This window comes from Cryptomeria japonica, chromosome 1, assembly GCF_030272615.1.
Source record: "Cryptomeria japonica chromosome 1, Sugi_1.0, whole genome shotgun sequence".
Lineage (NCBI taxonomy): Eukaryota > Viridiplantae > Streptophyta > Pinopsida > Cupressales > Cupressaceae > Cryptomeria > Cryptomeria japonica.
The window spans coordinates 583269464-583341552 of NC_081405.1; positions in this window are offsets into that span (position 1 = coordinate 583269464).

Below are 72089 nucleotides of genomic sequence, written 5' to 3' on the forward strand. Positions count from 1 at the left end.
ACTTTTAATTAAATTCAAATTTAATTAAATAGTTATCCTAAATTGAATAAATCTAATTTATTTAATTTCTCCAAATTACAACCAAATTGAATGAAATTCTTTATTTCAATTAAATCCTATTATCCCTCCATCTACTTGCAAAATCCTAAACCCCTTTCTAATCCCTTCTAGACTCTTCTAATTGCTTCTAATTAGCCTAACCCATCTTCTAAACTTTGTCACATCCCTAAGCAAGGGGAGGTCACTTCTCAAAACCTCAAAGTCTTTGATAACCATTAAAGGCTTCAAGTCTTCAACCACTTAATTCCTCAAAGTCTTTGATAACCATTAAAGGCTTTCAACCTTCAACCACTTAATCCCCCAAAGTCTCCAATAACCATTAATGGTTAACTCAAACCCTCTTACATGGTTAAAACATTTGTTTTAACTCAACCTTCATCCAACCCAAGGGTCTCATCAGGCCTTTAATGCTTTGACCATGATTATCTCTTAATCATTTGTACAAAGGTTTATCCTTGGATTAACTCTTAATCGAGTGGGTAATCCTAATTTAAGCTGGACCCTTAGCCTCTAGATAACCATGAGGTCTTCTCAGGTATTGAATGCCTCCAACCCCTTCTCTCAACCCAACCCTATGTTGACACTTTTCACCATTTCATTGGTGCCAATTACAAACATGGATCCCCAACTTTCAAATTCAACCCTTGATTAAACCATTCAATCTTGACCATCCATTGCCCTATTCTTGCTATAAATAGAGCTATCATTCCTCCATTTTTAACAATCATCCTCCAAATTTGTAGCATCACACTTATGCTCAAATACATTCAAGCTTTCATATCTCATTTTATGCTTATCATTTTAGCCTCTTTTAAATCAGGAATTAGTCTAAATATGCATGTTTAGGATACTTTCTTTATCATTTAGCTCAATCATAGACTAAATATATCATGTTAGGATAGTATTCATACTAACCTTGTCATCTTATCATCTAGTTTATTGTATTTATAGAATCATACATAGCTTATAACACATCTCATACTAAAATCTATCAAAGCATCCCTCGTTCTTGCATTTGCCATCCCTAAACCATTTTGCTCAGTGATCTGAGAGAAAAAACATTGGTTTGAGGGACATTGTGAGATAGAGAACCATGGGACCCACCTTGGGAAGCTGAGTAATACGTCATTACTCCATAGCTTGCACCAAGAAGTCTTGTGTGTGTGTGTGGACTAGAATTTAGCAATATTTTCACATATTTAGTTTTATCTGCCCTTTTTTCCCGCATACAGTAAGTATGAAGGAAAAGTTCCTTTTAAATGTTTTTCATGCAATAAGATCGGTCATTTCACTTTTCAAATTTGGTGACTCCAAGTTGTATTCGACCTATTCTAAGGATTGGTCTGATGTTTCGAAGACCAATATTTATTTGCCTGACTCATGCCTAGACTCGTACTGACCCACATGGTCATTTATCCATGGTGTGTTATAAAATGCAACCATGACAATGCCTTACATCAATTGGGTCTTATTTACTCACAAAACTATCAACCTATTACAAACGATCATTTTCAACTCATGGGTGATATTAGGCTCTTTTAGAATTTATTGGTGTCTTCATTTGTGTCTTTGGGTGCTCCTGCACCATACTCCTTGGGTGATTGAATCTCAAGTCCTCTTGAGATGAGTTCCTACAATGTAGTCCCATGTTTCTTCATCTGGTCTTCATCCATCCATACTGCATCTACCTCAGAGAGTCCTTACCACTTGACAAGGTATTGTTTGTAGACCTTATTCCTACTTTTCTTCACAATCTTGGTGTCCAATATCCTTTCAATTTTGGGTGGCTCTTGACTTGGAAAGTCTTTCAGTATATCTGCAACATCCTCCACCAAGAATCTACCATCTTCATGCACTGTACCTTTGAATGGTGTCAGATGTACAACATTAAAGATTGGGGATATACCTATATCTAAAGGTAATTGCATTTCATATGCATTGTTCCCAAAATTATTGAGTATTGGACAAGGTCCAACCTCTCTCATCATGAGCATTGTGTGTTTCCCTTTTGGCAATCTCTCCTTTTTCAGATTTTCCCATATCATGTCTCCAACTTGGAACTGCACATCTCTCTTTCTTATATCAACCTGCTCCTTGTACTTCTTTGTACTTCTCTGCAATTGCATCCTGACTTGGTCATGAATCTCCTTTATCCCTTCAGCAAATTCTTCTCCACAAGCACTGATATGTTTAGTGAAGGGTAGATTTCTCAATTCCAACATACTTCTTGGATTTAGTCCATAGACAATTTGGAAATGGCTCCTTCCGATACTCCTATTGATAGAATCATTATAGGCATATTCTTCTTGGGAGATTATGGAATCCCACTTTTCACCATGCTGCTTGGTGAGGTACCTTAACAAATTTCAGAGTGACCTATTGACCACTTCTATTTGGCAATCCGTTTGGGGATGATAAGATGAACTAAAAGACAAGTTTGTGCCTAACTTCCTCCATAAATTCCTTCAAAAATGTCCTACAAATTTCACATCTTTGTCCGATAGAATGTTCAAGGGTAAACCATGTATTCTCACAACTTCATTAAAGAAAAGTTTTGCAACATATATATCATCACTTGTGCTCTTGCATGGCAGAAAATGTGCCATCTTGCTAAACCTGTCAACAACCACAAAAACATTGTCAAAACCTTTTTGAGTTCTTTGTAAACCCAGCACAAAATGCATGCTCACACTTCTTGTTGTCCCTTTGACCTTTTGACACACCACACATGAATCCACAAATTTTCTGACACCTATCTGCAATTTAGGCAAGTGATAAAATCTTCTCACCAACTCAAGAGTTTTGTCTAATCTAGAGTGTCCCCCCATACAACCACTATGCTTCTCCTTAATTACGTTATCCCTCATTGAACATTTAAAAATTCATAACTAGCATCCTTTGAAAAGAAGACCATCTTGAATCTGTAAAGCGGAAAATCGCGATCGAACCCTAGTTGCCCTCCCCTCTTCCAACTCCGAGGAGAGAGAAGGGAGGTTCGCTAGGATTCAATGGTTTTCACTTAGGGGAGAGACTTTACATTCAAAAGAGGGGTTGAAACCCACTAGATCCAATCCCACGCAATGCAAGATTGGATGCTAAATGTGTTTCAAGGGTTAAGACAGCAAGGCTACCCTCTTTTGTAAAGAATGTTGATAGAAGAATTAAACTAAGCATGCATAGAAAGTGACAAAGATTTGCTTATAAACTGAGTTCGGATTATAGGATGAAGCTGCGGACCTGGAATTAGCAGTAAAATGTCGATATGGCGCTGTCCTGCAAATTTGAGCAAAATTGTCGGGACGATGGCGCCCGGCACCACGGTCCTCTGAAAAATCCGCGAAACGAAGGGGGATCTGTTCGTCTCTGCACAAGGATTCCAGATCTTCAATTTCAGCCGCGTACCTGCAACCTACACACAGAAAAGTGAAGACGATTGGGGGGTTAGGGATTAGGGGTTTGCCTTTAGGTCAAACCCCGGTTTTGGAATTAACCAAGAAATGAGCAAGTGCTGTAAATGTAAATGACTGTAAAACAAGTACTAATACCTTGTTCTAAGGATGTTTGTATCCTTATGTGCGAAGGTTTAGATGTTGTATGTTGTATGTTGTATGTAGCATGTAGTATGTGATCTCCTCTTCAATGGTTGAATCCTTGTCTTGAATGCAACACTTAGCCTTGAATGGAGACTTAGAAGGAATGCTTGAATGCTTGAATGCTTGAATGTTTGAATATTGCTTTCGCCTTTTTTTCATCTACTTTCCATGCATCCAAATGAGAGAGGAAAATGTAGTTTATATACTTGTCAATGAGGGCTGATAGACTGATTTTCCCGACCTTAGGCCGACCAGGAAAGTTAATTTCCAAATTGCAAACAAAAAGACCCGAGCCCCTTAGGAGACCGGGCCCAAAATAGGACCCAGGGACCAGGGCGCTGGGCACCCTGGTCCTGAGGGACCAGGGTGCTGGGCGCTCTGGTCCCACCTCCCGGGACAGCAGGGTGCAAGGAGGTTCAGGCCAGGGTGCTTGAAAAATGCAGTTTTTGATGTCGTGAGCAAGTTTCGGGGTCTCCATTCAGGTTGCGTGTTGCGTCGCCATCGTGAAGACCGAAATGCAGTCGAAATTGCAAGTGTCGCAATTTTAGGATGCTACATTTAGCCCCCACTTTAGCGGGAGTATGTATGCTCATACTTTCGGTAAAGTACAAGGAAACAACATTGAAAGACTTTCACCACGTCAAGGAGGCAAGATACACCAAGCCCCCAGTGGACTAAGGATCTTACGACTTCGATTGACAAAGTAAAAGGGAAGATCACGAGGGAGAACCATGACTGTCAGTAGTAAAGTTCCCTCACTATGAGTCATGCAAGAAAGATATCAAAAATTTTCAAGGCAAGGCTAAATTTGTCAAGAAATTTTCAAGTATCTTGAAAAGATATGAACGGGATGTATGCCCCCCTACATTAAAGCGATCGCACACACCTCACCGAGGGTGATTGCTTTAAGGTAGTGATACATATAAGAAATGAGAAAGGAAAGGAGCACGTTATCGCAAGGATTTAGCCCCCAAGTGTGAGATAAACCCAAGGATAATAGACACAAAACACAAAGCACGAGGTGACTTCGCTTTCCTTGGGGTCAGTATGCTGTATGATAATTCATGTATATATATCATATGTATGTATGCATAATTGTTCTTCATTCCCCAATCAAGGAAGGTCACCTAGAAGAAGGGAACACATGTGTCTTTTGAGTCAACATGAGAGAGATCGAGAGATCTCAATGCTTTGCATCATCCTCAAGTAGACAACACTAAGGACAACAAATAGAAGAATGAGAATAACATATAGAAGAAGTAATGAAAGAGAGGAGGAAAGAATCTGCTATGCTAATGTAACTAGTCTAGCACGTCATCTACCCCCCGATCTTGCTGATCAATGTTTCGGGAAGGCAGGGAACACGCTAGAGGAGGAACATCCAACACAGCAGATGGAGCTATCACAAGATCCAAACAAGGGCTGTGTTCATGTTCCGAGCCACATTGTTCTTGTCTAGGAGCTAGGATAAGTGCTTTAGAAAATTCATTAGATAAATGGTTATCCACATCAACAAGTTCATATTCACTATCAGAATCAAGAGGAGTAACATTTTCATCATGAATAACATTTTCATCTATATCATCATCAAGATTTATAAAAATAGGATCTTTAACTCGCACCGGATCAAGACCATCATGCATCTTCTGTTTAGGAGATTTAGGCTCAATGTCCGGCTGAGGAGAAAATGGAATAATGCTTGTTGAAGGTGTTTTTGGAGATTGCAAAGTTTGAGCTCTAAGACGACGCTTTCGCCGGCGTTCACGTGCAAAACGATTTCGTCTAGTTTTAGTAGGAAGTGGAGAAGATTGAGGAGGAGGAATGTTCTCATCCTTAGCACTTGGGTGTTTAGGTTGTGGTCTCTTAGGCTGAACAATAGGAGAAGAAGAAGGTCTCTTCTCTCTATAAAAGGAAGGAGGAGGAACTGCTCCATATAAAGGAGGAATATTTGGTTTAGGGAGAAGACCAAGTCCATCATGACGAGGAGGTATAGGTCTACTCTTAGGAAGTTTATTAGGCATAGACATAGTCACATTCATAGGGATGGGTTGGGAATCTTCTTGAGGAAAGACATTAGTTTTATCTTTCAAAGGAAGAACTTCCTTCTCAAGAATGATAGGAATATCAAGTTTAGGTGTTCTAGGTTCACTTAGAGATAGGATCATATCTGTTTTCCACTTTTGATAAGATTTGAAAAGATGATCACTTCGCGGAGGAAGAGATTGGAATTGTTTAGGCCAAAAGTAATCAAGAGGAACGCTAGAAGTTCTTTCAGCTGGTTTAAAGAGACTATGATTGACAGTAACAACTTCACCATTATGGGGAAATTTCAAACACTTATGAATAGGAGAAGCAATAGCTTTCATGGAAGATAGCCAAGGATAACCAAGCTTCACATGAAATTGTTCGGATGAAGGAATAATAGCAAAGTTCACATCAAGGGATTTGTTATGGACCTCAATAGGCAATGTAATAGAACCAATTGCAGGAGAAGAAAATGCATCAAATAGTTTCACAATCACATCTGTTTTGTCATAAATCACTTGATTCAATTGCAAAGTAAAAAGAAATTCTTCAGTAATAACATTAACCATGCACGAAGGATCAATAAGCACTCCACGGCAAGGTGTATTCTTGACTTTTGCAACTATGTATAAAGGACCATCAGGTGCCCTAATGGTTTCACTGGAATCAAATGTGATGGAAGGTTCTTTAGGGATTTCTTGCTGCTCTACAAAGTTAATCACATTCGGAGTCATAGACACAAGACCATCAGATGAGGGAGAGGAATCATTAGCCTCAATTGCATTAGAGGTATGAGAAGGCAATGGATCAGTGAAAATCTGAAGATTTTGGTTAGGAGGAGCTACAGATGTGTTGCCTTTATCATTCACTCCAGAAACAAAGATAGTATTGTTATCAATCAAATCTTGAATTTTACCCTTTAAAGAAAAACATTTTTCAGTATCATGCCCAGGCTGACGATGAAATTGACAAAAAGATTTGTTATCAAAATAAGGTGAAGTAATCTTTGCAGGATCAATTTGCCTTATAGGAGGAAGAGTAAGCACATTTTGTTCCAATAACTTATTCATAATACTATGCAATGATTCATTCAAAGGAGTATACTTTCTTTCTTTCTTGAAAAATTTAGAAATAGGAGGCACACCTGATGCTGCATTCACATTGTTGTTGATGGTGTTTTCATTGAATTTGATGGAATCTCTGTTCGGTTTAAACTTCCCAAATGGTTGTTGACTGCTATCACCCTTATCACTCGGAGCCATAGGATGTGATTGTTCCATTTGACTCACAGTCAGTTGATAATTGTGAAGAGTGGCACACAACTGTTGGAAAGAAGTAAACTCAGAAAACAGAAGTTTGTCTCGAATATCTTTTTGTAAATTAGAAATAAAGATTCTTTGAATATCATTGTCAGGCACTGGAAAAGAAATTTGAGCATACAAATGCTTATATCTACCAATGAAATCAGTCACTTTTTCTTTAACACCTTGTTTACAATGCATTAAATCAATCAAAGTAACCTTAGGACTTATATTGTTTTGAAATTGTTGAATGAAAGCATTTGCAAGTTGTTCGAAAGAAGTAATAGAGTAGGAAGGCAACGAGCAATACCATTGTAGGGCTTTGTCTCTTAATGTTCTAGTGAACAGTTTTGCAAGCAACCTTTGGTCATAAGCAAAATCAGTACATATTGTTTGAAAAGTCTTAACATGTGTTAGAGGATCTCCTTTACCATTATAAAGTTCCAAATGCGGGATTTCAACATGTTTAGGAGGGATAGCTCGAACAATGTCAAGAGAAAGTGGGCTCGCAACATCAAATGTGGGCACACTAAACTTAGATTGATTCATAGAGGCAATTTGTTGCTGTAAAGAAGAGACAGTTTGTGCAAGATTGTTAATGGTCGCTTCAGTCGAAGAATTCATATTGGATGTGTTAGATTGAGATGGAGGTGTTATGTTATTGAAAGAAGGTAAAGAGTAAGGTGGTGGGACTCTATGATAATTAGTCATAGGAGATGATTGGACGGGAGGAACACTACAAGGAGGAATGGAATGATTGAATGAATTGCCCCCTTGCATCATGTTCATTTGTGGTGATATAATAGGCACACTCATTGAAGGAATGAATGAAGAAGTCGGATTGAATGAAGGAAGAGGGTTAATTGAAGAAGAAGGGTTGCCCCCATGACCGGTGATCATAGGAGGAATGTCTTGTGTAGAAGTAGCCATTATGTTTGATGTAAAGGTAGGTATGCTAGCAATAGGAGTCATCAAAGGAATAGAATGATTGTCTTGAGTAGGAGGTTGTGTATAACCTAAGGTTTCGGCACAACTCTTCATAGGCATCACATTTGAATCCACAATGTGTGCAATACCACGCAAAATATCAATTCCATTCTTATCACTTTGAAGCATACGTTTTAGACCCTCAATTAAAGGAAGAGCTTGACTATCAGGGTATTCTTGAGACATCCATTGTCGAAAATCGTCAAATTGGTTATCCAATTTCGAAAGTTGTTCTACAGAAACCTCATGGAGAGCTTCTTCATCATTAGGAGGATAAGAGGAATTACCCATGTCCTCGTTAAAAAGGCTATTCAAATTAGGTTCCATCTCCTCAGTAGTTAAACCTCGGAAAGACTTAATTCTACGGCTTCGTCTAACAGGAATAGTGTAAGTAGGGCTTATTGTTGTAAAACTCATGCACTAGAAAGAGAGAGAAGATTTTGAATTTAGAGGTAGCAATTTTCAGTAAAATCAGCCAATCTTCTGGATTTAAGCTGTTAAATGCAATCACAACAGTCTCCCGAAATTTAGGAAAAAATGTCTGGGACCGTGGCGCCCAGAGTGCAACACGGTACTTGCCACTTTTTTCGAAATTTGCGGGGATGAAAGGTATGATGATTTTAGAGCTAATCTGAAAAAATTGAGTGATTTTACGATCTGTAGATAGGCCAAATTAAAGTTGCAATCTCGAAATTGAACCCTACCAAGATTGTCGGAAAATGCAAAATTTGAATTTTGAAAAAGAGAGGGAAACTGAAATTTTGAATTTTATGATTTTTAGAGGGAATGTCAAGAGCAATGCAAATTTTGAAATTTGAAAATTGACTCAATTTCACGCAAAATTCAATTTTGAAAGCGGAAATCGAAGTTGTTGTAATTAAGCACTTAATTTCAAAAGTCACAAAATGCAAGAATTTGAATAAAGCACTGAAATGAATGATAACACACTTTTCAGATTTAGGACAGTAGGAACACAATTTTGATACAAAATTTCAATTTCAATGATTTTTAAATGTTTAGAAGCCTCAATCACAAGACCAACTTTGACTGTAATTTTGAAGGTGTTATAATTGATAAAATCAGCCAAAATTCTGGATTTTAGCAGGAAAATACAGTAAGATCTCGCTCCCAAAATTTCAGAAAAAATGTCGGGGACGATGGCGCTCGGCGCCACGGTCCTCGCAACTTTTTTCCAAATTTTCAGGGATGAAAGATGTTGTGATTTTATTGCGGAATCCGAAGTTACAGCTGATTTGGAGATGTTTTGATCAGTGAAACTGTCGGACAAAGGTTGAATCAAGAGGGTTTCAAAAATTAGGGTTTTGACACTTAACCACTTAATTTTCAGAATTAGAGCACAAATATGAATTGCAAATTTGTAATAGAAGGGCAGATCTGAAACAAGCATTAACATTTAGACATTTCACAAGTTCAATTACTAAAAAGAAAATTTAGGGTTTTAATGCAATCACCTCTAAAATTTTGCAAAAGATCAAACATGGAAATGTAATCAATTTTTTCAGATCTAAGCATGAAAAATCAGAAAGGATGTTCACGTCGGGTTCACCAAAATGTAAAGCGGAAAATCGCGATCGAACCCTAGTTGCCCTCCCCTCTTCCAACTCCGAGGAGAGAGAAGGGAGGTTCGCTAGGATTCGATGGTTTTCACTTAGGGGAGAGACTTTACATTCAAAAGAGGGGTTGAAACCCACTAGATCCAATCCCACGCAATGCAAGATTGGATGCTAAATGTGTTTCAAGGGTTAAGACAACAAGGCTACCCTCTTTTGTAAAGAATGTTGATAGAAGAATTAAACTAAGCATGCATAGAAAGTGACAAAGATTTGCTTATAAACTGAGTTCGGATTATAGGATGAAGCTGCGGACCTGGAATTAGCAGTAAAATGTCGATACGGCGCTGTCCTGCAAATTTGAGCAAAAGTTGTCGGGACGATGGCGCCCGGCGCCACAGTCCTCCGAAAAATCCGCGAAACGAAGGGGGATCTATTCGTCTCTGCACAAGGATTCCAGATCTTCAATTTCAGCCACGTACCTACAACCTACACACAGAAAAGCGAAGACAATTGGAGGGTTAGGGATTAGGGGTTTGCCTTTAGGTCAAACCCCGGTTTTGGAATTAACCAAGAAATGAGCAAGTGCTATAAATGTAAATGACTGTAAAACAAGTACTAATACCTTGTTCTAAGGATGTTTGTATCCTTATGTGCGAAGGTTTAGATGTTGTATGTTGTATGTTGTATGTAGCATGTAGTATGTGATCTCCTCTTCAATGGTTGAATCCTTGTCTTGAATGCAACACTTAGCCTTGAATGGAGACTTAGAAGGAATGCTTGAATGCTTGAATGCTTGAATGTTTGAATATTGCTTTCGCCTTTTTTTCATCTACTTTCCATCCATCCAAATGAGAGAGGAAAATTTAGTTTATATACTTGTCAATTAGGGCTGATAGACTGATTTTCCCGACCTTAGGCCGACCAGGAAAGTTAATTTCCAAATTGCAAACAAAAAGACCCGAGCCCCTTAGGAGACCAGGCCCAAAATAGGACCCAGGGACCAGGGCACTAGGCTCCATGGTCCTGGGGACCAGGGCACTGGGCGCCCTGGTCCTAAGGGACCAGGGCGCTGGGCGCTCTGGTCCCACCTCCCAGGACAGCAGGGTGCAAGGAGGTTCAGGCCAGGGTGCTTGAAAAATGCAGTTTTTGATGTCGTGAGCAAGTTTCGGGGTCTCCATTCAGGTTGCGTGTTGCGTCGCCATTGTGAAGACTGAAATGCACTCGAAATTGCAAGTGTCACAATTTTAGGACGCTACAGAATCAAATAATCATAATACTTTAAATGATACTGACTACCAAACTTAGTGCATACCTTGTAGATGCGTTTGAAATCTTCATCCGCATCAACTCCTACACTCTCCAACTAGATTTTTGAAACTGTTAGTGCCCTCCTGCTAAGAGAATCAACAACTTTGTTTGAGACACCTTTCTTGTGTTTAATTGTAAAGGTGTAGGCCTGAATGGACTCAATCCACTTCATATGCCTATGGCTCAATTTATCCTAAATACTTAGGAAGCTTAATGCCTGATTATCTGTATACATAACAAAATCTTTGGGAAGGAAATAGTGCCTCCACTTCTTTAGTGCCTGAACTAATACATACATATCCAAATTATAGGAATAATATTTATTTTTAGCATCATTCAATTTTTCAATAAAAAATGCAATTGGTCTACCTTCTTGACTAAGTACTGCACCTATTTCCAAATGGCTTGCATCACATTCAATCTGAAATATTTTGTCAAAATTAGGTAAGGTAAGAACCAGTTGTTGTGATACCTATTTCTTTAATATTTCAAATTCTTCATCCGCCTCCTTGGTCCATGAAAATTTGCACTTTTGTCCACCTCTGATGTTCTGTAATATGGGAGCACAAATCTAGCTAAAATTCTTGATAAACTTTCTATAAAAGGTAGCTAGGCTATGAAAACTCCTTACATCACCAATTGTTCTAGGAGTTGGCCATGTGAGAATGGCATTCACTTTATTAGCATCCATTTTTAGATTTCCTCTAGAAATCAAAAACCCAAGGTAAGTCAGTTCTTCCTGCAAAAACACACACTTTTCCATGCTTATCATTAGTTTCTCTTCATTCAACCTTCTCAAGACCATATCCAAATGTTTTAGGTGCTCCTCCTTTGTCTTTCTAAACACTAGGATGTCATCTAGATACACTATGACAAACCTACCAATGAACTCCTTCAACACCTCATTCATGAGTCTCATGAAAGTGCTAGGGGAATTTGACAACCCAAATGGCATCACCCTCCATTCATACAATCCTTCATTTATTTTAAAACCAGTTTTCTATTCATCACCGACTCTAATCCTTATTTGGTGATAACCACTTTTTAAATCAATCTTGGAATAATACCTTGCACCTCCTAAACAATCAAGAAAATCTTCTATTATAGGCATAGGGAATCTATACATGATGGTTATCTTGTTAATGGCCTGGGAATTGGTGTACAATCTCCATGTTCCCTCCTTCGTTGGTGCTAAGACAATTGGGACTGCAAAAGGGCTCAAGCTCTTCCCTATCAAACCTTTATCAAGCAACTCTTGGATCTACCTTGCAACTTCCTCATTTTGTTGGGGAGTTATTTTTTAGGTTGGCTTGTTTAGTAAGGTGGCACGGAGAATGAAATAAATGCAATGGCTTATCTCCCTTATTGGTGGTAGCATTCTTGGAAACTATTCTACAACTATGTCCTTGTATTTTCTCAACATTTCCTTCACCTCCTTAGGGTCTATCACCCTTTTCTTTTCTACCTTGCCATCTGCAATGGGCTCTTCTTCTTGCCTTGGTACTGACATTACTAAAAAACAAGGTGTCCCCTATTCCTTGATTTCCTTGAGGAACTCTTTTCCTTCCATGATCATGATCTTGGCCTCCTTCTCCTTCTGATCTTCACTATTATTAGGTAGGGGTATCAATTCAATCACCTTTTCATCTTTGGTTGTGGAGTAGGTGTTCTTGTGTCCATCATGATGGGCCTTGAGGTCACATTTCTATGGTCTCCTAAAAAGAAGATGACAAGCATCCATGTCAACAATGTCAAACATAATTTTGTCTTTGTATGCTCCTATGTGAAATTCAACCCATGATTTCTCTTCTACCAAGGTTTTTTTTCCTTTAGTAAGACAAGAAACTTTATATGGAAATGATGAGGAATTATTCTCAATTTTAGTTTCTCTACCATTTCTAAGGATACACAATTTTTAGTTGAACCTAAATCTATTATAACCTTACATACCTTGACTCATTATTTGTATGTGGTCCAGAAGAGTGTCTTCCTTTGTGGAGGTTCAGTATTGCTTGGTACCTTCAACAATGTTCTCCTAATCATCAAGGATTATCCTCTCTTTGGAAGTTCGTAGGAATCAGGTGAATTGACACTCTGACAATCAGTGTCTTGAACCAAATGTGTTCTCCTCTCTCCTTGGGAGTTTGATCCGGTCTTCTCAAGGCACTTAGCTTCAGTATGACCTACTTGATTGCAGTTGTAGCATCTGAAAGGCTCCAAGATTCTTCAACCAAATCTACCTCTATGGTTGGGTCTTCTTCCTCGGAAACCCCCTTTTGTGTTACCATCTCCATGCTGACTTTCTTGATTAGCCTCTCCTTGTGGCCTAGGAATCTGTCCTCTACCATTCATAGGGCCTCTCCCTCTAAAGTTTATGAACCCTTGAATTCTGTTATTCTGATCATTCTTTCTCTTTAGCTTCTACTCTTCTCTTAGTGCTAGTTGAAAGTACTTGTTCACTCTCTTCAGTGCTAGTACGTTGATATCATCTTGGATACTATATTTCAATCCACTAAGATATCTTGCACTTTCTCTGGTTCCTCTTCATGGTTTTTGGTCCTTAGAATCAACCTATGGAACTCCTCGGTATATGCACTCACATCAAGGTCCTTTTGCCTCAAACCTTGCAACTTCTTGTAGACTTGGACTTCATAGCCTACCGGGCTGAATTGTGCCTTCACTTTTGCCAACATTCTATCCTATGAGGTTATCATACCTCTACATTCCTTCACCCTCTCACCTTGGAGGTAATTTCACCAAGTGAGTGCTATTCCTTTCATCTTGGACTTAGCAAAGATAACCTTCTTATTATCAGGGGTCTCTTTTCATTCAAAATGGTTGTTCAATGCCTCAATCCAATCCATCACTTCTTCTGCATTCATTTTCCCACTAAACATAGGGATGACATATTTACCTGGTGAGGATTCTATTCCAATAGAATTTAGGACCTCAACAAATTCTCTCTGATCTACGGGTAACTCAACTTCCTACCTTGGGGTCTCCTCTTCTCCCCCTTGTCCTTCTTCATCAGAGTCACATTCACCCTCCTTTCCTTTGCCTTTGGCCTTCTCTAACTCCATCATTATGTTTTCAAACATCTCTTCAAACAACTTATTGATGGAATTTTGAGACATACTCTTAGGAGTCATGTTTGTAGCCTCTCCCTCACTTCCTTCTGCAGACATACACCACAAATCACCTTCCCCAAGCGATCCAACTCGCACTTTGATACCAATATGATGTAGAGCTAGGAAATGAACTAGGTTAAAACCTTCTCTCACCCACAACTACTATGTCCAAAACAAGTTCTTTTGTCTGTTCAAGGTGTAAAAAACACACCTACCAAATACTCAACTCACACAACAATTTGTGTGACCGGATCCATAACAATTTAGTATCTTTTGGTACTAGTACGATGAAAACACTCTACCCTTGTGTGAATGGCAAACAATCTTCTGGTACTGGTGGAATGAAAATCGATTGGATTATGTCTAATTGTGATCCAAACAACACAAAACACTCATAAGATATTTCTATTAGATGTGTTAGGGGATACTTGTCTAACAATTGTCCTATTGTCTAGTCGCCCTACCAGTTGAGTTCTCCAAACACAACTTAACAAAATTCCAAAGGACAAGACAAAATAAAGGTATATTTAGATACCCTTTATCTAGTTACACAATTCACCAAAGGATTAGAGTCTAACCACAAGTTGAAAGGTCTATACCCTTACTATCGTTACAGACCTAATTAAGCCAATTAGGCCTAATTTACAAAGAAAGTACCCCTTATATTATTTCCCTGACTAAAAAAACACTTCTGCAAGGTGGGGTAAGACTTCAAACAACCAAATACAAGGTTTCAAGACTTGATCCCACCTTCTTTGTCTTCTGCAAGTGATTTCCACTTCTACAGTTCAGGAGATCACATAGAGATGCCCGCCTAGGGTCAATTCAATCTCTTCGAGCTTGGAACCTCCCTACAAACCAACACCAAAATCTTATGATGCAATGGCCCTTCTAAAATTTTCCCACAAATTGTTTTGTCCTCTGGTGAAAATGTCAGATTAAGGGCATCTTTATAGTGAAACCCTAGGTGCAGACAGGTTTTGTGATTGGTTTGGTTAGTTTTTTTAATAGATCTCTACAACCTGATTGTTACAAAACATCAAAATTGATTCAAATGAAAGGTAAGAGACTTCCCTAACTCATCCAATTAGTTTCAGGAATCCACCAATCTGTATTGGTCAGAAATGAACAACAAAAAACACAGAATTTCAAAAAACTCCAAGTATATTGTATTGCTCCAAACTCCAAAATATCATCAATTTTCATCAATTTCAACAAATATGCCAACAAAAAACTAGAATTGATCCAAGTGGGCATAATATAGCCTCCCTAATGGTTTCCAACCACTTTTGAAACTTTGGAACCATTGGAGGATTAGTTATTCCTTTTTACAACATTTTGCAATGCAAACAAAAGTTGTCAACTTGCACTTTACAAATTTGGCGACTCCAAGGTGTATTCAACCTATTCCAAGGATTGGTCTTATGTTTATAAGAACAGTATTTATTTGCCTGACTCATTCCTAGACTCGTACTGACCCACATGGTCATTTATCCATGGTGGTTTATAAAATGCAACCATGACAATGTCTTACATCAATTGGGTCTTATTGACTCACAAAACTATCAACCTATTACAAATGACCATTTTTACCTCATGGGTGATATTAGGCTCTTTTAGACTTAATTTCTATCTTAATTTGTGTCTTTGGGTACTCCTACACCATTTATGAGGAGTTATAAGCCTAATCCAGAATATCAGAGCAGACCTAGATTTAGAAGTAATAAGGGTAAACCATGTTACTATTCTGGTGATGATGATTTTGGTATTACTGAAGATGATGATGATAATGAACCTGTGAGTGGATCTGGTAATGGAAGCTTTGATAAAGATTGGGTCTTTATTGCTATTAAGGATGATTCTCTAGAACCTGACATTGATACAACTCATACTAAGGAGAAGACTCTAGCTGCTAAAATTGAAGAGAAGGATGAATGGGCTATAGACATTGGTTTCTCACATCACATGATTAGTGACAAGAGGAAGTTCCTAACTCTACAAGAATTTGATGGTGGATTAATCAGATTCAGAGACAACAAGGCATGCAGGATCAAAGGCAAATGAACAATATCCTTGGATGTTAAGACTAATACTGACAATGTTTATTATGTTGAAGGTTTGAAGCATAATATTTTGAGTGTATGTAAGATGGTGGATAAAGGATTTCATTTACAATTCAAAAATGGAATGTGCAAGATTATCAATAGATCTGTATTGGAAATTGCCTCTAGAACTCAAACCAAAGGAAATATCTTTCATTTTAACTCTAGTGAGAAGGCTTGCTTGATTGCTCAGATTGATGAAAGTTGGCTATGGTATAAGAGGATGTGTCACGTGAATTTTGATTGTATAGTGAAGATTAGTTCAACACAGGCTATCAGAGATTTGCCCAAGATTATCAAGCCTCATAATTCGATATGTAGAGAATGTCAAATGGGTAAGTAAGTTAGAACTTCTTTCAGAAGCATAAATGATAAATCTAATGAAATTATTGATCTTATTCATACTGATCTATGTGGACTGGCAAGGACTAAAAGTTTTCAAGGTGATAGATACTTTATGTTTCTTATTGATGATTATTCTGGAATTATGTGGGTTGTATTTTTGAAACAAAAATCAGAGGCTCTTGAGAAATTCAAAATTTTCAAACCTATGGTTGAGACAGAAATAAGATTGAAGATAAAATGTTTAAGGTTAGATCAAGGAGGTGAATTCACTTCCGATGATTTTAACAACTTTTGTGAGAAGCATGGAATCAAAAGATATTTTTATGCACCTAGAACTCCACAACAGAATGGAATAGTGGAAAGAAAGAAAAAAACTATCTTAGATGCTGCAAGGTCAATGATGATGGAAGCCAAATTGCTTAATATCTATTGGAGAGAAATTATCAATACTGCGGTATAAACTTTCAACAGAGTACACACAAAAGGTGATACTGGTAAGACTCCTTATGAATTATGGTTTAGTCATACTCTTATTGTTAGATATTTCAAAATTTTTGGAAGTAAATGCTATATTAGAAGAGATGATGCATTAGGGAAATTTGACCCTAGATGTGATAAAGGAATATTTTTGGGTTACTCTATTAAGAGTAAACCATATAGATGTTATAACAAAAGATTGAATAGGATAATGGAAAGCATAAATGTCAAGGTGGATGAGAAAGGTAACAATCAAATTAGATCATATGACTGTGGACTGAAAGATGAATTTGTCAAATCAGAACCGACAGTGCAAGAATCAGTTCAGAGCATTGAACCTATTGCTCTGGTAACATCAAAAAATTCCATAGTGACTATTGATGAGCAGAAAGAATCAGAAAGTCAAGATAATCCTAACTCCCAGGTATGTAAAGCTAAATCATTCTAAAGATCAGATCATTGGAGACAAAAGGAAAGTTGTGATCACAAGAAGAAGGTTAGTTGCTAAAGAGGTATGTTTAATTTCTCAATTTGAACTGGAATATTTTATTGAAGCAAGTAAAGATGAAAAATGGATGAGAGCTGTGGACAAAGAATTGAATCAGATAGAAAAGAATAAAACATGGGAATTGGTTCCTAGGCCTAAAGATAAAAATGTTATTGGAACTAAATGGGTTTTCAGGAATAAATTAAATGAGGAAGGTTAGGTTGTAAGAAACAAGGCTAGATTGGTTTGCAAAGGATACTCACAAGAAGAAGGAGTTGATTATGATGAGACTTATGCTTTGGTTTCCAAGATTGAACCAATAAGACTATTTCTTGCCTATGATGCACACAAGAACTACTAGGTATATCAAATGGATGTTAAATGTGCATTTCTGAGTGGAGATCTTTTAGGAGGAAGTCTACATTGAGAAAACTAACAGATTTTCTATCAGAGGACAAGGACATGGTATGTAGATTGAAGAAAGATTTATATGGACTAAAACAAGCCCCTAGAGCATGGTATGCTAGATTAGATAAATATCTTTCAAAGATCAGTTTTAGCAAACATAATGATTATAGTAACTTATATTATAAGATTGAGCATGATGACATACTAATCATTGAAGTCTTTGTTAATAATATCATCTTTGGAGGAGAAGAAAATTTATGCATGAAATTTGCTGATGATATGAAGAATGAATTTGAAATGTCTATGATTGGAGAGATGAAATTTTTCTTAGGTTTGCAGATTACTCAGACTAATAAAGGTATTTTCATTTGTCAAACTAATTATGTGAAGGAATTTTTAAAGAAAATTGGTCTTGAAAATTCAAAACCTATTGGTACTCCTATGATAGCTCATTGCAAACTGACTAAGGAAGATGAATCCCCTAGAGTGAATATAAGAAGATACAAATCAATGATTGGTGGATTGTTATACTTAACTCAAACCAGACTTGATATAATGAATATTGTCTGTATTGCTTCTATACTTTAGTATAATATGAGAGGAAGTCATGATATTGTTGTTAAAAGAATATTCCAATATTTGGTAGGAACAATAGAGTATGGGTTATGGTATGCAAATGACGATTTCAGATTATGTGCCTGTACAGACTCAGATTGGGTAGGTGATGTTGATGACAGGAAGAACACTACAAGTGGTGCATTCTTTCTTGGGAATAAATTGGTCTCATGCCTTAGAAAGAAACAATCACACACTTCATTATCTACTGCTAAAGCTGAATATGTAGCTACTGCAACTAATTATACTCATATTTTATGGATGAAGAAGATGTTGAAGGATATAAGGGTAAGTTATGATGATCTTATTGTTATTCACTGTAATAATACTGCTACTATTGATATGTCAAAGAATCCGATATTTCATTCCAAGTCAAAACACATTTCCATAAGGTATAATTTCTTGAAAGAAAAGGTTGAAGCAAAGGAAGTTAGATTGGTTTATGTGCCTACTAAGGAACAAATTGCATATATTCTAACAAAACCATTACCTAAAGATACTTTTGAATATCTCAAAGATAAGTTGGGTTCTCCACCCCTCCGATAGAGACTTAGATATGTAGGGATATACCAATTCGGTGATCTTATCAGACATATATTCTGATCCAGGTTGATGGGATAATGATGCTTCTTAGGGGGAGTAGTTAGCTATCTGGTTGAGTATTTTGGTTTGGCATCATCCCTTTGTCATTAATATCAAAGGGGGAGATAGTATTCATGTGAACAACTGATAATCTTAGGGAGAGAGATATTTTATTGGTTCTTGATTGTTTGGGGAGATTGTTGGCATTCCTTGGCACTTGGATGTTTTTCACATTCAGTGTTCCATCAATGCCAAAGGGGTAGATTGTTGGCAATAGTGACTATGTGTTGTCATTGATGTCAACACCGTGATCTAGTTAGATTTGGTTCTTTCCCAGTTGGTTGCTGCTATCCCGATTGGACGTGGTCCTAGTTTATCTATTGGGAAAAATGGTGTCTCAACCTTGCATTTATGCGAGGTTACTATTTATAGTAAGTTTTTATTTGAGCATGAAATGGTGCAAAACTCTCCCTGAAGCTTCTGGTTGGCTAGATAAGCATTCCGGTAAAGTTGCGTCGCAAGGTCACAGCTAGTTTTGAAGATATTAAAGTTTTCGTCTTGGAGGGGTGCAATAAAATGTTTAAACTTAATTTTGGGGACTTTAGAGGCTCCTAAATGCCCTGAAAAGTTTCCGTAACCAGAAAAGCGGGTTACGAGGTGATAGAGCACTTCGCGAGCTTTCCGGCGCTTCAAACGGTTCGTCAATCGGACACCCGATTCTCAAGTTATGGCCTCCGGAAGTTTGTACTCCTGAAATAGGAAAAATAATTTGTATCGAATACATAAATGAGCTGTAAAAAGGGAGCGACACGTGTTGATGTGTGCTTTAACATGTCATAGGGCATCTAGAAGGGAGATAAGGTCGGCTACACCTTATTGGGTGGTTTTAGCCCATGGTTTTGTAATACTGTTTGACGGTTTCTTGTATTGTATCTCCTATTTATGAGGTGTGTGAGATAGAGGTTGTGTGTAAGAGTCCTATGGCTATTGAGTTGCCTCTGAATCTCTGTTTAGTGCTACTCCTGCGAAGAGCTTGCTCTGCGAGTATTTTGTAATCTGTTTTTGATTGCTGAATAAAATATTGAGCTGCTTTTGGAGGGTGGGGTTTTTCTCCCGAAAGGGTTTTCCCCACGTAAATCACTGTGTTGTGGTATGAATGCTATTATATCTATTTCTATTTTCTGTAACTATTGTAATGATCTGAAAAAGTTTTGCATTACCCTCCTCTCAAGGTTAGTGTAGGAAGTTGTTTCCGCTACTTAACTTCCTTACAAGTGGTATCAGAGCCTGATCACCTTTGGTTTCAGTTGTGGGCAGTTGGGTTTTTTGAACTAATCCAGATTTGAGTGGGAGCTTGTGCAGAAGACACTTTTTGATCTTGTTGCAGGAATATTCAGATGGCGAGTTCGTCAGGGAGAATAGAGGTGGAGAAATTTAATGGAAGTAATTTTGAGATGTGGAAGTTGAAGATGGAAGATCTGCTAATAGATCGAGATCTTTGGGATGCTGTTGATGCGAATGTCCAAAGGCCCTCAGATCCTACTGCGGCAGCTCAGTATGATGTTATGGACCGAAAAGCCAAGGGTCTAATCAGACTGTGCCTGGCAGACTCTGTTCTAATCAATGTCCATGAAGAGAACTCTGCAAAGAAGCTATGGACTAAGCTTGGTAAGATGTATCAAGTGAAATCTTTATTAAATCAAATTTTCTTAAGAAAGAAATTGTATTCCTTGAAGATGGAAGAGGGTGGACGAATTGCAGACTACCTAGAAGCATTCAATATGATTGTGGCTCAATTAGTATCCGTCGGTGTTAAGATGGACGAGGAGGAGAAATGTCAGATCTTGCTTTGTTCTTTGCCTGATTCGTGGGATTGTCTTGTTATGGCTATCGGTAGTACTTCTGTCGTTTTGAAATCTGAAGACGTGGTGGGTGCCCTACTTGGTGAAGAGATGCAAAGGAAGGTATCCATCAGTTCAAAGGAAGCCCTAACCGTTCGTGGAAGACCTAAGGAGAAAGGCAAGAAGAATGAGAAACGCGGCAAGTCCAAATCCAAAGGGAGATCGAAATCTCCTGGAAAGTCCAAAGTCATTTGCTGGAATTGCGGTAAACCGGGTCACATCCGTAAGGACTGCAAAGAAGAAAAGAAGAAGAAAAAGAAAAAGTTCGATTCTGATTCTGAGTCCGACAAGGAAGATGGCGATGCATTTATTGCGGCTTTGGCGACTCATGCAGGTAATGATGCCTGGCTAATTGACTCAGGTGCATCTTTTCATATGACTTCCAATAGAGATTGGTTTTCTGAATATGAAGGATTTAATGGAGGTAAGGTGTACTTGGGTGATGATTCACCTCTAGACATTGTTGGTCGAGGTAAGGTTAGAATCAGGTTTTCTGATGGTAGAATAAAAGGGATTAATGGTGTGCTGCATATCCCTGGATTAAAACGAAACCTGTTATCTGTGAGCAAACTGATAGATGCGGGTGTGCAGGTAGTCTTTTCTGAAACAGGATGTAAGATGATTAAGGGTGCTATGGTAGTTGCTAGAGGTGTCAGGTTTGGCACTTTGTATAAGCTTGAAGCATACACTGTTGAGTGTAACAACACTTCTATAAAAAGCAAATCTGCGGATACTTCACTGGAAGATTTGAAGGTTTCACCTTCAGCAGATGGAAATGGTTTTTGGGTACCTAAGGGTGCTCTTTCGTCTGAAGCAAAGTTACCTGCAGAGAAGACTATGTTATGGCACCAGAGACTTGGCCACATTGGAGAAAAGGGTCTAAGGACCTTGAAAAATAAAAACCTTGTTGAAGGTTTGAATGACTGTAACCTTGACTTTGATTTCTGTGAGCATTGCATTTATGGAAAACAAAACCGCGTTCAGTTTTACTCGAGTTCTCATAAAACTTGTGGTGTTTTGGATCTTATCCATTTTGATGTGTTTGGTCCAGTAGATGTCTCTTCGATTGGAAAATCCACATATTATGTTTCATTTATTGATGATTTTAGTAGAAGGACATGGGTTTATTTTCTAAAGAGTAAATCTGAAGTTTTTAGTCGTTTTAAAGAATTTAAAGCAATGGTTGAGTTGCAGACTGGAAAGAAAATAAAATGTTTGAGAACTGATAATGGCGGTGAGTTTTGCTCTAATGATTTTGATAGATTCTGTAAAGACTATGGAATTAACAGGCAGAAGACAACTCCGTATTCTCCACAGCAGAATGGAGTTGCAGAAAGAATGAACAGGACACTGATGGAAAAGGCTAGGAGTATGTTGAGTGGTGCTGGTCTTGAACAAAAGTTTTGGGCTGAAGCTGTTGCCACTGCTTGCTACCTGATTAACAGGTCTCCTACATCAGCTCTTGTTGATAAAACGCCTATGGAAGCATGGTCAGGTCACAAGCCTTCATTGAGACATCTTAGAGTTTTTGGTTGCGAGGCATATGCACATGTGCCAAAGGAGAAGCAAACAAAGTTGGAGAACAAGGCTGTGAAATGTATCTTCATCAGGTATAGTTATGGTGTGAAAGGATACAAGCTTTGGGACCCTGTTGCACAAAAGGTAATTCACAGTAGAAGTGTTATTTTTAGAGAAATTAAGTCTCCTTCTGTTACATTGCAGCTAGAACAGACTAAAAAAGAAGATGTGATTCAACTTCCTTCTACACCTGAAAGAGTTGAATCGAGACCCCTAGATAGGCAAGAATTTGAGGAGAGCTCGTCTAGCTCTGAATCTTCAGAAGAGGAGGAAGAACCTCCAACTCAGCTTGTTCGAAGGTCTACAAGACATAGACAACCACCTGAAAGGTATTCACCTGATGATTGGAGATGTATTTTTGCTCTGAATACTAGTGTGGATGAACCGAAATCTGTAGAAGAGGCATTAGGTATGAATGATGCAGAATCCTGGAAGATTGCTATGGAAGAAGAAATGGTAGCTTTGAAAAAGAATGATACATGGGATCTTGTACCATTGCCCGAAGGACGAAAACCTGTTGGTTGTAAATGGGTGTTCAAGAAAAAGATTGGTTCAGATGGAAGCATTGAGAAGTATAAAGCAAGGTTGGTTGCAAAAGGCTACTCTCAGGTTGAGGGTATTGATTACGGTGAGATATTTTCTCCTGTTGCAAAAATGACGTCCATTAGATTTTTGCTTTCTATTGCTACTGCTTATGATTTAGAGGTTGAGCAAATGGATGTGAAAACTGCTTTCCTTCATGGTGATTTGGAGGAAGATATTTATATGACACAGTCGGAGCACTATGTCTGTAAATTGAAGAAATCTTTGTATGGCCTCAAACAAAGTCCTAGGATGTGGTACCAGAAATTTGATACATATGTGTTGAGTTTGGGATTTGAACGTTCTAAATCAGATCACTGTGTTTATTATAAATCTTATGGTGATCATTTCTTATTCATTGCATTGTATGTTGATGATATGTTATTCATTGGTAAAGGGAAAGGTATGATTTCAGAACTGAAGTCTCAGCTCGCTGCTAAATTTGAAACGAAAGATCTTGGTGCAGCAAAGCACATTCTTGGGATGGAAATTAGAAGAGATAGGGTGAACAGAAAGCTATGGCTAGGCCAAAGTAAGTATGTGAATTCAGTGTTACAGAGGTTCAACATGCAGAATTGTAGACCATTGAGTATTCCTTTTACAGTTGGAATGAAACTATCTGTTTCAGATTGTCCTACATCCCCATTGGAGATGGAAGACATGAGCAGAGTGCCTTACCAGAGTGCAGTTGGAAGCTTGATTTATGCTATGGTCTGTACTAGACCAGACATTGCCCAAGCAGTGGGAGTACTTTCTAGATATATGTCTAATCCTGGTAGAGTTCATTGGGATGCAGTCAAAAGAGTCTTCAGATATTTGAAGGGTACTTCAGAGTATTCTTTGTGTTATCATGGTAATTCAGTTGGAGACATGACTTCCTTTGATATCCATGGTTATGTGGATTCAGATTGGGCAGGTGATATTAATAGCAGAAGATCCACCAGTGCTTATGTGTTTACTTTGTTTGGTGGTGCAATTAGTTGGATGAGTAAGCGACAGGCTGTGGTTGCTTTATCCACTACTGAAGCGGAGTATATGGAAGCTACTCATGCTTGTAAAGAGGCCATTTGGCTTAGGAGACTGTGTTCGGATATTGGAATAAAACAAGGTACAGTGACAATTTACTGTGACAGTCAGAGTGCAATTAGCCTAGCTAAGAACCCGACATTTCATGCCCGGACCAAACATATTGATGTTCAGTATCATTTTGTTAGAGATATGGTTGAAGATGGTAGGGTGAAGCTAGTTAAGGTGGAAACTTTGATGAATGTTGCAGATGCTTTAACTAAGGCTGTGAGCATAGAGAAGTTCAGATGGTGTTCAGAGTCTATGGGCCTTATGACCCCTAGCAATTGATTCATTGTGTTGACATTCCCTTCCGCTCATGCAAGGTGTTCGACAAGTGGGAGATTTGTTGGGAAAAATGGTGTCTCAACCTTGCATTTATGCGAGGTTACTATTTATAGTAAGTTTTTATTTGAGCACGAAATGGTGCGAAACTCTCCCTGAAGCTTCTGGTTGGCTAGATAAGCATTCTGGTAAAGTTGCGTCGCAAGGTCACAGCTAGTTTTGAAGATATTAAAGTTTTCGTCTTGGAGGGGTGCAATAAAATGTTTAAACTTAATTTTGGGGACTTTAGAGGCTCCGAAACGCCCTGAAAAGTTGCCGTAACCGGCGAAGCAGGTTACGAGGTGATAGAGCACTTCGCGAGCTTTCCGGCGCTTCAAACGGTTCGTCAATCGGACACCCGGTTCTCAAGTTATGGCCTCCGGAAGTTTGTACTCCTGAAATAGGAAAAATAATTTGTATCAAATACATAAATGAGCTGTAAAAAGGGAGCGACACGTGTTGATGTGTGCTTTAACATGTCATAGGGCATCTAGAAGGGAGATAAGGTCGGCTACACCTTATTGGGTGGTTTTAGCCCATGGTTTTGTAATACCGTTTGACGGTTTCTTGTATTGTATCTCCTATTTATGAGGTGTGTGAGATAGAGGTTGTGTGTAAGAGTCCTATGGCTATTGAGTTGCCTCTGAATCTCTGTTTAGTGCTACTCCTGCGAAGAGCTTGCTCTGCGAGTATTTTGTAATCTGTTTTTGATTGCTGAATAAAATATTGAGCTGCTTTTGGAGGGTGGGGTTTTTCTCCCGAAAGGGTTTTCCCCACGTAAATCACTATGTTGTGGTATGAATGCTATTATATCTATTTCTATTTTCTGTAACTGTTGTAATGATCTGAAAAAGTTTTGCATTACCCTCCTCTCAAGGTTAGTGTAGGAAGTTGTTTCCGCTACTTAACTTCCTTACATTATCTTGGTTTTCGCTGATTGTGATCCGGTATGATCAGATCATTAGATTCAATTTTGGATGGTTATTCAGGATGGTTACATTCTTATCATATTTAGTTGGTTCATGATTTGGTACTCTGGAAGCTATTGTTTATGTTCCCAATTGATATTCTTGGTACCAGTTAGCTTTATCAGTTGGCGATATTTGATGATTTGGTTAAGAGATTTTGGTTTGTCTTATGGAAATGATTTCTTACATGTTGAAGGTGCTTCTTGATCATGTCCTAATTTTTTGGTGGCTTTGCATTGGCTGGCATGATGATTTGGTGGTCATATTTGGATCTAATTGGTTATTCTATGTTATTGCACTGAGGGTTTCTATCGGTTGGTGAAATGTGTTGGAGATTGGTCTTAACGTGATTTTCGGTGGATATAATTATTTGGGAATCTAAATTAGGTCCATGCTATGTAATGTAAATCATAATATTGGTCTGATGCTATTGTGTGATAAATTTTTTGAAATTATAGGTTTATGGGGTTAGGGTTTAGCTGACCTTGTTATCAAGGTTGATGATCTATATTTATAGGTGTCTTATTCATGTAATTTGTGTATCGATGGTTATGTATTCATTATTAAAGAAAGGTTTACATGCAAACAAGGATAGATCATTTAGCGAAGGTTGCTAAGGATTTGGTATTGCAGGGAAGACATTTGTGCTTAACCAAAACTGTATCAAGCATTGGGAGATGTTATCTTCATAGTTCATTGTTGGCATTGCACGAAGGTTGCATTAATGAAGTATAAGTGTTATCCATGATGTCATATGGCCAGTGAATTGATATTGTGGGTCACAAATCCCACCATGGTTTTTCCTCTTTGATCTTTTCCACATATAAATTCTCCGTGTTATAGTGTTCATTTATGTTGATGGTTTATTTGCTTCTTGTTATATGCTTATTTGTTTACTGGTTTATATGTATATGGTATAAAAGGATAAAAAAATTTCATACTGGAAGAACTCTAATTCACTCGCCCTCTTAGTGTTATTGGATCCCAATAATTGATATCAGAGCCTGGTACCTCGAAAGAAGTTTAACAATTTGAAGAAGATCCTGAAACCAAAATTTTTGAACATGGCTATGGAGAAGCAACTTGAGATGGCCCTTGAGGATTATGATGCTGAAAGGATGAAAAACTTGAAATTGCAAGAAGAATTAAATTCTACAAATGAATTCATTCTTATCCTACAAGAAAGGTTATCATCAACTCAAGCCAATAGAAAAGAACTTTTGCAAAACTAAGATGATGAGGAGAAGAATGCACTTAAGGAACAATGTCAGAAACTAAGTCAAGCAAACATGCTCATGAATAATGAGATGCAAGATCTGAGTATGAGGTTATCAAAAGATATTGAGGACAGAAATAAGAAGGGAGATAATCTTGTTATATCTCTAAAGAGAAAATGTGATGAATGTGGCAGATTGACTCATGAGAATAATCTATTGAGAACTGATTTGGCACACTCCTGAAACAATGAACAAGAACTTGAAAGACAAATAACTACTTTAAGAGATGATTTGACAACTGCAAGTGATTATAAAGAAAAGTTTTAGATCAATGTTGTACAGTTGGATGACTTATTGAAAAGATAAATTGATGATTCTAGAGGACTTGGATTTTTACAAGGTGAAAGCTCCGGTACTACAAATGAAGATCAAACAACCGGTATGTAGAACTCATCAGAACAGAGGAAACCGGTAAGGAAATCTAATGCTTATAAATTCAATGGTAGATGTTTTGTTTGCAATAAATTTGGGCATATGGCTAAACAATGTAGAAATAGAGAAAATTAAAACTACAATTCTGTTCCTGGTCAATGCACAAATTGCATGAAATATGGTCATAGATCAGAAGATTGCAGAATGAATGTTAAATGTAATGCATGTGAAAAGTTTGGACATTTTTCTTATCATTGTAGGTCAAGAAATGATATCGGATATGTCAATGCAATTCAAAAGAAAAATGTTACATGTTATACATGCAACAAAATTGGTCATATTGCTAAGTATTGTAGAAGCAAGAATCAACCGATTAGTAATGATAAAGATAATGAAAAAGGAAAGTAGAAGGTAGATAAAATACAACAAGATCACACCAAGAGATGGGTTAGAAAATATGAAGAACCAAGTGGAGATAGAAATACACTGATAAGTCTACTAGTAGAACAAGACCTTCCTCCACCGACAATAAATTCCACCAGTAAATGAGGCGTAAGCCTTCGAGGTTGGAAACATCATTGCAAAATCTTGCATATTACCCCAGAGGAGATCTAAGGAGATCTAGAGAGTTGTGTTCATCATCGATGAAGATTCACCCCGCACAAGACTATGAAACCAACATTCATAGGGTTGTTGGTGAAACATTTATTATAGAAAATTAGGGTTTTTATTTGCTGATAAAAGGGGGTAAGTGAATTCATTTTCACTCACTAAGCATTCAAGCATTCAGAATGAAGAAAAGGCAAGTTAAGAGCGAGCAAAATCATTGTGAAAGGATTTCGAGCAAGTTCACTATTCAAGTAATCTTCAAAATGGAATTTGGATCTTCAGCTCCTACTTTCAATGGAAATCCCACCATTGTCAAAGTCAAGGATAGGTTAAGGCCAGTATTCAAGGAGGTTTCTGAAATTGCTAAAAAGGAAGACACTACAGGAGCATTTTCTAGGGTTCCTGACAGTGTGATGTATGTTGAAGATGTGACAGCATACATTCACTACACCTTGGAGGATCTAGGTAGAGAGGATATCAAAATCATGTATCAATCCATGATACTGGGAGACTCCATAACCATGAAATCAGAATACAAAGCAATTAAAGATCGAGGGTTAACTGGTATTCTGTACATACCAGAATTCAAAGATGAGGTTATTGGATACATTCTGAGAAGGGTTCAAAATGAATTTATCTGGGTGGATAGGCCTTACATGAACATGAAGGAGGATATTCAAGCCATCATTGGCTTACCTAAAGTCAGACAAGAACTTGACAAGAAAGTTTCCAACAATGAGGTAGAAAAACTCACTGGTGCAACTTCTGATAGCAGATCAATGAGGATAAGCACAATCACCAACACTGATATAAAGTTTGCAAGCATGGTAATAGGTTACAAGGTAACTCAATCCAATCGATTGAATTTTATTTTTAGTTCATGCATTCATGCTGCATATCAGATGCTGAGAAATAATGTAAAGTATGATTTATGTGAATGGATGAGGAGTGAATTGATATTGAACCTTGGAAAGATCAAGGGAGTCAAGAAAGACACTTTTAGATATGGAAATTTGATTGTTTGTTTGATGCTTTACTTCCTGAATGAGCTACTTGGTCTAGGGAAGAAGCATTGGGCTCATGACATACCGATAGGTATGCAGATCAAGGAAACAATCACCGGTCTTGGTACTAGCAGAGATGAGAAACTTTGGGGGTATTTCAAGATATTCCAAGAGAATATGAGGCAAAGGGAAAGAATATTAAGGAATATTGTGGAGAAGTACACCACTGATATATGTTTTATGGTAAAAACTAATGAAACTCTTATGAAAGGAGTTGAACCAAGGACAATCTAGATTACTGATCTTGGATATGAGGTAGATGACAATATTTTTGAACTCTATGCAAAAATGTTGTTAGATGCCCCATTAGATGATAAAACAAAGAATTTTGGTATAGTAGGAGAGAAGACTCTTGAAGTGAAAACTAGTTTTAATAGGAAGAGAAGAGAGAAGAAAATAGAAAAGATGTCCGCACATGTACATGATGTAATTCATAAGATAGACACTCAACTGGGTTCTGGATCCAAAGAGGCAGCTAAGCCGACAGAGGCTAGTACTACATAAGTGAAGAAGCTTGAAGCTTTCTTTTCCCCTATCACTTTTGATTTTGACCCTGAGGATAATAAACCCATGGCTTTTAGAAGGATACAAAGGAAGAAAGTGGTACAACCACCGGTAGAGCAGAAGAAGGCAGAGCCTAGGAGGAGACTTGTTAGAAAGGAAACTAAGCCTACTACACCTCCACCACCGACAAGGAAGCCTATGTAAAAGAGAAAAATAGTCACATCTACACCAACAACCACAAGAAAAGAGAAGAAGGGTGATGATATTGAAACTAGTAAGACCACAATGACCTATGCTGAGCTTATTGATGAAATCACAAAAGATGGTATTTTAAAAAATGTATCTAAGTATTATGAAGATTTAGAAGAGAATGAGAAAAATGAAATAGAAGAGGCTATTTTGTTGTATCTAGACATCTATAAGAAAGCCTTAGTTGAAATTTTGAAGGAGATACCTCTATCCTTGTATAATAAACTTGATGCTGTCAAGAGAGATAGGGAGATTAAGGAAGTATCACTTTTGGAAATGTGTGGTGCTGTAAATAATAAAGAAATGAAAAGATGCATAGATATTGCAAATATGACAGTTTTCAGTAGCCAACCCCATCAGATAAGCCTTATCATGGGGAGAGTAAATGAGGTGATAAATGAGACTAGTAAGGGTTGGACCAAATTATTTCAGAAAAACCTATATTTTCTCACATCTTAAGAAGAATTTGCAAGGGCAACAACTTCCACCATTCCTGACAAATCAAAAGGGAAAGATATTTTGGGCAGTTCAACTCCAATTTTGACACAACTGGCAGTAAAGGAGAGTGTACAGTCTGTACCAACATAAACCATTTTTGAGCAAGGCAATGTATAGGACACTGTAAATATTGTGGATGATACTCCACCGTTAGTAACTAACACTATGCCAAGTAGCAAAGCCACCAGTGCAAAAGAGGTTGAGGAGGACAAAGGTAAAAGTAATTGAGTCTATACCGGCAGTCAATATTGATTCACTGGAAAAGGTTTTGGCAATTAAAACTTCTCAGGTTGAGAAGAAATTAGTCTCTGAGTTAAGTCCAACTGAATTAATGATGATGGCCACTCATAAATTACTGAAGGAAGGTACTATAGATAAAGGAATAATTGATCAATCAGTCACAATGTTGCACAGATTAATACTTGACTATCAGATTGAAGATTGAGAAAGCCCTTTTGGTAAGCTCAAGAATCTAACAAAGAATATCTCTAACAATTTTCAATCTCTGAGGCAAATTACAGACCGACGGACTTTGGAAAAATTCACAGCAGCTAAAAGAGCAACTTTTGATCTGATTATAGATACAGAGAAGAAGAAAATTGAGGACAAACTTATTCCTATTGAGGTTTGTTTAAAACAATGTACAAATTTCTACAGAGTGTGTTGTAACATAGAAATTCTTACACCTAGTGTAGATGGCAAGTTAAAGGAGTTATATGATAAGATAGCTAACATTGCTACTTCTTTTGATGGATTAACTGCACTGACCACATCTGTTGATGGACAAATTTTGTCCTTGGAGAACCAATTTTTTGCTTTGGAGAAAGAAAAAGACAAGACCATTCGTAGGGAAAGAAGTCTTAGAGGACTGGTAAGTCCTAGATTAGATTCATTGGGTGTTCATAAGAGAAAGTGCATGGACATGATAGCTAAATCCACAATGGCAGAAGTCAAAAAGAAGGAAACACTAGCACACTTACTAAGTGGACTAGTATCCATTTGTGAAACTTTCAAAACTGGCTGGGATACATATCTTCAGTTGTTGGATAAGGCATATCCTAAAATCTTGAGGATAGTCAAGCTCCAGTGAAATTAACTGCATTCATTCATTTGTTTTGAATTCTTTGAATTCTTTCACCAGTCTTTGGCATTAATGTCAAAGGGAGAGTATGTATATATGTGAAAAATATCAGAAAATACCAAATAAAAGCACATGGGAAGGACATCAGGATATCAGAAGGAATGTATTGCTTAGGGGGAGTATACCGATAGGGAATTCATTTTTCACATGAGTGTTTCCATCAATGCCAAATGGGGAGATTTTTGGAAATTGATACTTATTGGATTCATTTTGTTGTCATTGAGGGCAACAAGATCCGATGGAAGTCATATACCGACACTAGGAGGCATATACCAACAGATATTGACTTTGGAGCATTCAAGGCTTCATCGACATCGACATCAACACTTCATTGGAAGCCAACATCAAGGAGGATTTATTATGTAAATCATTTTGTAATTATTATCAAGGCTAACATTGAATATGTTTTGTAAATGTATTATAAGCCTACATAAGGCATATTGTTTGTAATGGGTATATAGGTCAGTTTTCTAGGTTATTTTGTATGAAATGGAACATATGAGAGATAGGAGGCAACATAGGAGAATATAGCAAAACTATATAATGTGAAGTATATGTATGAAGATAATTTTGTATGCGAATGTTATATCATGCAATGATATGTAGATAGCTTGGAAAACATTCCAGGAGGATAAACGATACCAGTAGTGTTCAAAGTTTATGAACCGGTACAGAGCAGAGCTAGAACCAAAACTCTATTTGGCATAGCAGATGCATTCTTGAGTTCATTTTTAGTAATTTACTTTAGAAGAAATCTTGTAGTCAATGAGGCTCTTTAGTGATGAGTAGTATGTTCTAGGCAGTGTGTCTTCCTGCAAGTGTAGGCCCCCATTATATGTAATATTTTTTCATATGACCAGTGAACTGATATTGTGGGTCACAAATCCCATCATGGTTTTTCCTCTTTGAGGTTTTCCACGTATAAATTCTCTGTGTTATGGTGTTAATTTATGTGGATGGTTCATTTGCTTCTTGTTATATTCTTATTTGTTTACCGGTTTATATGTGTATGGTATAACAGGATAAAATCTATTCCTATGAGAAGAACACTGATTCACCCCCACTCTCAGTGTTCTTGGATCCCAACACTTTTAAGAGAAAATCTTTCTCTGTAGAACATTTGCTAGACTTGGTTCATATTGACCTTTGTGGACCGATAAGGACTAGGAGTATTCAAGGTGATTGGTATTTTATGATCTTTACTGATGATTGCTCAAGAATGATGTAGGTCACATTCTTGAAAGACCAAAAAAAATCTTTTAACAAGTTTAAGGCATTCAGAGCCTTAGCTGAAAAAGAAAGTGGAAGAAAGTTGAAGTGCTTAAAAACTGATCAAGGTGGTAAATTTACTTCAGAGGAATTCACTAGATATTGTGAAGACAATGGAATTAAGAAGCAATTTTATGCACCTAGAACACCATAGTATAATGGTATTACAGAGAGGAACAACTGGTCATTTGTTGAAGTTGTAAGGACTATGCTAATACAAGGAGGTGTAGCTAAGACATTTTGGATAGAAACTGTTAGCACAACTGTCTACATAATGAACCAGATATTGGTTAAAAGAGGTAAGGATAAAACTCCTTACGAATACTAGTATGTTAGATCACCTATGTCAGTTACTTTAAGATTTTTGGTAGAAGATGTTTTATCAAGAGAGGTGAATATGTTGGTAAGTTTTATGCTAAGAGTGATGAAGGCATATTTCTTGGTTACTCCACCAAGAACAAAGCCTAAAAATGTTACAACAACCAGACAAAGAAGATCATTGAAAATGTTAATGTCTATGTGGATGATTTTCCAAAAGATTCAGGAGAAATCAGTAAGGAGAAGAAGGAAGATGAACCTTAAATTTTGGTTTTGGAACCAGAACTGATGAAACCAAAAGTTGGTGAAATGAATGTTGCAGCACTAGTTCAACCTGAACAGGTAGATTCTGTTGAAGATGAAGAAAGAGAAGAAGAAGAACCCGAAGATCATGATCATGTTATTCCAAGGTATATTAGACTCAATCATAATCCTGATTATATTATTGGAGATAAAGATGCTGGTGTGTTAACCAAAAGAAGAATAAGATAGAATTATTGTATGATCTCTACTATTGAGCCTAGAACAATAAGGGAAGGTTTTAGAGATGAACACTAGATAAAGGCTATGGAAGAAGAACTTGACCAGAATGAGAAGAACAATACATGGACCCTAGTACCCAAACTGGAGAATAAGAATGTAATAGGTACGAAATTGGTATTCAGAAATAAACTGAATGAAGATGGAGTAGTTGTTAGAAACAAAGCCAAACTCGTATGCAAAGGATATGCACAAGAAGAAGGTGAAGATTATGGTGAGACATTTGCACCAGTTGCTAGATTGGAAGGTGTTAGGACTCTACTTATATTTGCAGCATATAGAGGATTCAAAGTATATCAGATGGATGTGAAGTCAACATTTCTAAATGGAATATTGGAAGAGGAAGTCTACATTGAACAGCCAGATGGTTATGCTTTGACTAAAGCAAAGGATATGGTGTGCAAACTACACAGGGCACTATATGGTTTGAAGCAAGCACCTAGGACATGGTATGAAAGACTACATTCTCACTTGGTGTAGATAGGTTTTCGAAGAACCAGTGAAGACAACAATATATATCTCAAGATTGAAGGAGAAAAGATACTAGATAGTGAGGTATTTGTGGATGATATCATTTTTGGAGGTAATGATGACATGTGTGATGACTTTGCAAATGAGATGAAAAGTGAATTTGAGATATCTCTGGTAGGAGAGATAAAATTCTTTATAGGTTTGAAAATTCAATAGATAAAGAATGGTATATTTGTCACATAGTCCAAATATGTGAAAGAAGTATTGAATACTTTTGGAATGGGAGACTATAAACTAGTTGGAACACCAATGGTTATAGGCTAAAAAATGTCTAAGGAGGATGATTCTCCATTAGTGGATGAGAAGGAGTATAGGTCTATAATAGGGAAACTACATTATGTTGTTCATATGAGACCATATATTGCTCATTTATTTGGATTAGTCACTAGATTTCAGAAGAGCCCAAAGGAGACACACATGGTAGCAACTAAAAGAGTATTCAGATATCTGAAAGGCACTATTGATTATGGATTATAGTATCCATATGCAGGTAACTTTGATTTGAAAGTTTATATAGATGCAGACTAGGCAAGAAATGTTGATGACAGGAAGAGTACAACTAGAGGAGAATTCTTTCTTGGAGGAAGGCTTGTATCTTGGAGCAACAAGAAGCAGAGTTGCATATCACAGTCAACTACAGAAGCTGAATATGTTGTAACATATATGAATTGTACCCATGCAATCTGGATGAAACACATTCTGGAAGGTTTTAAGTTGAAGATTATAGAACCGGTAAGGATTTTCTATGATAACACCAGTGCAATAAACATTTCAAAGAACCCAGTATTGCATGCAAGAACCAAGAATATTGAGTTGAAGTATCATTTCTTAAGAGAGAAAGTGTAGTATAAAGATGTGTCACTGGAGCATGTATCTAGTAAGGAACAACTACCAGATATCTTTACCAAATCTCTACTTAAGACTACTTTTGAGTATCTTAGAGGGTCAACTAGGGGTTGTACCCTACATGAGGTCAATTAAGCTGATGTGGAAGACATCAGTCCCAAAGCTTATTGAACATCTTGAAGAAGGATAGGTGTATAGTGGAGCTACTCCACAGGGGGAGTAACTAGTTGCAGATTGGTGAAGCACGGAATGGTTTACCAACTGTTATTGATATTCACTTTGGAATTGTTGTCAAAGGATGAGAAAAACTGTATGATTGATATGGAGAAAAACTGTATCTAGTTACCAACTGAAGACATGGAGAAAAAGTTGAAGGAGAGTACATGGAAAAATGTAAACCATGATTCATATACCTGTGTATCTGCATTACTCTCAATCATCATAGTCAAAGGGTATTGATATTTGTATTGCCATAAATGCAAAAGGTGGAGATTGTTGGTATTGCATGAAGATTGCATTAATGAAGTATAAGTATTGTCATTAATGTCAATTGTAACCGGTAATGGAGTTGTATTGCAACCAGTAGTGATGCAACAATGCAACCAGTAGTTGAGCATTGAAGGAAACCGGTATTGGTATTTCAAGCAGAGTGATCAACCGGTAACCCTAACCTTTTGACATGTTGAACCCTAACATATGGAGCCTGGTGAATCGGTTGTGTTGATCTATGATCAAATGGTGATCGAAGATGATTATTCCATGTATGCATGATGCACGTGATAAGTTTCAAAGTGGTTTTGGTGCATAGAGATAACTACTTTATCTTGGGAATGAAAAAATGCATAACATGAAGTGATAACACATGATGAGTTACAGGATCCAATGTGCAATGATCTAGGAGTGGTCGAAGTTGTCTTGAACAATGTGTAGCTGATTCTATGTAATCCAACGGTCATGTTTGAATCGATTTATTTATAATCTCTATGAGATCTTAGGTTTTGTGATGTGTTACTGACCTATTGTATTGCTTATAAGATCGATGAGTTGTTTTGTATAAGTGTTGGCAATTTGGTTAAGTGTGGTAGTCTGATTGATTGTTGAAATAGAAGGAGTATCTACATAATGTTTTGAAGGTAGATAGGAGCATAAATGGATCTGATTAAAAAGAGCAGTGCTATTACCAGATCAACAAAGACCCTATTTTTCTGTAACAATTACAACAATTAAATCCCTTTACCGAGTAAGCTTTAACAAGCTTGGTGCTTTCTAAATCTTCTAACCAGGTGATCCATTAGCTTGGATTTGAAATCCTCTATCGAGGTTATTCCTAACAGAGTATTTCCTTTAACGAGGTATTGTAGTCAATCTCTTAACCGGGTGGTCCTTAATCGAATATGTTCCTAACAGGACATCTTTGTAAAGCTTCTAACAAGGTTGTGCTGCTAATAGGGAAAAATTCGGAAGAGTTAATAATACTTATGGGTATTCATCCCCACCGTGGGTTTTCCCATTTGGGTTTCCACGTCAAAAATCATTGTGTCAAGTGGTGGATGATTTTGTGGTTATAAGTTTTGATATGGTTAATATGTTTAACTGATAAAGCCACTTAGATATGTTTAGATGATTGGAAGTGATATGAAATGTGCTATTACTAATGTTAGTAAAGTGGTTTGATGTTTTGGTTAAATGGTATGTGAGTTTCAGATTTGTTATACTATTATATTGGTATTCTAGTCAACCAGTAAACTTGACATTGCAGTTGCAGCTTATGGTACAACGTTTAAACCGATTAGTTCAGTGATTGATTTATGAGCTGGGTTTAAGTTTGGTAAAAATTTAGTTTGTTTTCTATCTACTCATTCACCCCCCCCTCTCAGTAGTTGACTGGATCCTTATTGATTCAACATATCATCATTTTTTTTTCTTCGGATTGTGGTCCAATGTTTATGTAAATCAGTGAGACTTCTTTTTGTGATGAGTAGTGAGCTCTAGGCAGTTGGCTTGATTGCAAGTGCAATCCCCATTGTAATCATTTCACATACTATTGTAGAAGTGTTATCTGACTGTGGGTAGGGTTTCCCATAGTGGTTTTTCCCTTTAGTGGGTTTTCCATGTCAAAAATATTGGTGTTGTGTGTATTGTGCTTTCATGTTTTATCTTTCATTGTGTTGTTCTTATCTTGCTTCAGTAAAAGGTTTATAATTTTATTTAACTATTTAACTTGTGGAAAACTGATTCACCCCCCCTCTCAGTTTTTCTCCAGTATCAGAATATTCTAAAAGGCTTAAGCGCCTCCTATGGATTCTATAGGTCTAGTGGTTGTATCAAGCATTAACAGGTTGATCTTTTGGTGCAACGACAATCGTACTTGTAATATTATCTAGTCTATGCAGTTACTTCAGTGAGACATTTTTTGGGCTTGACTATAGATGGTGGTCATAGACAAGTACCTATGTACAAATACTTTTCCCAGTTCACATTGAATGAAAGTAATTATCATAACAAGATGGTTAATGATACCTTCCTTGCACTTTACATGTGCATGTTCAATAGAGATTTTATGAAGAAAATATTGTCGGATGAGGCCTATCAAATGGTCAACAAGTATGGTTGTGTGGTCATACAATTACCCACTTTCACATAGATTTGAGTTGGGTGATATTATGATCAACCAAACATGCTCCCTTGATATCCTAGTGATAAGATTGTTCTCATATATCTATGCAGGCAAATTATTTCTATTCATGTACGACAATCAAATGCCCATAAGAGAGGTTTCGAGTTTCCACTCTCTATTGGTAGGTATACCATTAATGCCTCCTTCAAGGCCAAGAATATGGAGACTAAAATGCAATGGGTTACAATGAAGAAATTCAAATATAGGGAGGATTTTGACTACAAAGGAATGAAAGATATGTATTGTCATGTTCATAGTGTAGAAGATATTTAGGCTAAATGCGGAACAAAAGAAGATATTAGGAAGCATGACTATAGTCAGCTTACCCTTGATCAATTGAGAGATTTTTATCTAGATGAATAATGATATGTAAGAAGATGGTGATGTTCTTAATCCTTCTTATGTAAGTAATCATAGTGCTAATTCACCACTCCCACTAATTAAATGGTCCAAAAAGGATTTAAAGCTAATTAGAGAAAGATTTAAACCCTCCTACAAACACAAGCATTTGGTTGTAAAAGAATGAGATCAAATTGAAACCTTTTGAGACTAGTTTTGAGAAATAAGATCCTCAAGGTCTTGATAGGAGAATTTATTAGCTAAGAGCCAAAAATATAAAAGATAATAAGGCTACCAAGAAGACTCCCATAATAAATATCATTGTTGGGAAAGATAAGGGAAAAGGTATATGTGAATCCTCTTTACCCAACATTTTAAATAAATTTCCACAAAAAGGAAATGTGAAGAAAGGGAGCCTAAGGAGCCTATTTATGTGGATTCAAACTAGAAGTTGATCTTGAAGATGAAATAGAACAAGAACCAAATGAACAGGTAGAAGAGAACCTCACTTCAGAAGAGGACACTACACCAGAAGATCTTCCCATGGTGTCAACAGCTATATCTACTATTGTTAGACCTTCATTGGTTATAACTACAAGTTCTCTCTCAACTCCTATGGTTTTGATTCCTCCTAGTTTGTCTAATATTTTTATACAAACAATTCCTTTTCCTAATCCCAGTGAGTCTATGCTAGAAACTCCTCATGATAATATTGAGAATTTTTTTCAGTGTCATCTTTCCCAAGTCTATCTGATGTCTCAATTGCCATGCAAGAGGATATCTTTGACTTGGACAAAATTATCAATGATTCTACATAGAAGAGTACCACTCCTCCTATAGTACAAGTTAGTGCCTTGTCTATTATCACCACTATTGTTCAACATCAAAAGACAACTCAATAGATGGTTTCTTTAGGTCTACCCCATGGCTGGATTCCACTACAACAAAGAGGAAGAAATAATCTATTTCCCCAGATAATTTTGATTTCAGTCAAAATTAATTGCCACCAAACCTAAGATAGTTAGGAAAGCCAAAAATTTCTCTTGGGTTAGAGTAAATTAGAATTAGATGATATATGAAGAAGTGCTAGAGCCTTCTCTTGATAAAACCTAAGATGAAGTTCAACTAGAAGTCTACATAGTGAAGAGGATTGATCTTGGTAGGCAAACTCATGATGGTGTGAAAGATGTTGTGTAGTCTTCCCTAGATATTTTGGTGCAAAGGTATGACGAACTTAGAGAAACCAAAGACCACTGCAAGCATCATGAAAAGAAGTTGACTGAAGTATTGATCAAGGTCACTAAATCATTTAAGGTTGTGACACTTGTAGAGGTAGTAGTTGATGATGAATTAGCGAAGAGGGTGACACATATAGCCACGTTAGGAAGAGTTGTTGGTGAATGAATTGAGATGATGTTTTCTCAAGCTACTCATCTTTTGTGTTCTTCCACCAAGTTAATTATTAGTCTAGACAAAATGAAGTTAGAATTGGACCAAACATTGGACACCTTACATAAGAGCTTCAAGTTTTGGAGAAAGACTATGACACATGGTTAAGACTTGGAGACATTGAATATAAAATATCGATATAAGATGGTGAAATTCCTACAAGGGAAATGCACATTGAATAGCATGAGGCCTTGGAATATAAAATGGAAAACCTAGAAAATTTAATCAAGATTTTCAAAAGGCACAAAATGAGTGTGTAGATAAAGGCCTCAAGATCTCAAACAAGATCTCAAATTTTCCATGTAATTTGTTCGATGATGATAATAAGATGCTCCTTGTTGATAATACTATTCAATAATTTATCTTTCTTGTTAATACATAAATTGATAAAAAGGAGTTTAATTTGAATTCCATTGACAAGCTCATTGATTTTGAAGCCATTCTAGATGACTTGAGAACAGTTGTAAGGAAACATAAGAGAGGCTACACAAGCATTGACGATGCAATCATCTGAATCTGTATCATTTCTAAACATACTTAATGACTTGATGATTCAAAGTTTTAGAGTGCTCTTCAGAAGTTTGAAGAATTCCTAAAGAAAGAGTAAAATGTGTTCCTAGGAACTTAGATCATTTTGATCTTCTTAGATATGTACATTGTAGTTTTTTTTGACATCTTACATGTAATTTAGGAATATGTAGTTACATGTAACAAAAGTACAAGTCAAAGTCAAGTAGGACTATACTTTTAAATAAGTCTTAGTTAGTTCATAGTTTTTCTCTTATCCCCTCCTATATAAATATGAGGGTGGTCATTGTAAATGATATCTTTAATTTAATGCAACAAAACTCTGCCGAAGTAAAGGGAAAAGTGAAACTTTGAGTTCATATTGTTGTTTTGCAAACTTGATCAAATATAAGAACATCTTTGGCATTAGGAATTTATGTTGAATTCATTGTGGTGTATGGTGAGAGTATTATTACATCATTCTTATTGTTGAATCTTATTTTGATTAAGCAAAAACATTGTGAGAAAGTGTTGCTAAAGAGTAGAGAAAATTTGGTTTTGTAAAATTTGTGTTAGATTGTAGAATTTGTAAGGTAGAATTTTTATGTAGAGAACTATTTAAAGAATTTGAGCTTTATATTGTTATCTTAGGGAAAGTTAATTCTAGGATACATAAGTAATTGGTAAAAGGTTGGTAGAATTGTAGTGTATTGAAGACTTTGAGCTTCAGTGCTATTTTATTGTCCCAAGGAAGCAACGAAAGATATTGTGTTTTCATTCAAACTTTGCTTCTTGTTAATTGTATATTTCATTACTACTCTTTTAAGTTGTTTATAAATAACTTGGAAGTTTATTGGTTATTATTTCTCTCAATTATAATATCCTTTATGAAGAGAAAAGGATAAACATCCATTTTGAAGAAAGAGAATGAGATGAAGTAACACCCAAGCTTAGAATAGGATTAGTAAGTAGAATTTTGTTTTAAGAAATTAGAGTAATAAGAAAAGGGGAGGTTATTCCCTTATAATTAAGAGAGATTTAATCTCACACACAGTGGCTAAAAACACAATTTTGTAAACCTCACAAGTTTACAAATTTTTCAACCAACAAGATGGAAGTATAGGACACGCTAGGTTCACCAAGATGTACAATATGGTGAACTAGCCATATAATAAATGTAACTATGAGTTTATAAACTATATGCTTTAGAAATGATTAAAACTATGAATAAATGTAATGTATATGAATCAGATCTAAAAATGTCAATAAGAAGTAATGCAAGTATAAGATACATCAAGTTCACCAAAATGTAATGTGGGAAAATAAGGTTCACTAGGTTTTATGGGAAAACTAAGAACCTTAGGCCTATTTTTCTTTAAGTAATTTGACAAGAAAAATGATCCACTTGGACCAAGCTATACTTAGGCTCAAGATGAATTTAGGTCCCTCATTGAGGTACTTGAAATATGACTATACAATTTAAAAAGAAGGATGTAAAATATGTTGACAAGAAGACCTTCCTATGTGCACAAGGAGAGTGAATTGGTAGATTGATTTAAGTAAAAGATCTAGCAAACCAAATTTTAACCGACCTATAGAACAAATCTTAGGCAAAACTAGAGGGATAAAGGTTCTTGGCTCAACCTACTACTAGGATTGAGGCACCCTTCTCACCCCATTCCCAATAGTTTTAGCTCTGACAAATGATAGACTATAGATCTCTACTTTCTTTCTCTATAGCTAATTTTGTGGGTCCATCACCCATTCTTGCAAACAAAAAAGAGGGAAAATATTGGGTATAAATGGGTTTTCTCAATTCAAACCTTGGTTTTGGAATCAACTTTGAAATTGAATTGAACTGAAAACATAATGATATATAGCAAAGGATAGATTTGAGAATGTGGATGCCTTATACCTTAATGGTGCAAATGCTTCTTTAAAGATAATAAAAAATGTTGATGCAATAGCATGACTTCACAGTATTCCTAAAATGACATCTTAAAAGACATGGTTGCATGAAAGTTGTTGAAGGTTGTCATAATGAAGAATATGGTGGGCTGAAATGCCTTGAATACTTGAATTAAATTACTCTCTTTTTCTATCATCTTATTCATTTGTGTTCTATATTGATGAGAGAAAAACCTAAAATGATGGAGGATACTTTATTTGTATACCTCTCCCAAGAATTTTGGGGTGTGAAAGTTATAGGAGGCCAAACAGGAGAATATTTCTCACTTAGCCAAGCTGATTGTTAAGTGGTTTGAATTTAGTCCCACACTAGGGAGAAGGGTGCCCGGATTGGCCTACTCTTGGGAACAGGTCACCGTAGGCACCTTGTTCCCTTGAATGTGTCCTCAAATTGGGACCTGAGTTCCAAAATGGGAAGAAGCAGAAATGTGATGTGGAATTGAGTTGGGATGAATGGGACCATATGTGGGAGGCCATACATGCTAAAATAGGGCCTAACTGAGAAACAAATTATATAGGGATGCAATTTATGATGCTATAGTAGCATAACATTTTTAGTCAGATGGTTGATAAGGGATATAACTTGCAATGCAAAAATGGCAAATGTGAGATCTTGAGTAGCTCTGGAACTGAGATTGCATCAGGTACAAAGACTAAAGGTAATATCTTTCACTTGAACGCTAGTGGTAAAAGTTGTTCGATTGCTTAGATTGATGAAAGTTGGTTATGGCATAGAAGGATGTGTCATGTAAATTTTGATTGCATGGTTAAGATAAGTTCTATTAAAGTAGTAAGAGATATACAGAAGTTAACAAATCCTTCTAATCCAGTATGTAAGGAATGTCAATTAGGGAAGCAGACAAGAGTTACTTATAGGAGAAAACAATATAATTATAATGGATTGTTGGATCTTGTGCATACTGATCTATGTGGTCCTTCAAGAGTGAGAAGCTTGCAGGCGATGGGTATTTTATATTGTTGATTGATGATTATTCAAGAATGGTGTGGGTTACCTTCTCAAGGGAGAAGTATGAAGCATTGGAGAAGTTCAAGATTTTCAAAGCTAGAGTCGAAATTGAGACTGGATTGAAGCTAAAGTGTTTGAGATCTGACAGAGGTGGATAATTCACTTCTATTGAGTTTAATATTTATTGCGAAGAGAATGGAGTTAAGAGACACTTGTCTACTCCTAGGAAACCACAATAGAATGGTGTTGTAGAGAAATAATAGAATAGTTTAAGAAGCTGCTAGAACCATGATCATTGAAGGAAATGTTCTGCATGTGTTTTGGAGACAAGCTGTGAGTACTGCAGTATACACTCTTAACCAGGTAAATGTCAAAGGTGATACTGGTAAGACTCATGTGTTATGTTTGGTCATGGCCCTACTATTAGATAGTTCAAAATTTTTGGTAGTAAATGCTATATCAAAAGAGATGAAGATCTTGGAAAGTTTGATGCTAGATGTGATGAAGGAATCTTTCTTGGTTATTCTACTAAGAGTAAGGCATACTAGTGTTATAATAAAATATTGATAAAGAGTTGAAAGTGCTAATGTGAAGGTTGATGAAGGTAATATAAGATAGGTCAGATCTTACAGATATGATTCTGATGATCAAGATGCCAATTTAGATAAAGGAAAGAAAGTGTAGACCCAAAGTCAAGTTTAGATTGCTCTAGAAAGCTTGAGAATGAAGGTGCATATGCTAATTTAGAAGAAAGAGTTCAAGAGCCTGAAATTCAAGAAAATCCTAGAACTCCCAGGTATGTAAGGTTGAATCATTCAGAAAATACGATTATTGGTGATGAGAATAAAGGTGTGATGGCTAGGAGAAGACTTGCTGAAGAAATTTGTTTGATCTCTAAGGTTGAGAGAAAAAATGTTGATGATGCATGTAAAGATAAAAATTGGATTAAAGTTATGGAAGAAGAATTGAATAAGATAGAGAAAAATGATACATGGACTCTTGTTCCTAGACTTAAGGATAAAAATTTAATTGGAATTAAATGGGTATTCCGGAATAAGTTGAGACTTGTGTGTAAAGGTTATTCACAGATGGAAGAAATTGATTATGAGGAGAATTTTGCTCTGGTAGCTAGAATTGAAGCTATTAGATTATTTCTTGCCTATGATGCTCACAAATATTTCAAGGTTTATTAGGTGGATGCCAAATTATCCTTTCTTTTTGGTAAGTTGGAAGAAGTCTACATTGAGCAACCAAATGGATTTCAATTGATAGATGAAAAGGACATGGTTTTCCAGGTTGAAGAAAGCATTGTATGGATTAAAGAAAGCCCCTAGAGCCTGGTATGCTAGATTGGATAATTATTTGATGAAGCTTGGATTCAATAAAGGTACTACTGACAATAATTTTTATTTCAAGATTGGTTAGAATAACATTTTGATTGTTGAAGTTTTTGTTGATGGCATTATCTTTGGAGCAAATGATTTCGTATGTAAGAGATTTGTTGAAGAGATGCAAAATGAATTTGAGATGTCTATGATTGGTGAAATAAAATTATTTATGGGATTGAAAATTACTCAGTTGGATAAAGGCATTTTCATATGTCAGTCCAAGTATGTGAAGGAAATGTTGATGAAATTTGGTTTTGAGGACTCTAAACCAGTTGGTACACCTATGGTGACCGGACGTAAGTTGATAAAAGATGACGATTATCCAAAAGCTAATTAGACCAAATATAGATAGTTGAAGATGAATAATTGGTGGTTTGTTATATTTGACTCAGATTAGACTTGATATAATGAATGTTGTGTGTCATGTTGCTATATTTCAAGCTGATCCTAAGGAATCTCATGTTACTACTATAAAAAGGATATTCAGATGTTTGAAAGGGACATTTGATTTTGTTTGTGGTATTCTAAGACTGATGACTTTACCTTGAGTGCTTTTACAAATGCTGATTGGGAAGATGATTTTGATGACTAGACGAGTACTACTGGTGATGCATTCCTTTTGGATAAGAAGTTAGTCTCTTGGGAAAGTAAGAGGTAGAATGCTATTTCTTTATCTATTGCAGAGGCTAAATACATTATTGCTACTAGAAATTGTACTCATGTAATTTGGATGAAGTAGATGTCGAAGGATATAAGAGTTATTTATGATTAGCTTATTTCTATATACTGTGATAATTCAAGTGCTATCAATATTTCAAAAATTTTTTGTGTTGCATTCCAAAACAAAGCATATACCAATCCAATTTCATTTCTTGAGAGACAAGGTGAATGAGAAAAAAGTCAGACTAGAGTATGTATCTATGAAGGAACAAATTACAGATATCTTTATGAAGCCTTTGCCTGGAGATACTTTTGAGTATCTCAAAGAGAAGTTAGGGGTAATTTTCCCACCTGATAAGAACTAATATTCATGGACTTGCATCAGTCCGGTTAACTTCACAGAGATATTTTGTGATTTGGATTGATGAGTAAGACTGCTACTCAGAGGGAGTGGATAGTGTTGGTATTCAGTGGTTGAGATGTATAGATTTGTGAAGCTAATTCAAAGGGAAGGGAATCATGGTTCCCGAGCCTTTTTCATTGATGTCAAAGGGGGAGAGAAACATGTGAAAAAATCTATGGGAGAGGAGAATTTTGAGATTTGTGATTTGAGTTGTTTCAGGGAGTTGATCCTTGTGATTTTGAGGGAGATTGTTGTGATTTGATTTCTTTCTTTACATTGATTATTTTTCACAGTCATATGTTGCCATTAATGCCAAAGGGGGAGATTTTTGGACATTGGTTGATATGTTATCATTGATTTCAACATATTCTTTTGTTTATTCTAGTGTTGCAGTTTGGTTGGATGAGCTGGTTTTGTAGATGAGCTGATGTAGTTTAATGGGTTTTGAGATATATATGTCTAGTTGTCTAGAAAAAGTTTCATAGGTCTACATGTTGATTTGATTGAGTTATGAGATCTGGTATTGAGGATATTATTGAGTTGTTTGTGTTATTCGATATTCTAGTTTGTGCTATTTATTGCTCCAGAATTAAAAGATATCTTTAGTTGTGGATGTGTGGGATGTATTCTAGACATTGATGTGTGTCCTTAGTTCGATTGGTTAATGATTTGGAAATCAACAAGCGAACATTTCAGGTTGATAGTCAGTTATGTTTTTGTTCTTGAGCTCCGGTAGTGAGATGATGATGATTCTAGTGATCTGAGCTATTGCGGTTGTTATGGTACAATTCACATTGCTTGTGAATATCTCTAGATTGTGTTCTATGCGTATTGGTGGTCTTCATTGATTATTGTGCATGTTATTGAAGATTTTTCTTTGTCTCGTGATGTTCATATTATGTGACATTCTTAATATTGTAGCATTTTACGGATGATCGAGGCATAATTTTTGGAGGTGTTGCATGTTTGCGGTATTGATTTTTACTATGTATTAGCCGATATTGTTTTGGTCTGCATGTATTATTGTAGTGTGTGAGGTTATTATTTTGTTATATTTGTGTTGAGGGTTCACACGACCAATGTTTCATGGGTTGATGACTTGTATAAATGAATGTAATAATGATTGAGAGAAGTAGTGCTATGTGCAAATATTGTATCAATCATTCAGTAGCAAGGAAGTTATATGAAGAAGTGTGTTGTAGAGAATATTTGACAGTGAGCTTAACCAAAACTATACTCAAGCATATGGAGATGTTATTTTCATAGTTCATGTAATTTGGATTGTTGTTTGAATGTTTTGGTAAGTCAGTGAAACTTCTTGTAAGGCAATGAGCCTTCCCTAAAGGTTGTAGCCTTTCTAGGTTTTTTATTTGAGCAATGATCTCTAGGCAGTGTGCCTAAATGCATGTGCATTCCCCATTATATTATTTAAATTTACTCCTAAAAGGGTATTATCTCATTATGGGTAGGTTCCCACTGTGGTTTTTCCCTTAATTGGGTTTTCCATGTCAAAAATATTGGTGTTATGTATGTTATTGATGTGGTGTTGTTTCATGCTTTAGCTGTTAATTATCAGATCTAATTTGTGGTTTAAGTTGTAGTAAGTTTTTGTACAAACTGATTCACCTCCCCTCTCAGTTTGTTGCATTGTTGCCAACAAACATAGTTTGCTAGAATATTTCAATTTTTCCTTCCTCTTTCCACATGGGTAACACAACATAAAACAACTTGTTGTCCTATGAGAATATGTACTCCCATGGATCACCTAGTATAAGACAACTTGCAAGCTAGTGAAAACTATGTTCCCTCTCTCTCTCTCTCTCCAATGGATCACCTAGCATAACATAACTTGCCTATGGAATACATGTTTCCTTATTAAATTTATTGTATTCTTTCTGATAATTTCCCTGAACACCGACACATCTTTTCTTCATAGCTTCTTGAACTTCATCTTTTCCAAAAATTTCTTTAGGTGATTTGTTCAAACGATCTTCAAGCAACTCAACCAAGACTTTTGATAAAATAGCTACTAGATTATTCAAACCAATGTTATTTTAGAGAAGATAATCAACTAAGACTTCTTCAAATCTATCCTGATCTTAAGATAGTTTCACAAGACACAAATCACCAATCTTCTTCTTCAAGTATACTCAAAATATTTTATGCCCCACAAGGATCATCTTCATCAATACTATCTTCTTAATTTTCAATTTTATCCTTCTTTCCTTTAGCTTTTCTAGGAGGTTTTAGATTATCAAGGTTAATTACTTCTTTCTTCTCATCACTTCTCTTCATCTTCTTTTATTTTGGAGGGGAAAAGTAATTGATCTCTTCAATCTTCTTTTGTTAGAGGAAGGACTCCCCTCAGAAGAATCGACAATTCCAAGACCCAAAATAGAACACCCTATATTTTAAAGATTTATAAATTGATCTTTACACATGCCTTATCTTTGTTTGCTAGACAACTCAGATACCTTTAAATCTACTTTCCAACTAGGATATTTGACTTCCATACAACATTATCTTCAAAAGGTAAAGATCTCAAGAAATAAAGCATCAAATACATGATTAAAGAACCAAAATGGAAAGGATAACCATTCTCTTTTTTCGTAGTGATATTCTCTATTAATTGTATGAATAATAACTCACACAGATATAAACCCTTGCCTTCTTTTAGAATCTAATGTGCAACATACACAACTATAGCAAAAGTAGATCCTTCTCTATTTCAGAAATAAATCTTATATAAAATACCATAAGAAACATTCCTCATCAATGGTTCAATGATTGTATTAATTATAAATTATCTTTGATCTCTCATAATTTTAGTTAGGGTTTTGATTTCTTTGTTCTTGATTGATTTCTTCAGGAGAACAATTCCAACACTACAAAGACCAGAAATCATTGATATAGTTTCTTTTGAAATATCATAGGGTTTGTCCAACATCATGAAACCATCTTAAACATGGATTAAAATGAACTTGATTGAATCCCCATCAACAAACCATGGAATCTCACTCCAAATGTCCGAACCTTTATGCCCCGATTCTCTCATTTTCTAAGATTCTTCATTTGTGAAATAAATTTCAAGATTCTTGATTTTCTTATGATCAAATTCATCTAATTAAACCTCTCCAGATTTATCAAAATCTCCATTGCTAGATTCCCCTATCACAATAATCTTGGACTCCATAGGAAAAATTAGATATATACCTCTTTTTTCTAACCCTTCTTTGATTCTTCTTTCACACTTCAGCTTCTTTTTCTCTTCAAACTCTTCAACGTGCAATGTTAAAAGTCATTACAAATCTTGACATTTAACTCGCTTGATAAGCTAAGGGTTTTCCTGCTAAAAATTGTCTTATCATAATGATGTCATCACCTACACCTTGCATACACAATCTAATGAATCACACAAACATCAAGACTAACATGAAAACCCTATAACATGTAACTCTTTGTGAGGAGAGGACAAATAGATTTTCTTTACTTGACTCCCCCTAATCCAATGGTACTAGATTAATTTTTGGAGGATGATGCAATTATATTGAGCTCAAGTACAATAGACCCATTCTCTTCCTTCTTTGTCGATACCATAACAGTCTTCTTAGATTCATCTGATTTTGTTGGAGCAATCACATTCCTACATCTATTAGCAAAATGTCCAAACTTGTTGCAATTGTAACATTTGATATTCCTCTATCTTGAATTCACTAAATTTTTTCTAGATCTGCACTGATTAGCTTTATTAGCAAAACCATAAAATATATAATAATAACCATGAAAGTTCTTATTCATCATGTTCAAAAGTGATCCATTTACTTCATTCACAAATGGTCTATAGCTTCTATTCAAACCTTGATTGATATAGTTACTAGCATTGTATCTAAAACTCTTACAATTAAAGAATTGAGTATTATTATTTACTTTACACGTGCATTATATAGCCTTTTGTCCAAAAATTTTGTAATAAAAATAATAACCATTGAATGATGGGTACCTTTGAGCATTTGTTTGATGGAATAGTGATTTATTTGTAGTAAGTACTTTATTTTGGACCTTGTTTGCATCTTCAAGTTTCTTTTTAGCTTTCATATTTTATTCTTTTCCTTTTCCTTTGTCATTATAATTTGAGAATTCACCGGATTGAATACCTAATCCTCCTTTGTCTTTATGAGATTTCTACATTTCCAATAATTTATCCAATAATGCACTTTTTTCAATGACTTTTGCTTCTGACTTCAACTTCATAATTTCTTTTTCCATCTTTCCATATTCTTCTATCTTTTGATTGATTGTATCTTTCAAACTTTCTTCCACCTTTTTTCATTCTTCAATCTGTAACTTCAGACTCACAATAGTCTCATTTGCTTGTTTCAACTCTTTATTAACTTCTTGATGCCTAGCTTTGAACTTTTTGTTACTACTTATCAAGTTACCATTAGTTTTATGTTCAAAGTTATTCTATATACTCTAGTCGGTTATCTCTACTGAGATATTCAGTCGGTATGAACAGTCTAGTTGGTTACAAAAGAAAGTAGTCTCAAAACGTAGTATACACCGAGCTGTCTACCGAGTATCATTTCATGTCTACCGAGAAGCAAAGATGACACACCGAGTGAAACATGTTACCAGATTCATTGAACTTGGACATACATACGAAAACATGTTACAAGATCAAGGAACATCTAACCGTTATCACATTGGAAATTGCACTTAAAGATTTTGTATGATTTTGATGTCATCTACCCAATGAAATAATTTGCATGGTTATTCATTCGATAAATCATATTTGTAAGATCAAAGCAATGAATGGATCAACGACATAAGAGATCTATTTATACAACATGAGTTAAGAATTTAAGTTGTGTGCATGAGTGTAAGAAGACTGTTACAGAGACACAGAGGTCACCAAGAATGTTTTCAGAGAATAGTCAAAGAACAGAGTAAACAGAAGGGTTTATCGAGTTACTATATGGGTTATCGAGGTATGCTATAAGCAAGGTAACTTATTCTGAGCACATAGAATCTGCTATAACATTCAAAATGTAAAGTTGCAGATATTTGTAATGATTTTATTGTAATATTTTGAAGTTGTAAGAGAAACCTTTAACAGGGTAAAAGACTCTAATCAAGTCTATAAATTGTAAAGCCTCTAACCAGGTGCAACATTTAGTTTAAGTGTTAAGATGATGCTGGTATCTCAAATGATGAATTAGACTATGAAGAAGGTGATTGTTTGTTCTTGATAGAAAAGGATTTAACTAAGATTGATGTTTCTAAGACAATTGCTACTACCTTACATGCTAGGAGAGATAGAAATGAATGGATAATTGATAGTGGGTGTTCAAATAATATAACTGGTGATAAAAGTAAGTTCATAAAACTTGAGAAATATGATGGAGGTTCTATAAGGTTCAGAGATGATCAAACAACATAAATTGTAGGAATTGGTTCTATTACTTTTAATAGAAAACATAATACTAACAATGTTTACTATGTAAAGGATTCACATAAAAAATATTTTGAGTGTTGGACAAATGTGCAAAAATGGTTACAATTTTGTCTTTCAGGATGGTGGCTATGAGATGCAAAAGAGATTCAAAATTGTTATTGCAATAGGGAAAAAGACTGGTGGAAACATGTATCTACTAGAATGAGCCACAAGACACTATTTGTTATCTCAGCTCAATGATAGTTGGCTCTGGCATTAGAGAATGTGTCATATCAACTTTCATAATTTGGTAAAGATTAGTTAATCAAGTGCAATGAGAGATTTGCCAAGGCTGACCAAACTGGATAACAATATTTGCAAAGAATGCCAAGTTGGAAAGTAGACAAAAGGAACATTTAAAGGAAAGAAACAATCATCCATTAGATTATTGGATTTAGTGTACAGACTTATGCAATCCTACCAGAATAAGAAGCATACAAGGTGAGAGGTATTTCATGTTGTTAATTGATGATCATTCTAGAATGTCATGAGTTGCATTTTTAAGAGAGAAATTAGAAGCATTATAAAAATTTAAGATATTCAAAGAAAGAGTTGAGAATGAATTTGGTATAAAGATTAAGTGTTTGAGGTCTAATAGAGGATGAGAATTTATTTTTGACGGGTTTAATAATTTCTATGAGAAACATGGTAATAGAAGGCAATTATCAACCTTAATAAACCACAATAGAATGGTGTAGTGGAGAGGATGAATCAAATTATACAACAGGTAGGTAGAAAAATGATCCAAGAAGCAGGACTATCAGGGGTAGGTATTAGATGTGTATGGAAGAATCACTCTAAGGATCATATTATCAAAGATAAGAATAGAGGAATTATCAAAAGAAGGAAAATAGCTCAAGAACAAATTTTGTTATGTTTACTGTTTGAGACTGAACCAAAAACAATAGTAGAAGATTGCAATGATCAAAATTGGATAAAGGCAATGAGATAAGAGTTAGATCGGATTAAGAAAAATCAGACATGGGAACTAGGTCATAGACTGGAAGACAAGAATGCAATTGAAACAAAATGGGTAATCTAGAACAAGCTAGATGAATATTAAAAAGTTGTGAGAAATAAAGCAAGGTTGGTTTGCAATGGTTACACATATGATGAAGGCATTGAATTTGAGGAAACATATGCCCCTATTGTTAGGATAGAGGCGATTAGGGTGTTTCTTTGTTTTACAACTTTCAAGAACTTCAAGGTTTATCAAACGAATGTAAAGTCAATATTCTTAAGTGGAGAACTGAATGAAGAAGTTTATATTGAAGAACCAAAAGAGTTTAGGTTGAGAGATGATCTGAAAATTGTTTGCAGATTGAAGAAGGCTCTATATGGATTGAAATAAGCTCCTAGAGCTTGGTATTGAAGGCTATACAAGTATTTGATTGATCAAGGTTTTCAAAAGGGATTTGTTGATAGTAACCTTTATTTCAAAATTGACTTAGGCAAAATATTAATTGTTGTAGTTTATGTTGATGACATAATATTTGGAGGAAGTGGTAACATGTGTAGAAGTTTTGCTGGTGAAATGTAGAAGGATTTTAAGATGTCCATGATTGGTGAGTTGAGTTTCTTTCTTGGTTTGCAAGTAAATCAAAATAGCAAAGGATTTTCGTTTCACAATCTAAATACATTAAATAATTGTTGAAGAAGTTTGGGCTAGAGAATTCTTAATCGGTGTGTACATCTATGACCACTGGATGCAAGTTAACAAAAGACGATAAATCCCCTAAAGCCGATGCTAAGTTAGTACAAACTAATGATTGGAGGTTTTCTATATTTGATTGCTACTAGACTGGATATCATGTATGCAGTTTGTTTGGCGGCTAGATTTCAACAAGAACCAAAAGATTTAAATATTGTGGGAGTAAAATTAATTTTCAGATATTTAAAATGAATAGAAGAGTTTGGATTTTGGTATCCCAGAAATTTAGATTTTACCCTGATAGCTTAGATAGATGTAGATTGGCCTGAAAGTGTTGATGATAGGAAAATTACAAGTGGTGGAACATTCTTTCTTCGCTCTTGGTTTATTGCTTTGTCAATTAAGAAGAATTTTTTTGTGTCTCTATCTATTTCTAATGATGAATATATTGTACCATCTTCATGTTGCACATTGATACTATGGATGAAGCAGACTTTAAAAGATATCAATGCATTATTTGATGAACCCATCTCAATTATGTGTGCTAACAATAGTGCCATAAACAACTCTAAGAATATGTTACAACATTCTAGAACAAATAATATATCTATTCGCTATCACTTCCTGAGAGAAAAGGTGTTGGACAATGAAGTAAAGCTTAAGTATGTACCTATAAAAGAACATATTGCAGATATATTCACAAAGATGTTGTGCAAGGATACTTTTGATTATATCTAGTAGAAGTTAGGGGTATTACCCCTTCCTAATTTAAACTGATGTACATTTGGATGTGCATTGTTCTAGTGAATTGCATGAACAATCTTTTCTAGACTGATGCTTTGAGGCTTCCTTTAAGGGGAAGTCGAGTAAGTTTCATAGGGAGAATCTTGTCCACCTTTGTCATTGATGTAAAAGGGGGAGATATGTTGTAAATGTTAGAAAACTCAAATAACCAGAGGACAACTGAGAGAGGGGGGGTGACTCAGTTGTCACCGAATTATAGAACTTTAAGCATTTGAATCCTTATTACTGGAACACATAAAATCAATACCATAATAAAATATATAGAAATTAAACATAAACATAAATCATAGAACAATTAACATCCATCCATAACACATGACAGCAATATTTTTACGTGGAAAACCTGGTCAAGGGAAAATTCAAGGTGGGAAGCCTATCCACAGTCAAATAATACTTCTGTAGTAAGTATGTGATTACAATATGAAGGGGCCTACATATGTAGGAAGGCCAACAATCTAGAGCACACTGCTCATCACAAAAGGAGCCTCACTAATTACAGAAAACATCAAACTACAATCTAGAATGAAGATTGAAATGCAAGTATAGCATCTCATATGCCTGAGTACAGTTCTGGTTAAACTCAATACTGGAGGCCTTAAACCTCTCTTACAAACCCAATTCAAACACCTATGATCGACCAAAACCTTTGCATATGATTACAACATTATTCACATACAGATAATCCTATATCCTATAATCCCTTAAGCCCATACACATATTCTCATGATCTACAACGAGATCTTACATCATATTTTTACCAACTCGGGACCAAAACAATTAGGTTGGCCACCTAAAAGATAATATAATAAATTCATAAAATAAACCCACAATCCAATGATCAACCAAGTCAGCTTAGGCTGAAAACAATGTAAACTAATCATTAAATCCCGTCGGTAACGCATCAGGATCATCCTCCAACACGTTACACAAACCGGTCCATAACCTAGATAACATCAGACCCAAAATAGGTCTCCATAAACCAAATCCAACCCCACCGATCAACATGAATATGAACAAGGTAACCAACAACATCCCAAAAGCTATCTAGAAGCCACACTAACACCACTTATCACGTGCATCAAAATATCTTCAATAAAGCTCTATCAGTAAATCCCTTACCGGTGACCAAAAGGCTTACTAGAACAAATGATAGCTCCTGGGTCATCAAATATTGAACCAACTGATTGTGATACACATCTACATAGCATAAATGACATATCCAAACCTATACCACAAACGAAAGCATGCGAGAGCATACCGGATCAATATCATAAGCCAACCACTCTACCAGAACCAACCAAAAATTGGTAAACAACAAAAAATGTCGGTGTTGCCATCAATGAAAAAATGTCAATGCAACACATAATTAATTCCTCCAAATTTCCAACAATCTCCCCCTTTGGCATTGATGAAAACACTAGATGTGAAAAACATCCAAGTGCCAAGAAATGACAAACAAGTCTCCCCCTAAGGAAGATATCCAACAATCTCTCATAAGATGATATTACAATGAAGCTCTAAACCAAACTCCCCCTTTGACTGATATTTTGTTAAGCTCTATTTTTCAAATATATCTCTCCCCCTTTGACATTAATGCCAAAGATTTGGCATAAATATCAAAGAAAAAATATAATCCCACTAAACCACACAACTGACTACTCCCCCTGAGTAGTAGCATCACCACATTATTCCAGAATGAATAGTAGCTCTAATAATGCATACTAGACTGATGCTAATCAACATCATTTAGGTCTCTACTGGAGGGGCAGAAACCCCCAATTTGCCTCTGAAATACTCAAATGATTATTTAGGCAAAGGTTTAGTGAAGATGTCTGCAATCTGCTCTTTAGTGTTCACATAAATCAGTCTGACTTCATTTGCTTCCACCTTTTCCTTCAAAAAGTTATACTTGATAGATATGTGCTTTTTCTTAGAATGAAATACCAGATTCTTTGATATATCAATAGAAGCAGAGTTATCATAGTGAATAACTACCAGTTCATTACAATCCACCTTTATATCCTTCAACATTTGCTTCATCCATAGAACTTGTGTACAATTAATAGTAGTAGCAACATACTCAGCTTCAGCAATAGATTAAGATGTACATGATTGTTTTTTGTTGATCCATGAAACAAGTTTCTTTCCAAGAAAGAAAGCTCCAACGGATGTGCTCTTCCGGTCATCAACATCTCCAACCCAATCTGCATCTGTATATGGACTTAATGTAAAGTCATCATTTTTAGGATACCACAAACCATATTTAGTTGTTCCCTGCAAATACTTGAAAAATCCTTTTCACCGCACTCACATGATTTTCTCTAGGATCACTTGGATATCTTGATACAATACAAACTACATTCATTATATCCGGTCTAGTTTGAGTCAGATATAACAAACCTCCAATCATAGAATTATACATTGTAGGATTTACTGGTGTAGATGCATCATTCTTTGTTAATTTCTAACTTGTAACCATATGTGTACCAACTAGTTTAGAATTTTCCAACCCAAATTTCTTCAACAACTCTCTAGCATACTTAGTTTAACAAATGAAAATACCTTTATCAGTTTGAGTAATCTGCAAACCTAAGAAAATTCTCATCTCCCCAATCATAGACATCTCAAATTCATTCTTCATATTGTTAGAGAATTCCATACACAACTTATCTTCACCTCCAAAAATGATATCATCAACAAAGACTTCAATAATAAATATGTCATCATCAGTGATCTTATAATATAAATTATTTTCAACATTACCTTTAGTGAAACCAAGCTTCAAATGATATTTATACAGTCTTGCATACCAGGCTCTAGGGGCTTGTTTCAATCCATATAAATCTTTCTTTAACCTGCAAACCATGTTTTTGTCATCTGAAAGTGAAAATCCATTAGGTTACTCAATATTAACTTCCTCTTCAAGATCCCCATTCAGAAATGCACACTTATCATCCATCTGATAAACCTTGAAGTTCTTATGTGCAGCATAAGCAAGTAATAATCTCACAGCTTCAATCCTAGCTACCGGTGCAATGGTTTCATCATAATCAATTCCTTCCTTCAAAGAATATATTTTACAAACCAATCTAGCTTTATTCCTCACCACTTGTCCATATTCATTCAATTTATTCCTAAAAACCCATTTAGTTCCATTAACATTCTTATTTTTAGGCTGGGGAACTAAAATCCATGTGTTATTCTTTTCTATATGATCTATTTCTTCTTCCACAATTTTCATCCAACATTCATCTTTACAAGATTCAATTAATGATGCCAGTTCAACTTGAGATATTAAACATACCTCATCAACTGCCAACCTTCTTCTTGTCATCACTCCTTTGTTTTTGTCTCCAATGATCTGATCTTGTGAATGATTCAACCTTACATACCTAGGAGTTTTCTGATTTTCTGTTCCTCTCTCCTGATCTCCAGTTACTGTTGAATTTTTTGATACTTCCAGAGTAACTAGTTCAACATTTTGTTCTAGTGTAGGTGCTACCAGTTCAGTTATGATCATTTCCACTGCCAGTTCCTTCTCATAAGTTCTAATTTGACTTATGTTCTACTCATCCACCTTGACATTTGAGCTCTCCATAATTCTCTGCAATCTTTTGTTATAACATCTATATGCTTTACTTTCATTAGACTAACCAAGATATATTCCTTCATCACATCTAGGATCAAACTTTCCAATGGAATCATCTCTTTTGATATAGCATTTACTACCAAAGATTCTGAAATACTAAACTGTCAGTGTATGACCAAACCATAACTCATAAGGTGTCTCCTTTGATATGAACTCCATTGAATGTGTATATTGTCATGCTTACAACTTGTCTCTAGTAGACATGAGGCAGATTAGCTTCCATCATCATAGTTCTAGCTGCATCCAAGATAGTTATGTTCTTCATTTCCACAAATCCATTCTGTTGAGGTGTCTGGGGTGTAGAGAATTGTCTCCTTATCCCATTCTTCTCACAATAGTTGTTAAATTTACCAGATATGAATTATCCACTGTGATTTGACCTTAAGAATTTAATCTTCAATCTTGTCTTTGTCCCAACTTTATCTTTAAAGATTTTAAAATTTTCAAATGCTTCAGACTTCTCCCTTAGAAAAGTAACCAACATCATTCTTGAATAGTCATAAATAATTAGCATGAAATATCTATCACCCTGAAAACTTTTGATTCTGGCAGGATCCCACACATTAGTATGAATAAGATCAAGAACATCATTAGATTTGTCTTGTATACTCTTAAAAGTAGTTTTGACTTGCTTTCCCATTTGACATTCCTTACATACCAGATTATAAGGCTTTACAATCTTAGGTATATCTCTAACTACCTTAGTAGAACCGATCTTCACAATGCAATCAAAATTCACATGACACAACCTCTTATACCATAGCCAACTCTCATCAATTTGTGCAATCAAACATGTCTTCTCACTAGAGTTCAAATGAAAGATATTACCTTTAGTCTGTGTATCAGTTGCAATCTCCAATCCAGATCTATTAATAATCTTGCATTTTCCATCCTTGAACTGTAACTGAAATCCCCTATCCACCAACTATCCTACACTCAAAAGATTATGCCTTAAACCTTCAACATAATAAATATTATCAGTGTTATTCTTACCATCCAATGATATTGTTCCTTTTCCCTTGATCATACATGCTTTGTCATCTCCAAATCTAACCAGACCACCATCAAATTCTTACAAAGATAAGAACTTCCTTTTATCTCTAGACATATGATGTGAACATCCACTGTCAATTACCCATTCATCGTTGTCTTCAATTTTAGCAGCAAGGCCTTCTCTTCAGGTACCAGATCATTTTTCTTGATAACCAAAAATACCCATTCCTTTCCATTGTCAGATCCACTAGCTGAATCTTGTGCCAATTCATCATCAGAAATAGTCACACCTTCCTCATCAACATAGTAGCATGATTTGTATTTGCTTCTCCTGTACTGATACTTGTTCTGATAATCATGGTTAGGCCTACAAGATCTTCTAACTCTTTCCTCAAATCTTGAATTCATTTAAGGACATCTAGATGCAAAATGACCTATCTTATTACATGCAAAGTATTTAAAATATGATTTTCCTTCATACTTACTTCCTACCGGTCCTTTAGGTACTCTTCTAGCAAATAAGGCTTCAAGTTTCTCAAAATATTCATCTTCTTTCTTCATATCTGTCATAACCCTCTTTTTGGACCTTGATATGACTTGCTACTACTACTACTACTACTACTACTACTATAATATTAATTTTATGAGTAATGTTAGAAAGAAAATATAAATTGAAATGAGGTTGAAGTTTTTAAATAAAATAAAAAAGAATTTAAGTGATGACACACACATGAGGTCATAATTTATTGAAAATTGTTTATTTTTTCAATATCCTAATTGAGCACATGGTGTAGGAGAAATAAGAAGATTCTAGAAAAGAAATTTAAAATTTAAAATATTAAAGAATAAATATTATATTTAGCAAATATATGACATGGGAGTTACAAAATTATTCTATGACAAGAATAATTCTATTCATGGCATTTTTATGACAAAGGAGTTACAAAATGCATTTTGGGGGGAGAATTCAAATTTGAATTTTGAATGCATGGTCAAATGTAACCCCCACTATGACAACAATCTTTTTTGCATAAAATTAATTTAGAAATTGTTTATTTTCTCAATAGTCTATTTAGCAAATGTTGTAGGAGGAAATGAGAAGGTTCTAGAAGAGAATTTCAAATTCAATTTTTGCATGTAACCCCCACTATGACAATTAATCATTTTGCATGAAATTATTTTGGGAAAAGAATATGGAAATCAATTAATTTCTTTTGTAGTGGGAAAATGACTCTCTTTTCTATATATTGAGTTCTAAATATTCAAAGTAAGGGGAGTTCATTGGTTTTTTTGGATGATAAAATAGTCTTGAAATTCTTATGAATTTATTTTCAATACCATGTTAGTTGTAGGAGAAATTTTGTAGATGTGTTGCAGGATTTTGGAGAAGATAATTACCAAGCTTCAAGGAGGAATTGAAGGAGGTCAGCAAGGTTCTTCATTCAAATCCAAGTTCCCCTCTTGCACATTCATTGCTTGCTTTTTCTTTTCAAAGAAAATCTTCTTCTCGTCTCTTTCAAAATTTTGCACATAAGAAAGTTTCTATTTTAATTTTATTTTTTTGAAAGAAATCTCTTTTATCCATTTCAGATTTTTGCAAGGAAATGTTTTTCAGTTTTTGTTAATTGATTTAATACAATACATGTAATAAATTGCTTTTCTATCCAAAAAAAGAAAAAAAAAATCTTCTTTTTTATTCTGCATGTAGGGAATAAATTGGTTAATAGATTTCTTTATAAATATGCATATAGATTTCTGAAATCTTTTCCTCAATCAATTTTCTTTATTTTACAAAAAATTAGATTTTTTTTTAGAATGGAATATTTATATTAGAATAACTTGAACAAAATAAATCTATTGCCAAAGTACTATAAAATCAGAATAAAGAAAACAAAAATAGAAATATATTCATCTCTGTATATGTTAGATAAATACCCATCTTTGTGGATTTTAGGAAAATATTCATGTGTGGATTTTAGGAAAACATTCATCTTTGTGCATTATAGAAAAAAAAAAGTTCATCTCCGTACTTTTTAGAAACATATTCATCTCTTTGGATTTTTAGGAAAAAAAATATTATTCCCTGTGCATGTATGAATTTAAAAAAAAAAAAGTAAATCTTGCCTTGATTAAGAAATTAGTAAATTTCCCTTCAAATATATATTATATAAACATATATATCAAATTTATTTAAAATCATATTAAATTTATGTTCTAAATTTGTTTGTAGATTTAAGTTTATTATTATATTATTAAAATATTTTGAGTCAATTATTTAAAAAAAATATATATATATATATATATTTTGAGTTAGGAATTGTTTTATAAAAATTGAATTATACTTTAGAGTTTGTAAATAAATTTTATGTGTTTAATTTAAAATTAAAAATGTTTTTTGAAAGTTATTTTGAACGATTAAAATTGATAAGCTTATAGTTCTTTGAAATTTAATTATGCACTTGGTGATTAAAAAAAATCATTTAGGATTAGTTTATAATTATAAATTTTAATAATTAAAAATTAATCAAATTTAGTGATGGATTTATTTATTGAGGTCTATTTAATGAAAAATGGTTTTATTTATTGATATCTATTTAAAAGGATTAATGAGACCTATTTATAATCTAACCTCATTAAAATTAATGGAAATGTGTTTAAAATATCATCTCTAGTTTTAAGAATTAGATTATTAATATATTAAAGGAAAATTTAAGCGAAAAGGGTCTAACCCATATTAATGGATACCTTATTGGAGTTTTAATTATGGAAAATTAAGTTGAAAATTTGAACTCTTTTTAAATTCTAAAGAGTCAGTATCTCCTCAATGATGGGAAAAGAGTCCCTTGGGTTTTGAAAAGATAAATATTGCATAAGGCAAAAGGGTCAATTAACACTTGATAATTTCAATAGATAATTGAGCATTAAGAGATCTATCATCTTGAATTAATCCTTCTTAGGATGTAGATATAATAGTTGAATCTCCTTATTAAACAAATTAGTTTGACTTAGGAAAAACAAAGCAAAGGAAAATGTCATTGCGCCAATGATACACTTATTCCATAGTTTTGGATCTTTTCATCAAATAAATAAATCCTAATAGTAAGTGGGTTCCCTCAAGACATTCAATACATTTCAAATATTTAAGTTATTTAATTATTGGATTTCAAAACTAACTTTTGTATATTTCAATTTGTACAAGTATCAAATGTTAAAGGAATTTACCTAACAAGTAGATGTGTTTAGATTCATAGTAACCCTTTTAGGTATTTCAGCAATATGAGTTAATGTTAGACAAAGTTTTTCCTCAATTCGAAAGGTTGATTATTTGATTTGTTTCTTTATTAGATTCCAAGATATGAGTATATAAGGCATTGCGAATAGTCACTTCTTTTAATAGTTAAAATCATTTGCCTTCTAGCTAAAAGAAACATAAGACTAGTAAAAAAGGAAAAGTTACACTTAATAATACAAGTAATTAGTAAGGATAAATTTAATTAACATTAAAACTAGAGGTAAATTGCATAGTTAAATATTCATATGGTAATAGAATTAATTAGGATGCAAAGAGAGTTTATTCAAAACCGAAATTGTTTTAGCAAATGAGTTTCAAGAAACCTATTCCGTGATCACTTAGAAAATTTAATAACAATTCTAATTGAGGGTAATTTAAGGATCAAACATTAGCTCCCTTTGAAGTATTTGAAATTGATAAATTTATTGTTTTTAGAATGTATCCAACGATAATGTTAACATTACTTCAAGTGGAAGGACTAATTAGTTATCACTTTATAATCTTGCAAAGGTATTAGTTCAAAAGCAACTAGAATATTTTTTATTAGAATTGTTTTATTAGGAGACTTAGTATTATTTACTTGGTTAGCTAGCAAGTGTTTACACTCTTGTCTAGTCTCTTTTTCAAATAATTAGTAACTAAGAATAATGTGGTTAGTTTGAAGCTTATTGTTGAATAGTTGTTTCCTTTTTCCTTCAACAAGTGAGTATTAAATTCATTTCCAAAATATAATTATTTGATAATTTAAATTCTATTTCAAGCAATTTAGTACCTTTCAAGTATTAGGATTCACATTTAAAGTAGTGTTATCATTTGTAGATGAAATTTGTATTACTTCATATGGAAGAATTACTTGGGATTATTATTAAGTAATTTTCACTTCAAACAAGTCGGTTTTAAAATTCATTTCCAAATTCTTTCTAGTCAATCATTTAATTTTCTTTCAAGCAAATCAGTACTAGGATTCATACTTATTGTGTAATGGTTTGTCCCAAAAAAGTTATATCTTGCAAGTAATTCAAATCATTTTCATAAGTTATCTTTGAAAGTATCATGGTTTCCAAGCAATTAGTAATTTCATGGATTTAGTTCAAGTTTTCAAAATTTTAATTATCATAACTTTCCTTAGGAGAAAATACTATTCCAAGTAGTCAATTTTTTTATGTTCCTTTCAATTACGTAAAATTCATACTATAGTTTTTAAATTCAAGCGATAATTCCTTATATATAATAGTTTCTTTTTCATAATTGTATTGGTATATTGCTTCATTTAAGATTCATGAATTCAAAGTTAAATTCCTAGTTACATAACTAAACAAGAGAAGTTGAAACCAAAAATTAGTGGCGTTCGGTATCTATGGTGCCTCTGGGTCACACTTACGGGCAATGTCGTAGTGTTGAACTATTGCACTTAACACCTAATAAAGCTGCAATAATGGCGTCTGTGGCATCGTCCCTCTAAATCGTCGGGGAGAAATAAGGGCCATTTGGAAGTTAAAATCCAAGGGGCGGGTAATACCCCTTAGATCGATAATCTAAAAAGATTAATTTTTAAATGAATTTACATCCGATCAGTTGAACTTTAGATAACCCCATTAGGGTTTGGATGTGTGTGAAGATCTTGAAAATTTATTTTATCTTGAGGATTTCAGCAGATGATAATGGATTAAGGGTAACGTATTTAATAGGAAATAGGACTTAGTTGTTTAGGCCACAAGAAAAAGGCCATCTTGAGCCTTATTTATATATAGAGCTACCATCATGGGTAGAAACCATAGAGAAACTGTCTAGGACATTGACCCTAGAAAGGGTTCCATACCCACCTGTGTAGGAGAAAAAGTGACACTAAGCAAACATGCCCTAATCCCACTTTCAATCACACATTTGTGGAATACGAAAGAGCCTAGAGGTATCACACAATTGGCTACTTCTTTTTGTGGAAGAGAGAGCCACGGGCTACCTATTAGGATTTCTATTCCTTTGTTGTAATTGAAAGATAAAATGATGCAAGTTCAATACCTAACCCCAAAGTGCAAGTATGAACTAATAACAAGATTGCAGAATTGAACTTAAACAATGGAAAGCTGTAAACACAAGGACAAGACAAGAATGCAAATGCGTACTCGGAGTTAAAATATGACTAAAAATGTTCGGGACGAGGGCGCGGGCGCCACTGTCCTGATTCTACCCCTGAAACTGCTCCGGAAACTGCTGTTTTGCACTCTGGAAAACCTGTCAAAAATGCTGAAAATGCTGTCTGTCAGGAAGACTAGGGCACCCAGCGCCCCTGTCCCAAGGACCAGGGCGCCCAGCGCCCCTGTCCTGGCAACACCAGGGCACCCCACGCCCCTGTCCTGGTCTTTTGCTCTGAAATTTGGTGGGAAGGTCAGTCTCAGTCTGCTTCTCCTGGATCTGTAACTTGCAGCATCGTCCAAGTCTCGAAACCTGCACTTATATCTGAAAAGGTGTTTGGGCGGCTATATAGGGTTTTGCCTTAGTCAAACCCCCGCTTCGGTGATTTCCACCTCCATGAATAGCCAAGTTGTATTGTAAAATGTATTGTGTGTGCAGACCTAGTGTGTGTGCAAGGTCCTAAAATGCAAGAAACCAAACTAGAGCAAACTAGAAAGTAAACCCTAATTGCTTGTAAATGATAATGTAAATGCTCCAAATCAAGATGCAAAATGATCTAAAGCATGAATAAGTGATATATTGAAGCTTATGCAAAGACATGAAAACAACATGAAATCATACCCAACCCCCAAGGGAGGGGTACAAGCCAATTTTCAGTCGGTAATCTCCTATTGTTCTTCAATGTCTTCCAAGCCCTAAATGAATGAATAAAATTGATGAATGCTTGATAGATGGATGTTGAGTGTTGTTGAAGTCTTCAAAGATCTGCTCTTTCGCTGCATAGAAGGTCCCTGAAAACCAGATTCGGATCCTTTCAAATGAAGAAAGAGAGCTCTTATGTATGAAACCCTAGGTCTTAATTTCAACTTTTGGCCGACCTAGAGATTGAATATCCCGCCAATTTCTTGGGGTTAAGCTTTATTTTATGATTGGATCGCGCTCCTAAAATTTCGGGAAAAATGTCCGGGACCATGTGCACTCCGGGCGCCATGGTCCCGACAACTTTTCACCAAATTTTCAGGGCCGTCAGATATGATGATTTTAGAGAGAATCCCGAAGTTACAGGAGATTTCGAGATGTTTTGACCCCCGAAACCAAGCCCCCAAGTTCAAAATAGGGCTTAATTAGGGTTTTTGATTAAATGATGTATTGGAAGAATAAAATGAAAGGGGCACACTTTAATGAAAAGGGCCCAATTTTATGATATAGGAGATGATAAAATAGAACCTTAGACCTAATTAATTTAATTAATTAAGTCCTAAAGGGGAAATGCAATGCAAAATGCAAAATGCGCCAAGGCGGGTGCTAAACTAGGTGTGAAATTGTACCACCCTAGCGAGTGCGTACAATTTACGACGCTACATTTAGCCCCCACTTTAGTGGTCATATGAAAACTACGTGAATATGCAAGCTAAAGTATAGAAAAGTAAACATTATTTGAAAAAGGATATATCCATAAGTCTGTTGAACGAAGCCCCCAGCGGTATCTGCAGTACATAGTTAGGAACCGCACCCTACAAGACACACGTTAAATCACAAAATCAGCTAATGCTTACTAAGGAAGGTGATGAAAATTCGAGGGTAGCTATATGCCCCCCCCTATTTCGGCTTGCTAATTTTAGTGAGTTGAAACAGGGTATCATGTTTACCACTTCGAATTGTTAAAGAATATTGATGACAAATGCTCACAAGAAGATTTGATATGAGATCAAAAACTAATGGAGAATCATTTGGTAAGAAAGAGGACTAAATCTCAATTCCAACACAACAAAGAGTGTGAGGATTTGGGAGTTCTCTAACACAAGATGAAGGATGTAAATGGAAAGAAAATGCAAAGAGAAGAAAAGAAAGGAAAAAAGCATGAATACACACATTGGTGATCCATGAGAAGAATAGTGAAAGAGAAAACATGGGCTTCTCGCCCCTAGATCTTGTCTAGGTGATCCATGGAAAAGAGGACATGGAAAACTAGCCCCTAGAGTCTGTCTAGGTGATCCATGTAACGGAGGAGAGTGAGAAAGTCTAGCCTTATGCCGCTAGTTCCACTCAACCTCGTGCATGTGTGTGTAAGGAAGGTTAGAAGCACCTCATAGGAGTCTATGCCCGAGTATGCTACAACCTGTATATGTATAGTAAAAAAACGTGACATCTCGCTCTAAGAGTCTATGCTCTGGTTCCGAGAATAATCACCTTGCATAAAAGAAAAATGGAGACATCTCACTCTAAGAGTCTGTGCTCTGGTTTCGAGAATGACCCATTGCTCAAAAAGTGTAATGTTTATGTCATAAGAAAAGTAGAACAAGGATACCTACCTTCATCACAAAAGAAGATACCCCAAAAATGCAACGATGTCATAGATCCAAGAAAGAGAGTTTTGCACTCTTTAAGCAAGGATAAGATAGTTGAAAAGGGATATCTTGTAGTATGTGTAAAGGAGATCCTTAGAGGAGAAGAGATCTTTGTACAAAAGACACCTATCCCTGAGAGAAATTGTCTTAGACAAATATAACATCTTCTAGAATAAGACAAAGAAGAGAATAAGAATGCAATACTTCCTTCTTTTGTGAGGTGAAAGTGATTCTTAATGAAGGATGACGCTCTTTTTAACCCAATTAGGAGAGTGAATTCGTTATAGATGTATTTTACCAAGTGCAAAAGAGGTTGTAGTCAAGGACTTACACCTCTTGTAAGAGAGAATCCTTGAACCAACAACTACAAATGCATACAAGGAATAACATCAAATAATAAAGTTCACACCATCCACGGAATAGGAAAAAGTGAATCCTTAGATAAAAATAAGGAAAGATCATTGCCTCCCAAGGATAAGGACAATGAGAAGGACATACACAATCTTATAGGGAGAGATTTGGACATAAGCAAAAGAAGAGATGTATGAAATCACTCTTGTCCCCATAGGAACAAGAAAATTAGGCTATTATGTTGCTTCAAAAAATATGATTGTACTTGAAATTGTACCATCATGAATGACAATGAGCCCCCAGTAAATGAGCTACCAATGTCACATAATGATGAGCAACATAATAGCCATTAATGTTATTTAAAGACATGATAGACTAAATGAGGTATTTGAATATGACATGTTAAATGCTCAACTATAAGTGAGATAAAAAACATGTATAAAGTGATAAAAATTGAAGAAGAAAAGTCACAAGAAATCTTAGAAGAGGGATGAGTGTAATTTATTAGAGCCTTATCCCTGGGGAAAAGGACTTTATGATGAATAGGAGATAAAGATTCATAAGTAGATTTAGAAATTTGAGGGGATTCATAAAGAGATTTGTTCATCGCCAAGATTTTCTTATGAGGGGAATGAGAGTTGATAGAAGTAGAAGATGATTTAGTTGAAGTGAGATCATCATCACTACTAAATATAGCATTCACATTGAGAGATGGTCTTTTAGATGCTTTAGTGCGTTTGCAGGGATTATAGCCAAGTCCAAAGGCATAATTGTGAAAATTAGTCTCTAGAGGAACTTTTATCCCTTGTTCATGAGAACCACAACCTTTTCCATGATACCCATGCCTAGCAAAAATACGAAAAACCACGACCATAACGATCAGCCATTTCAGAAAGAGGAGGTGGTTTTTCATAAGACAAAGAATCAAACTCTTCATAATTAGAGGTGTGAGGAGAAGAAGTTTGAGAGGTGGCCACAAAATTATTGCTCATAGGTTCAAGTAAGACTGATTGATCTCTAGTTTCTTCCTTCTTTTTACCTTTAAGCTCTCTAGGAGGAACCCTATATTCACCTACAAAGGTGGGATTAAAATCAAGAGATCCCCAATCGTCTTCTGCGAGAACCTTCTCAGGATCAAAAGCCTTTTCATGTGTAGACTCAAGTCGAGAAGGATCTTCTTTAGGAGCTTTAGACTCATCCAAAGAATTTTTATCATCAGAGGGTGATGATTCATCCATAGGTATCTTGTTTAAAGAGTCATCACTAGAAGAGGAAGGTTTAGAAGAACTCCCTTTGGAAGTAGATGTTTGCAAACAAGCCTGAATATTAGTATCACCTATCAAGGTATATGTCTTATTATTATAAATAAATTTAACTTGTCTATGCAATGTAGAGGGGACAGCTTGCATACTGTGAATCCAAGGTCTCCCTAATAACAAGTTGTATGTTAGATTTCTCGACATAACATGGATAGGAGTAGGCAAAGTAACAGGTCCCACTGTGATTGGTAAGGTGATAATACCTAATGAAGACTTAGCCACATTATCAAAGCCTCAAATGGGACGAGAGTCGGGCTCAATAAGGGATGTATCCACATTCATCTTATGCAATAGATTAATGCTACATACATTAAGGCCAGAGCCATTAGCTATCAGTGTTCGTCTTATAGCAGTGTCATTTATGATAAGCACAATCATCAAGGGATCAAATTGTTGTTGAATTTCACTAGTAGGCAACTCATCTTGGGTAAACACAATTTGAGCTTTAGGATTCATCACAGAGTTAACTAAAGACACTATATTACTAGATGTATTAGGTGGAGGAACATTCAAATATTTCAAGGCATCTTGTAACATTCCATGATGAACAGAAGAAGTTTGGATCAAATCCCAAAGGGATATCTTAGCAGGGGTAGCTTTAAGTTGTTCTATGAGATCATATTCCTTACCAAGAACTTTTGAAATTCGTGGAGCTTGAGGAAGAATAGGTTGGGAAGGAGCAAGCGAAGTGGGGATAACTGGAGGAGGATTAGGTTGCGTATTGTTTCTTGTGTTATAGGTATGGGCAACCGCATGATAACTCTCTCTAGTCAGTTGCTTAGCATACTCATAAGGGCTCTTAGAAGAATAACCTCCTTGCACAGTAATAATAGGTTTCTTAGGAGTGCAAAAAGAATCATTAGCATAACCACCTTGAACCACTAAGATAGGCTTACTTAAAGGTTGAGAATTTTGAGAAGGACAAGCACCTTGGACAGTGAAGAGAGGTTTGTTAGGTGTCTCATTCGCATGTATCAAATTGATTGAGGATGGTTTAGAGGAATGAACAAAAGTGTTGGAAGAATTATTGATAGTCTTCTCTTGCACTAAAATCTCATCACGGATTAAATCAATTTTAGGAGAGAGACAAGGGGTAGGAATTGATGTTCTAGTAGGAAGAGGAAAGGTCATATCATCCTCTATCATCAAATGATCTACATGGGGAATAAACTCTCTAGGAGAAGGATCAACATTACTCTCTAAAGTCTCACTTTTGAGAGGGAGATCTTTGAAAGAGATGTTAATCATCTTGCTTTGAACTAGGGTTTCCTTATGAGTAGAACCAAGTTGAGGAGAGGGAGATGCTTTATTTTTAGAGGGAGAATAATTGAGATTCAAGGAAGGAGAGAAACTATCAAAGGAGTTTCCAATCTTGATTTCATCCCCTTTGGCTAGGGGTAAAGAATAATCTATACCTTCTTCTAATGGTTCATCCCAAATAGTGAAGTTGTTGAAAGGAATGTTTGAAGTATTGTCAATTTCGGGAGAGGAGATAACATTGTTTATTAATTCCTCATCCTTAGGAGGGAGAGCATCAATAGATGTGTTAAACTCATCCTCTTTCCTCAAAATATGTTCAATATGATCTTTAGGGGAGAGAGAATTAAGGAAATTTCTTATTATTTCATCTTCTTTCTCTAAGGGATGCTTATGGATAAGACAAACTTTAGGAGAAGGGTAAGCATTTATCATTAATTCATCATCTCTAGTGGGAATTTTGTTAGAAAAGGAAATGCCATCACTAGGAAATGTATTGATAATTTCATCTTCTTGCACAAAAGGATCCTCATGAAGGGAGTGTTTTTTAGGAGGAACATGAACATATTTCTCCAAAGATTCATGCTTAGGAAGGAGATCTTTGAAAGAAGTGTTCATAACCTCTTGTTGCACTAACATGCCCCCATTGGAAGGACCAACTTTAGGAGAAAATAAGTCAATGTCCATCAATACCTTTTCACTTAGAGAGGCATCATGTAGGGAAGGTAAAGTAACATTAAGAAAGGTGTTTATGATATCATTCTCTTCCTCTAGGATAGCTAAATAGGAAAGGCACATTTTAGGAGAGTTGTCAAGATCACTCTTAAAGTCTTCATCCTTAGAGCATGGGAGAGTCTCAAAGGGATTGGTAGCAATTATTTTAGGCACTAAAACATTGTTATAGATGGGGGAAAGTTCTTTAGGAGAAGGAAAAATTGAAACAAGGGAAGCTAACCCATTATCACATCTATGAAATGAATGCATCATGACAACAATTTTCCTCTTTCAAATGATAACACATGCAAAATAGAAGGAAATGTTTAATTTTAACCAATGCAAGCACTTAGAATGTAGATTTAGAAAATGAAATTTATGATTCAAATGAGTTCCTAAATCAGATTTGAAATTATTGATCCCAATTAAGCTATCCACAAGTTCAACTTTGAATTGAAAAATTAGGGTTTTAGCAAAAATTTCCTCTAGATTTTTGAATCTTGCAAAAAATTAAGACTTGTAAATATAAATTTGAATTTGAAATAGAATAAACACTCAAATTTGAAAACATAAATCAGAATTAGAGAAGATTGGAGTTCACGTCGGGTTCACCAAAATGTGTAGGAGAAAAAGTGACACTAAGCAAACATGCCCTAATCCCACTTTCAATCACACATTTGTGGAATACGAAAGAGCCTAGAGGTATCACACAATTGGCTACTTCTTTTTGTGGAAGAGAGAGCCACGGGCTACCTATTAGGATTTCTATTCCTTTGTTGTAATTGAAAGATAAAATGATGCAAGTTCAATACCTAACCCCAAAGTGCAAGTATGAACTAATAACAAGATTGCAGAATTGAACTTAAACAATGGAAAGTTGTAAACACAAGGACAAGACAGGAATGCAAATGCGTACCCGGAGTTAAAATCTGACTAAAAATGTTCGGGATGGGGACACGGGCGCCACTGTCCTGATTCTACCCCTGAAACTGCTCCGGAAACTACTGTTTTGCACTCTGGAAAAGCTGTCAAAAATGCTGAAAATGCTGTCTGTCAGGAGGACCAGGGCGCCCGGCGCCCCTGTCCCAAGGACCAGGGCACCCAGCGCCCCTGTCCTGGCAGGACCAGGGCGCCCCACGCCCCTGTCCTGGTCTTTTGCTCTGAAATTTGGTGGGAAGGTCGGTCTCAGTCTGCTTCTCTCGGATCTGTAACTTGCGGCGTCGTCCGAGTTCCGAAACATGCACTTATATCTGAAAAGGTGTTTGGGCGGCTATATAGGGTTTTGCCTTAGTCAAACCCCCGCTTCGATGATTTCCACCTCCACGAATAGCCAAGTTGTATTGTAAAATGTATTGTGTGTGCAGACCTAGTGTGTGTGCAAGGTCCTAAAATGCAAGAAAGCAAACTAGAGCAACCTAGAAAGTAAACCCTAATTGCTTGTAAATGATAATGTAAATGCTCCAAATCAAGATGCAAAATGATCTAAAGCATGAATAAGTGATATATTGAAGCTTATGCAAAGACATGAAAACAACATGAAATCATACCCAACCCCCAAGGGAGGGGTACAAGCCAATTTTCAGTCGGTAATCTCCTATTGTTCTTCAATGTCTTCCAAGCCCTAAATGAATGAATGAAATTGATGAATTCTTGATAGATGGATGTTGAGTGTTGTTGAAGTCTTCAAAGATATGCTCTTTCGCTGCATAGAAGGTCCCTGAAAACCAGATTCGGATCCTTTCAAATGAAGAAAGAGAGCTCTTATGTATGAAACCCTAGGTCTTAATTTCAACTTTTGGCCGACCTAGAGATTGAATATCCCACCAATTTCTTGGGGTTAAGCTTTATTTTATGATTGGATCGCGCTCCTAAAATTTCGAGAAAAATGTCCGGGACCATGTGCACTCTGGGCGCCATGGTCCCGACAACTTTTCACCAAATTTTCAGGGCCGTCAGATATGATGATTTTAGAGAGAATCCCGAAGTTATAGGAGATTTCGAGATGTTTTGACCCCCGAAACCAAGCCCCCAAGTTCAAAATAGGGCTTAATTAGGGTTTTTGATTAAATGATGTATTGGAAGAATAAAATGAAAGGGGCACACTTTAATGAAAAGGGCCCAATTTTATGATATAGGAGATGATAAAATAGAACCTTAGACCTAATTAGTTTAATTAATTAAGTGCTAAAGGGGAAATGCAATGCAAAATGCAAAATGCGCCAAGGCGGGTGCTAAACTAGGTGTGAAATTGTACCACCCTAGCGAGTGCGTACAATTTACGACGCTACACCACCAAATAGTTTACATTAAATCATAGTTAGAAACTAGAACTACATACTCTATGCCTTGATCCCATGCTGAAACGGGTAGGTAAGCAGTCTAGGGACGAAGTTGTCCCTTGTACTCAGGTATTTGAGGATGGGGGTTAGGATTTGGTTATGGGTGAGTAGTTGGTTCTTGAAGCTCCTTGATCTTTTAATCAAATGGTGCAAATAATAATTGAAATGTTAAAATTAATTCAATGCATACTCAGAAGGAATCCCATATGGATTCGCTTGACTTCCCGAGGCTTTAGGATGAATTCTGAGATGAAACTCAAGCTTGTTAATGTAATTATTTTTATACTCCTAAGGACGGCGACCTCGGTGCACTCCTAGTAGGGGAGTGTAGTCTTTAGAGAGTGGCTCAGGACCCGGATGGTCCCAATGAGTCTAAAGTCTTTGGCCAGAGCATATTCTATTCTTATGAATAGATGCCTACCCCATTTGGGTAGATGCCTATCCCAGATTGGATAGATGAAAACTCCTGTCCCGTATGGACAGATGCCTAAATTGTATGGTTAGATGCCTAGCCCCGTATGGATAGATGCCTAGCCTGTATGGTTAGATGCCCATCCCAATTGGATGGATGCCTATCTTGTTTGGATAGATGTACTTGAGTATGTGATTGAATTAAAAAAAAAGTAAATAAGAATAAGTAAGAATAAGAAATCAATATTTTTATATATTAAAAAAATAAAAAATCAGTTGAGTTTTTGGATTAAGTAAGTGGGTTATTATAATATCCTCTAGTTCCTTTGCATATAAAGCTTTCCAATC